The following is a 56,220-nucleotide window of genomic DNA, read 5'->3' on the forward strand; positions in this document are numbered from 1 at the left end:
TTGTAGGTACTTTGAACAATTCTTTTTATATGAGATTAGTGAAAAAGATTCAAATCATCATCATTATGTGCAAGGATAAAGCAGTAATGTTACAGAAATGGACGAAATACTTCTTCAAATTAGTTAATGAATATAGGCCCAGCAGAGTAAATCTAGAAGACATTATGTCCTCTTATTGCAATATGCAAACTAAGATTATGATAATTGATGAATGACAAATGAATGTGGTGGCACTCAGGAAAATAGTTTATAGAAGAAAAGTTTCAACTCTCATATCTTCAAATAAGAGGCCATATCTAATTTAAAAATTGCATAAGAAAGTTTAGAGCAAACCTTATTTTGGGTCTTGCATCTGTTGGACCCGATTCTCAAAATTTTCATTTCCTACCCAACACTACAAGTTTGATTCCAGTGAAGAAAACGTGTACCCCATTTAAGATAGAAAATTTTAAGTTTAAAAATAGTAAAGGCAAAAACAAAGTGAACATGGGATAAATGGAAGAGGAACATGCTATTATGTCTACACTATCATATAAACCACCAACCCAAGTTGAAGCTTAATCCTATTCATAGGGAAGATGATATAAAAACCACTACTTGCTGGGGCTAAAAATAACATAAATAAAACCCATTGCTTAAAGCTTTTTAAGTTCCAAAAGAGGTGTTTCCCCAATAGCCCAACACTATCATTACATGCCACAACCTGTTAATCATCTACTGTTTCAAGAGGAGAAACACCTCATATTCCGATCATTCAAATGGCTATCTGCGGATAGAACCTGAACCCAATCCAAGATCTTTATCCAACCAATATAAAATTTTATCCATAAAATTCAACTCAGACATTTCGTCAAGCATGTGGAGTTCACTTTAAAAGAACAGATAAATAATACCAAGAAAAGAAATGACCTCAGCTAATGGCACAACAATGAGGGAGATCATAGTATCATACTCATGAAAAACAAAAGAGAGGCACACCCCCAAGAATTGATATTTCCTTTTTTTAAGTTTTGAAAGAAAAAATAACATAGTAATCCACAGCTGCAAACCAAAACTATAGTTCATAGTATCACTAATCAAACATGCATGTTGGAGAAAACCCAATGTCAAAAACATTCTAAAACCCCAAAAGGCATATACCCTTTTTGTCGAATGTTGAATGCAGATTTTTCTAACCACCTAAATTTTCTCGGTTCCATTAATGCAAACATTCATTATCAGCAGCTATTTACAAAAAAAACACAGATTAAAAACGTACCAGGCTTTAGAGGCCAAGACTTGAGGCGGCAGAGACTATGAACAGAGAGAGAAAGAGAGAAGAGGTGAAAGGTTTGGCTGAGATGAGATAGTGGACAGCGTTTAAGCCATGAGCAAACGAAACAGAAAAGGGTGAGGTCTGAGGGGGCAGCGTGCGTGAGGAGAGAAGAGTAACTTTCACCTTCTATCCATGCAGTTTTTTAAACTCAACCTGAAAAAAAAAAAAAAAAAACCTTGTTCTCAAATCAAACATTCACTTAAATGAATCTGAAAAAAAATGGTCAAATGGTTAGCTTTGAAAATAAAATCTTACTACTGTGAACCTTTGTTGGGATGGTCATTCCATAAGTATAAAAGTGTAGGGATAAGAATCGAAATTTAAGTCTTTAAGAAGAAATTACACACGCATATTGGTGATGTGGAAATTTGCAAGGCTCCAAATGCTACGAAGAAATTAACAAATAGTCAAATTTCTTTGATTTTATAATATTTATAAATAAAATTTTACTAACCTTAAAAAGTTTTTTTTTTTTTTTTTAATTTTCTCATTAAACTAGAAATTTTACATTAAAAAAAAGTTATAAGAAAACTATTATAAATAAATCTCCTAAAAGATAAATGAGAAATGTGTAACACGAATGGGGGAAAGCTATGGTTAATAGGGAAGTTTGCAAATTTTAGTTTAGTTCTGTTTTGTTTTGTTTTGTTTTGTTTTTTTGTTTTTTTTGTTTTTTTTTTTAACGTTTTTTAAATTAAAATTAAATTAATAACTCAATATTTGGCACGTCAATATTTTTTTTAATAAGAATCATTTTTAAAAATGAAATTAATAACTCAAAATTTGGCACGTCAATATTTTTTTTAATAAGAATCATTTTTAAAAATGAAATTAATAACTCAATATTTGGCATGTTAATATGTTTTTGGCGAAAACACTATTTTGGTTCCTACATTTTGGGGTCACAGTTAATTTAGTCCCTACATTTTAGTACTAGTTAATTTGGTCTATGTTTTTTTTTCAATTTACAGTCAATTTAGTCCTTACCGTTAACTCATTGACGGAAAATTCCTACGTAACAAATGATTTGCACATTTGGCACAATTAAAGCTGATGTGACTTATAAAATAATAAAGAATTTTAATTGAATTTTTTTTAAAAAAATGCCCCTATAAAAAAATGCCATGCCAATGTCAGAATTTTAAAAAGGAAAAAAAAAATTCTTAAAGAAAAAAAAAAACTTAAATTTTATTTTATTTTCTTTTCTCTGTCGTTCTTGTAGTTTCTTGAAAAACAAACACATCAAAATTGATTTTTTTTTTCTTTTATTTCCCTCTCACCAAAATCACACCCCAAAAAATTCCATCAAACCTAACAATGTTCATTTCAACAAGTACAAGAGTTTCAGTGTAGTAAAACTCAGGCAGAACAAAAATAAGAACAAAAAACTATAATATAAAGCCAATAAGAAGTAGCAGATGAATTTTTGTTTTTCCCACTACATTTTCCTCTTCGTTTTTCTAGAGAACCAAACAGAAAACAAAAGGAAATATTGCAGATTGGAACTTTACTACCCACTTCAACAACCCACCCTTAGCAATGTTCTCTACCACACAATCGTAAGCAGGAATGCCAAACCAAATCAACCATTATCTCCCTCCTCCATCTGCCGATAAAACCATCAAGGGGTTATATTGGTTTGCCTAAACATGCTCACTGATTCAAGGGTTGAAGAAAGCCATTGCCATGTCGTTGCCATCCATCAGACATGGTTATGCCTCTTACGAACCATTGCCATGTTGTTGCCATCCATTGTGGACTCTCCCCTCTTCAAGTACAACCAAGATTTTGGTTTTGTGTTGTTGACATAATAGATTGATTAGGCATAGATCCACTCCAAGGACCCCAAAAGAAAATCCCAACCACCGATTGCATCCAATCTCCACCACACCTCTCTTATTCGATTTCTAGCCGGAGTTCAAGATGTACTTTATCTTCAATCTTCTGCATGATTTTTTTCCTATGTTTTTAGTTTTTACATGTTTGGTTGCTCAAAAGATTTTTGGATGTTTTAATTTTTTTGCTGATTTGGATTTTTTTAATAATTAAAATGTTGATTTGTCATTTTTTAATATTATTTTATAAGCCACGTCAGCTTTAATTGTGCCAACTGTGCATATCATTTGCCACGTAGGTATTTTTCTATCAGTAAGTTAACGGTAGAGACCAAATTGATTGTAAATTAAAAACAATAGAGACTAAATTGATTGCTACTAAAATGTAGAGACCAAGTTAACCGTAACCCCAAAATGTATGGACCAAAATAGTGTTTTCGCCTATTTTTTCTTAATTAGAATCATTTTTTACAATGAAATTAATAACTCAAATGGCATGTCAATATGTTTTTTTAATAAGAATTTTTTTTGTTTTTAGAAATTAGAGATTTTATTAGTGAATTGATGACATGTTATTATTTGGACCATTTATTATAAGATAAAAGTTAAGATTAAAAGAATTTGTGCTAGAGTTCCCTAAAAAACTAAAGCTTACATTTATTTTATAAAGTCAAATAAGCATGGAATATTAACATATCAATTTAAAATACTTTTGTGATTACTTGTTCCAATTTTCTTTTAGCAAACAAAGAAGCATGACTACAATGGAGTTCCCTAACTTGAAAAAGACTTGAAGCTTTGTTTCAGAAGCCAGTGACTAATGTAAAATATATAGGGCGAGCTCGTCGAGCAGGGTTAACCTATTAGAGTTCCAACAAGAATCATAGAGATGTCAAGATTCAAGAGAGAAGTATGTTAAGAGGTGTGCAAGATATTGAGGGAAATGAGAATGTCATATGTTTGAACCTCAACCTATAGACCTCTCAAGGTTTCTTCATGTAGCAAGTTCAACGCTACCTATGAAATTGATAACATACTTGAAGTTGATAATTATCATATTTATTTATGCAATGGTACATTTTGTTAGCTATATATGTTCAAGGCTCCTCTCAACCAAAAAAAAGAAAAAAAACTATACATGTTCAAGTTATTTGTACACTTGCGGAATACCTTTTTTTTTCTTGTCCAATTTAGTACAAGGTAAAATGGATAAATATATTTAGGGTAAAACTTAGATACAGTACCTTAGGTACCCCTTTTAAAATTCAACCACCTGTCTTATTAAAATAACTTAGCTAACGGTGTTAATACCCTCTCTTTCTCTAATTCTGTTAACTATATCCCTCCATCATCTCACTCTCATCTCAAACTTGAAGATCTCTCCACCACTGGATCTCCATGGCTACTGTCAAGGGCAGCCACAGCAGGCCACCGTTAGCCACTCTCATGGTCTCTTTTGGGTTTGCTCTTCTCTCTGAAGTCTAGCCTAGGCCCCTAAGGCTAAAAGCCTGAAACCCATGAGCTCTGCAACAATCGGAAGCACACTAGTGATGCGGTGGCCGCCGATCGTCCTCTTCCTCCTCTTCTCTTTCTTTGTTTGTTCTTTAGTTTTCCTTTAATTTATCTTTTCTCCTCTCCTCGTTTGATTTATGTGGGTTTGGGGGTTGGCCGATTGGGTTTGTTTTGGTTGCTAGGACATGATGGTTTTGGTTGGATTCCAAACATGGGTTTTTTGGGTATGGTCATTCTTAGCAAGGTTTTCAGAACCGGATCGGATTGGGAGGTCGGACCGTGAAAACCGGAAACCGGGATGAAAAACGGTTTTTTAAGCCTAAAGAATAGGATTTTTTGTTAATTCCGTGAACCCCTAAAACCAGGGTTGGACCGCATGAACTAGTGAGAACTGTGCGGTCCAACCCCTTAGCAATTTTCTTTTTAAAAAAAAAAAAAAAAACTTAACACAATTTTATTTTACTTAATTAAATTATCCATCTCTTATAAGGAATAAAAAAAATTATAATTAAAATCCTTCAAAGATATTCAACTTTACTTCAAAAATTAATCATAAATTTTAATGTTTTCATGGTTATTATTTTATTTTATTAACTTTCTTATTTAATTATTAAATATATACTTGAAAATCATTAAATTTCCCTCACATATATAGATATATTGTCAATTTTGCTAGTTTTATAAATTTAATATCTATATTTAGGCTTTAATTAATTATGACATCATCACGGTTCGACCTCGGTTTGACCTCAAAAACCTTGAACCTCTCTCTTTTACAGTTCAATGAACGGTTTGGATCTGAAAACCTTGATTCTTAGATTTGTGATTTTGGGTATGGTCATTCATTGTCCATTCAAGTTCTTTGCTTCTTTGACTATGTCCCTAGCCGCAGACAAGAAGCAACAAACCTTTAGTTGACAACGCAATGCACATAATTAAGTTAGCCTTTTTGTTCTTCTAAAATCTTGATTTCTTTTAAAATTTAGAAGTCTAAGAGATTGAAAAGCTAAAGATGTTGGGTTTTCTCATGGGTTCTCTAACATCTTGGGAAACTAAAAACAAAAGTGAAAAGAAAAAGACAGATAAACGGACTGTGTTAACATCGTTAATTGAGTTATTTAGTCAGATAGGTGGCTGAATTTTAAAAGGGGTATCTAAGGTACTGTATCTAAGTTATTGTATTTAAGTTTTACCCATATATTTATATATCTAATCATATTTTTATTTAATAAATCCAAGGAAAAATTTTGGTTGACTTTATGGAGAATTTTTTAAAGCAAGATATGTTGAAAAATTTTCTTTTACTTCTGAGATCAGTTAGTGTATTTCTTTTTGTTTCGTTACTCATTCCAATTACTGACAAAAAAAAGTGTGCAAAGTTCAACAAGTACATTATGCATACGACATGCAATCGATTGTTTTCTTCAACTTCACAGTCCAAAAGGGTTATGAGTTAGCTGGGATTGTCCTGTAACCCTCCCCTTTGATGATTACAAAATTAGTATGTAATCTGTGAGCAATTATTGTGATGCTATTGATGTTAAGCTTGGGTTATTAAACAACTTTCATGATATTTGTAAAACAAAGTTGATTCTAGGCACCTATTTTTTTTAAATTTCAACCCATATTTCACACTACCATTCATTAACTTTAGTACAATTTGCAGATCTTCGCTTTTTCTATTTCATGACACTACAAATTTTTTACTCTTTCTACCAATTAAAATTTTGTTCCACTTATATGAATTCTCAATTTCCCTTTTCAATTGGTTTCGCACTCAAAGAAACAAAAGGCTCTAGTTAAGTACTAACAGAATGTAACTTTTTTTTTCTTTTTCTTTTTTTTTTTTTTTTTTTTTTTTTTTTCATAAAAAGAGATAAAACTAAGGAAAAAAAAAAAAAAACTAAAGCACATAATACCTAAAATATCAACTATACCATCTGCAAATTCAAATACGTACAACACTACAAAATTCCACTTCAAATAACCATACACTTATGTTTAACCAGTTGAATAGCAAAATTACATTGAAAAAATCACTTGGCGTATGTAAAATGATTTAGGGTTTAATCAAAAGCAAACAATATCTACAAATCACAACTTTAGAAAAAAAAAATGCTCATAGTTTCAACCCACCATATGCAAACAAAATTACTAAAATTTCTGAACTTGTTTACACAAAAATTCTTAAGAAATAATTAAATCAAACTAAAATTGAATTGGTTTCAAATTTCACCCTACCATTTAGTTCGGATTGTCCGTGCACAATTCATAAGATGTCCTTTTCTTTAGCTTTAATCAGTATATTATTCCCTCCTACCATCTCTCAATTTTGCTATCTTTCCTTACGTTATTTGCCAATCCCATTGATCATGCGATTCAATTGATCATGTGTTAACTGTAATCCCTCAAAAAATTAATGCTATTCATGATTTTATTTATATCCTGTTTCATCAATCATGTTCTCTCTTTGTTCACAAATTAAATAACAAAAGTATCTAAATCTTATGTTCTCACTTTGTTCATTGAAGAACAAAAGTATTTAGCCCCTTTGTAAGCATATACTACAAATTAAGTGGTGTGCATGGGCAGCCTTGTATATCATCATTTTAAAACTAATAAACAAAGAAAATAGGAGAGATCGATTGGTTAAAGAACGTACCAGCTGTAACCCACCCACATCACGTTTGCCCCGGCCCATTGGGGAGAATACGTACTTAAGTTAGAAACACCCAATTTTCTCATTTAATTTCAAAGAACATAATGTGACTTTGGTGAGGGTTATGTACGTGGAGGATAATAATGATGTTTGGCTTTTTTTTATGGCTAATTTCTAGTAGACTCCTCGTTTTTTTTGCAAGTAATTAACTTATTTGGCATAATTGTTTTTTAAAAATTAAATAAGATGTACACGTGACGCAAAATTAAAATCCAATTGAGGATTCTAATTAGATTTTCTTTTAGTTTTAACTCTTAATATATAATAATATATAGATAGGATGTATTATCTATTTCTCTCAAAGTGTAAACATTATAATTAAGGCCCAAAAGTTTTAATCAACAACATTTTTTTTTTTTTTTATATACAAAATTATTCTCTTTTCGAATGCATTCTACTCTCTGTGTGGTAGTTTAAGAGAGTAAACAATTTAGCCTACCAAATACTTAAGAGGTAAACTAATCATTCCTTTATTTCTCTATCAAAATTAAAATTAAATAAATAGTGTTTTTGAAAAAATTATTAATTATTGAAATCCAATATTTATTATCAAAGTTAAATAAATATCATTTAATTAATATTTAAATATTTGGGAAAAAATCTAGCTCAAAATTCTTGCTTTACGATGTTTCTACTTCTACTTCTTTTTGTGCTTTACAATGTTTTTGCTAATGAAATAAAAAATAAAAATAAACAAAAGAAGAAATGCGTAAGAATGTTGGTTAATAATATGCATATTGAATACGGTTTCAACTTTCATGGCTGGCTGCAATATCTCCGCGGAGTTGAAGAAAGAAAGAGGAATGAAATGCATCAATTGTCTCATGGGCCAAGCTTACTTAGTGGAAAATGAAGATGCAGAACAGCAACGCTAAGTCGTCTTCCACATTAATATGAAGGCTGAAGTAAAGCTAAAAGTGTAACAAGTCACACTGATGAGCATTGAAGTAATATGCAGTCGCTTTGTAGATTAGCAGTTAGTTTCTTAATACATGTACAAAGTCATGAGCATTTAAAGGGAAGAGCTATTATTGAGAAATTATTATTATTACTATTTACGTTTCAAATCATTAAGAATGTAGTATAAACTGGAATGGGACTTACATACATACACAAAAGAATAATTAGACGCTTGAAGAGCTTTGAACACCTACCTAAAAAAAAAAAATTAAATAAATAAATAACTTTAAATTCCCTTAAGCTTGCCAATCCCCTACCTTTAATTTGAGTTTTTTGCTTTAACCTACGGAATGGAGGTGCTACCCTTAAGCATAGAGGAAGATGGACTTTTTTGCTTTGAACCTAGCGATGGAGGGACATAACCATTGAGCAGCAATCAGCGTGTTAAAGGATAGACATCAATATTGTGATCAGTGGCAAATAAGGCCTTTTGGCTGATCATTAAAGAAGAGATATCGCCGGTTGTCGCCGGATTGGGCACATTTAGAGAGGCTTCGCCTTGCTGTACTGCCCAAAACAACTTGTCCTCGTAATTTTTCATCACATTTTTGTTTTCTGCATAGAGAATTCTCCTATCTTCATGTGCTGGCATGCACATAAGAAAAAGCACCTGCACTACTATGACTATGAAAAGCATATTTAATTATAAGATCCATATTTTTCTTTGAGTAGAGACGAATATTCTGATGAGGAATTAATGCCTTGGGGCTTAAATAAGCAGACAGTCCGTGCTAGTGGGGTTGGAAATTGATTTGAAACAACGCCATAGGTGCCATGCAATATGAAATCAATTTCTAGGGGTGTATATGGAAGAAGTGGGAATGAACAAGAGCTGCGAACTGCAAAAACAGTCAAAATTTTTGCTGGAAAACCATATACCAACATAATGCCATGCAAGGTGCCATGGTGGTGGCAAAAAGGTCAAAGTGCAAAGCCAAGGTGCAGAAGTGCTGTACTCGGCAGCACTTTTAATTTGTCATTATTTGTGGCTAAAGTTACCAAAAATTTGGCTTCTTAACAAATTCTTCAATTTAATGGTTATAAATAAAGAAATTTTCTAGTCTCCTAAATTCAGATTATTATTCATTTAAGCATGTTCATTTATATTGAGCTCTGATAAAGGTGGCCATGCAGGTACGAGCGACTGTGCCATGCATGTATGATACATGGAGCTTAATCAAAGTCTGAAGTCATAGTCTACTCAAAAAAAAAAAAAAAATGTCTGAAGTCATAGTAAACATATAATATATTGCTCAAATTAAAGTTATCTCCACAAGTAATTGTTCTAACTTCTAACTTTTAACTTGATAAGGATTTGTTGATTATTACTTCAAGACATCAATCATGAAGCTCTTATTTGGCACAAAAATAAAATCAAAATATGACATATATTAAAAGAATGAAATAAAATATGTACTTAGGGCAAAAATAAACATGGTTTAGAATAATATTTAGTATAACTCTAAGCAATGCTATACCTAATGGCAAAGTCAAGATTTGAGTTTAGGGAGGGCAAAATTTATAAGCAATGCATAGCGGCACACATCCAAAAATAAGACTTGTGGGGCCCAATAATTTGTGGCCCTGACCCATTTTTACATTGAGACCCAAGGCCCGAACCGAGGAGGGATATAGCCGAGGACATATAATAAAAGTCCAAGTAATCTGGAGATATAGCCGAGGATGACTCTGTCCTCGGCATCCCCGAGACCCTCCTGAAAGAAAGGGCAAGAACAGTATGGGAACAATTTTGGGAAAAACCTAAAATATCTGTGTTGATAGAAAAAGGATCCTTGGACAGTATGGCGACAAAGGACAAAGAGAAAGCTGCCATTACTGTCATTGAATACTCTGCACTTGACAGGACCATGCTCTTCAACTTTTACAATCACCTCCAATCACTTTGGGTATGGGCTGATGGGACAAGTATCAGTCCTGGATAGCCGAACCTACACGTGGACGTTGGATGAAGGGTACAGGCTAATATAAAAGGAAAAGTAAGCAATCCAAAAAAGGGGGCTGGGAAAAAAGGCCAAGAATCAAAGCCTTCTAGACCGTCTCGAGGAGAAAGACTCTTCGAGCGAACATGATTTAATTCTGTATGAACATCACGACTAACCACCGTTTGGTGACCAAGTCCTAACCTTTCAAACCCACGTTCTACAAATTATATTGTTTGGGCCCTCAATGTGCGAACTCAATACTATTTTGGGGCCGTCACGAATTGAGTCCTTACAAGACTAATATGTTTGTTATATTATATTTTTCTACTAGGGTTTTATTTACACATAAATAATTTTTTTAATTAAAAATTCCATTTACAATTCTCATAAAAGATTTTAGTTGTTGGATACTCAAGTGCAAATCATGTGAATATGATATTTTAGTGAACAAATTGTAATATTTTAAAAACAAAATTGTGAACTTGTAAACACTTGAAAATTCAAAGTTTAACATGAAAACAATATTGAGCTCTAAAATTTATTATATAATTATTTTTACATTTTATTGTTGATGCAAATAAAAGAAGAATAAAGTATTACATTAGAAATTAATTTTTCTTTTTTCATTTTTATCACTTCAAAGGAAATAATAATATTCTTTTTCAATGTTTTCAATTAAAACTTGTGCTTCTTTACTTATTCAATTTCTTTATGTTTGCTTTTTCTTTTTATATATTTTAAACTTTATAACACATTATTTATAGATTATGAATGATTTTTTATTTTTCTTTTATATTTAATGAAGTTTTCATATAAAAATAATAGTCCAATGATAATTTTACAAATGAAAAAAAATACATAAAAGCAAATCCATGCAAACAAAATAAAAATAAATAAATGAAATACAATAATTAAGATGGAACCAGCAACATGAAGGGGAGGGAACAAGTCAATAAAAGGACAAAAAAAAAAACCTTGAAACCCACAAAACTCTTATTACTTTTAAGCTCTATTTTCTCATAAGCTTGTTATTTGGCGTAGGCATATGATTGGAGGTACCAAACTTACCAGGTAATATGACAAATAAGTAAACCTCTTAGTAAATTTTGGGCGGGCCAGGGGGAGCAATTCCCCCCCCACCCCCAGCTTTGCCCCTAGTTACACCACTCAATAACTTGTTATTGAATTCATATTTTGAAAATTAAATCGTTGAATTACATGTTCTATATGTTCTTAACATGCATGCCAATTTTCATACCAATAGGATGTAATTTACCATTCGTTCCATACACTCATCTTTTATACATTATTTTAAACTATAAAAACTTGAATTTAAACAATTGCTTGATGACATAATTATTGATCTTTGATCATATTTAAATTTTGTAAACATAGAGAATATACAGAAATGATGTAATCCAGCAGTGGATTTATCAAAATTCATTTCTAATTAAAAAATATTGGGTGGTATAATATTACTTAAAGTGTGTGTGTGGGGGGGGGGGTTTGGTTCAAGTTACACCTAGTGTAACTCTAATAACTTGTTATAGAATTCATATTTCGAAAATTTTACCGTTAAATTACATGTTCCATATGTTTTTAACAATCATGCTAATTTTCATGTCAGTTGGATGTTATTTGTTATTTGAAATCTATAAACTCATCTTTTATGTATTATTTTAAATTACAAAAAATTGAATTTAAAAAATTGATTAATGACATGGTTATTAATCTTTGATTACCTTGAAATTTTGCAAGTATGGAGAATATACGATCGAAGATAATGTAATCTAATGGTAGATTTATCAAAATTTGCATCCAATTAAAAAATATTGAGTGATATAACATTATTTAGAGTTACATCATGTATAACTTGAACCCAACTCATATATATATTTAAAAGGTATAATAGAACTTTTTCAATGACTATTTATAATAATGTATCAATCAAAATTTTTTTTTAATGAATAAAATGGATCATTATATCAACTATATATTACCATGAATTGTCTCTTAATAAAAAATCAATTAACATTTTCAAAAACAAAACCTACTATATGGTCTATTTTACGCTGGACTAGTCAACCCTTTTTTATAAGGTGGTGTGGCCAGATCAAAAACTAATATATTTCAACCAAATGATAGGACTAAGTTGTGAATTATTTAGTATTATGGTCACCACTCTTCATCCAGTTAATTCTTCATATTTGTTATCACCTTTTTTTTCCTTCTTAATACGGCCATTAGAACAGTTATCTCTTTTCTCAAAGTTGTTTCATTCTAACAAGTCCAGTTTTTTGTAACGAGAGATTGGATATTCACCTTGTTAAATATTAGCATTGATACACCATGTTGAATATACTAGTATGGATGCGGTAGCGAGTATAGAACACAGTAACACATGAGAGTTACGTGGTTCAGCCTAACAGCCTACATCCACGGAAAAAACCCTAAAGGGTTACATCAATAATATATTAGAGTGTAGTACAAATCCTGTGTTACAATGAATTATAACATGTGTATATATATTAGACTAAACCCTAGACTAATAGACTTCTAGTACAAATAGGGGACTTGGCTTGCACACAAAGTAGAATTAGGCTTGGGCCTATGCTAATGGGCTAATATATCTTTAACACTCCCTCTCAAACTCAAGATGGAAACTTGATGAAATCTTGAGATTTGATAAGGTTGAGAAGATCCCTTGAATGAAATTTGGCTCTGTGACGGTAGTTTGAGGAAGGCAATATTCTTGCAGTGTTGATACGACTTCTAACAGTGACTTGACTATACCGAAGAGTTTTGACAGTAGTAGTAGGAAGTCAAAGAAGATGAATGCAGTGAAAAAAAACACTGAGGAAGACAAAGATTGCTCTTAAATATACCGTAAGGACAGAAAATCATGACCACAAGAAGATGGCTCTGATACCATGTTAAATATTAGCATTGATACACCATGTTGAATATACTAGTATGGATGCGGCAGCGAGTATAGAACACAGTAACACATGAGAGTTACGTGGTTCAGCCTAACGGCCTACATCCACGGAGGAAACCCTAAAGGGCTACATCAATAATATATTAGAGTGTAGTACAAATCCTATGTTACAATGAATTATAACATGTGTATATATATTAGACTAAACCCTAAACTAATAGACTTCTAGTACAAGTAGGAGACTTGGCTTGCACACAAAGTAGAATTAGGCTTGGGCCTATGCTAATGGGCTAACATATCTTTAACACACCTAACATCATCTAAAATTGTGCATTATCCTTATTTGTTTTGAAGGAATAAACACTTTTGTGATACAAGGTAGAAATTCTACTTAAGTACTAAGTGTATATATGTGTGACGTTCCTTCCTGGAGACTTGAATTCCGACCCTTACCTCCCATACCTCACAAGCACTTATACTTGTGGAGTAACCATTACACCAAGAGTGTATGGTGATAAAAAACACTTATCTTTATACCTTCGTACTAAAAGGGAAAAACATAAAGGGAAAATTTTGTTACACACATACGTGCATTTATACACAGTCAAAATATATAGAACTGAAAACGTGATTTTAAATCACATTTTCAATTATTTTTGACCATGTATAAATGCACACAATATTTGCAACATACATTGCTTGGACTCCAATTAAGAGATTAATATATTATATTGGAAGTTAGGGGGGTAGTCTAATCTAAGTGTATATGTGTGTGAGGCTCCTTCCTGGAGACTTGACTTCCGATTCTTATCTCTCATACCTTACAAACACTTATACTTGTGGAGTAACCATCATACCAAGAGTGTGTGGTGGTAAAAAACACTTATCTTTATACCTTCGTACTAAAAGGGAAAAACATAAAGGGAAAATTTTGTTACACACATATGTGCATTTGTACACAGTCAAAATATATAGAACTGAAAACGTGATTTTAAATCACATTTTCAATTATATTTTTGACAGTGTATAAATGCACACAATATTTGCAACATACATTGCTTGGACTCCAATTAAGAGATTAATATATTATATTGGAAGTTAGGGGGGTAGTTCTATGGTACTCCCTCTAAAAAAAATTTAAGAGTTCTCTTAGTTTTTTATTATTTTTATTATTTTTTAAATTGGGGTGTTTTACTTTTATTTAGATGAAAAAAGAATAAAAAATGCTAAATTTTAGGGAATAAAATGATGAATGTGAAGGGGAAAAAAATCCTAAATTTTAGGAGTTCTTTTTTTGAATTCAAAATGAAATTTGTTATTTGACATTTATGACCCTATATCTAAGAGAAGTTACCCTTCATTAATGAGGGTATTTTTGAATCACATAAAAGTCCAATTCAAAGAAGAGAATTCTCTTATATATAGTATAAACTAGGTTCTTAGCACACGTGTTGCGCGTGCTTAGATGCTCTTTTATCTTTCAGGTAAAGACTAATAATTTGGATCTATTATAATTTGAAAATATATATATTTATTTTTCAAACAAATAAAAATGATAAATTTTAGAGATAAGTGGTAACTATAATTTTTGTAGTGATATAAAGAAAAGTTTAGGTAGAAAAAATAAGATGAACGTGAGGGGAAAGAAGGCTAAATTTCAGGAAGTTTCTTAATTTTTAATTTTTTAAATTTGGGGTGTTTTACTTTTATTCAGATGAAAAATGAATTAAAAATGCTAAATTTTGAGAATAAAAAGATGAACGTGAAGAAAAAAAATCTTAAATTTTAAGAGTTCTCTTTTTGAATTCAAAATGAAATTTGTTATTTGACATTTATGATTTTATTTCTAAAAGAAATTACCTTTCATTAATGAGGGTATTTTTGAACCATATAAAAGTTCAGTTTAAAAAGGGGAATTCACTTATAAATAGTATAAAATAGATAGATAGAATAGAAGCTAAATCTCTCTCTCTCTAACCGATTTAGTTAGTCCCTATTAACCATAACCCTTCAGTCTCTAGTTCCAGCCACTTCCAATTAAAATTAAAGTCATCCATTCCTTGTTGTTTGGCTTGTTGTTTGGCTTCCATCTTATCCAAGGTAAGCAATCCCCTTTTCTTACGTGATTCCTTAAGGGTAATTGTATAGCTTAGATCTGTTTTATATTTTATTTGACTTCGTTTAATATATTTTCATAGATGAATATAGAAACCATGATTTTATTGAATATAAAGAGGTTGAGAATAATGGATAAGATCTTATAAAGAGTAATATAAATGGAGCCACTCAATAGCTTTTATGTTATATATAAACGATATTAGAGAAGTAGAATTATTTGTGAAAATACATAGTCAAGTAGACTTAATTGTATGACAGTTGCTTTGTAATTTTAAGTTATGATTATCTCTTACCTTCCTTTATAAATACTTTTACATAACAATTGACGAATGGTTATATAATTTCACTGAACTTTGAAAAGAATAGTGGAATTAATATTAACAAGTTTTGATCATTGGTTTAAGTGTTACCAGCACCCAAGTCTAAGCTCCTACGACTTGAGGCTCTCGATTCCTTTGCTTTTAGATAAGGGATAAGTGATATGGGCAAGGCAATTGGTAAGTTGTGAGGTTATTTTATAATGTAGAGTAAATTGCAAGTTTGGTCCCTAACCTTTACATTGAATGTCAATTTGGTTCCTAACATTTTGAATATGTTAATTTAGTCCCTAATCTTTCAGTATTGTGTCAAAATAGTCTTGATAGATGAAAAGTATTAAAATGGCTAACGGCAAAAAAAAAAAAAAAAAAAAATTTATGCCACATTAGATGACATGTGTAATGCCACATAAAATAAAATTAAAAAAAATATATATTTAAAAAAAAGAGTTTATGATAAAATTGGATCTCAAAAGTCAAAATCTCAAACACCCTGAACAGCTTCGGTGAGTACCGGCCTCTTCATTCCTCGATGGACGCAAAGGTACAAGCCAATGAGCCAGAGTGGGATATTGCTACTTCGAATAATTTCTTGTTGCAAAAGTACACTTCAGAGATTAATTGGGCATCCATTTATCTAAAATTTCCAATTTGTTAATGATGTAGGTATTGGTTTCTTTAGGTGGCTACGCAGTGGAATTTTTGGAAATTGCAAGACTATGCTGTAGGATTTGGTTAGATAATTTGGGGTCTAAATTAATATGTTTATATGATGAAATTCCTTGGCATTGTTAGCTGGCTTTTTTCTTTGCTAGACTACAGGAGAGTGGCTTTCTGTTGGGAGTTGCACAGCACTTTGAAGTCTAGCCCGTATAGGACTTGTATTTGAGCATTGAAGGAATCCTATTTCATATAGGAATAGGTGTACCAATTGCATAAGAAGTCAAAACACTTTTATTCCTAATTGAATTAGGAGTGTCAGGCGGCAAAGCTTTTATATAAAGCTTGTGTGTGTGGTTTTCATGAGAGCGAGAGAGACCAAAGATTGAAACACATATTTGGAGCCGATTGAAGGAAAAAGAATAGTGCATTGTGCGGCATTGAGGGAAAAAAGAAAATGTGATTTTTCTTTTGCTCAAGACACACAAGGAAGATAAATTGGAGTTTTCTTTAGGACAATTATTTGAGTGCTATAACCACAGAGAGTTGAAGCATTCAGAGTGAAAGATCTTGCTACTGAGTTTTGTGGTGAGGTTGTATTTGTTCCTAGAGATATTATTGTATTTTACCAATTTATTGTGAACTTAGACTTTGAGTATAACTTGAGTGTTGTAATCTTTATTTTATTATAGTGGATTGATCGGATTTTCCCTGTGGTTTTTCTCTCTATACTGGAGGGTTTTCCACGTAATTTCCCAGTGTTCTTGTTGGTTGAATTATTATTATTATTATTATTATTATTATTTTTTTATTTTTTATTTTTATTATTTTTTTTTTTTACTTCTGTAGATTTCTATTTTTCTCTGTTGCTTGGGTTGTATATAATTTAATTCACACATAGACGGGGATTTATCCCAACAAGGTATCAGAGCTTAGGTTGTTGGACATGATTGTCTTGTGTTGAATTAAATGGAAAATATGAATATGAATATGAGCACAATGATTAAACTCTCTGCAGCAAATTGTTCGATCTGGAAGCTGATGATGGAGGATGTCCTTTACTGTAAGGATTTGCATGACCCTATTGAGGTTGATAGTGCTAAGCCAAGCAAGATGTTTGATAAAGACTAGGAGAAGTTAAATAGAAAGACCATTGGATGTATTAGACAATGCATCGATGTGAATGTGTTTCATCATGTATCTCAAGAGACTAATGCAGAAGCTCTTTGGGAGAAATTGAAGGGTCTTTGTGAAAGAAAGACAGCTCAAAATAAAGCTTTTGTGGCTAGAAAGCTTGTGAATTTGAAGCTTAAGGAAGGTAGATACATTTCTGAGCATTTGAGTGAGTTCCAAGACTTGGTGAATTAGATGGTTACAATGAAGTTGATAATTGATGATGGGCTTCAAGCTTTATTACTTCTAAGTTCCTTACTTGACAGTTGGGAGACTTTGGTGGTGTCACTTAGTAACTTTGCTCCAAATGGTGTGCTAAAACTTGCAATAGTCAAGGATAGCTTGTTCAATGAAGAAACAAGAAGAATAGACATAGGCAAGGATAATGCACAAGCTCTTGTCACAGAGAACATGGGGAGGAGTGAGACTAGAAATTCTAAGGGGCATGGTAAATCCAGAAGTCAATCAGAATCGAAAGGAAAATTCAAGTGTTTCTATTGTGACAAAGAAGGTCACATAAGAAGAAACAGCAAGGCTTGGAAGAATAAATAGAAAGATGAGAAAAATTAGAATAAAGCAGAAGAACTGAATACCACTACTGTCTCGACAATTGAAGAGGTGGTGCTCTCTGTAGGAGAAGATGAATGTTGCAATGTTTCACATCCTTATGTTGAGTGGGTGATTGACTCAGCATCTTCCTGCATGTCACTCCAAGAAAGGAACTCTTTACTTTATACAAAGCAGGAGACTCTGGGAGAGTGAAGATGGGCAATAACAGTTATGCTGACATTGTGGGAATTGGAGATATTTGCGTTAAGACTAACACTAGATACACCTTGGCATTGAAGAATGTGCAACATGTGCCTGATATACGCTTGAATCTGATTTCTACTCACATTTTGGATAAAGAAGGCTATGTCAACTATTTTGGAGATGGTAAATGGAGACTTTCCAAAGGATCATTGGTGCTTGCTGGAGGGAAGATTTGTTGTACACTTTACAAAACACAAAGTAAAGGTGTGCAAAGATGTTGTCAGTGCAACTCAAGAAGATTCTACACCTAACTTGTGGCATAGGCGGCTGGCTCACATGAGTGAAAAGGGGTTGTAGATTTTGGCAAAGAAGTCTCTCATTCCTTTTGCCAAAGGTATGTCACTTAAACCTTATGATTATTGTTTATTTGGAAAACAACATAGAGTGTCTTTTCCCATTCCCTCTACTAGAAAGCCCAATGTGTTAGATCTCGTTTATTCTAATGTATGTGGTCCCATTGATGTGGAGTCCTTAGGTGGTAATAAGTATTTTGTTACTTTTATTGATGATGCTTCACAAAAGGTGAGGGTGTATTTTTTGAAAACTAAAGACCAGGTATTTGAGCACTTCAAGAAATTCCATGCTATGACAGAAAGAGAGAAAGGGAAGCCTTTGAAGTTTCTCCGCACTGACAACGGAGGTGAATATACATCTAATGAGTTCAAGAGTTACTGCTCCAAGAAAGGTATTAGACATGAGAAGACAATTCCTAGTATCCCACAGCAAAATGCTGTGGCAGAGAGGATGAACCACACTATTGTTGAGAAGGTCAGATGTATGTTGAGAATGGCTAATCTGTCTAATTCATTCTGGTATGAAGCTGTTCAAACTGCGTGCTACCTAATTAATCGATCTCCATTAGTTCCATTGGAGTTTGATATTCCAAAAAGAGTTTGGACTAGGAAAGATATTTCTTACTCTCACTTGAAGGTATTTGGGTGCAAGGCATTTGCACATGTGCCTAAGGAACAAAGATTGAAGCTTGATAGCAAAGTCACTCCTAGTATATTTGTTGGATATGGAGATGCAGAATTTGGCTACAAGTTATGGGATCTTGAGAAAAAAGAAGATGATCAGAAGTCAAGACGTGGTTTTTCATGAGAATGAAAATTTGGTAGACCTTGAGAAAACTGAAAAGACAAAGGATGCTATTATAGGTGTTCCCGACCTTACATCTACCTCTTCTTCCTCCAATCATGCCATAAATAGGAAAGAGGTGCAAGATGAGAATCTTGGTGATGAACCAATAGCAGTTGATGGTAATGAGCCAGTAGGAGTTGAAAGGGGAGATCGTAGGGAGGTGCACGGACCTTGAAGTCTAGCCCATATAGGACTTGTATTTTAGCATTGAAGGAATTCTATTTCATATAGGAATAGGTGTACCAATTGCACAAGAAGTCAAACACTTTTATTCCTGATTGAATTAGGAGTGTCAGGCGGCAAAACTTTTATATAAAGCTTGTGCATGAGGTTTTCATGAGAGCGAGAGAGACTGAAGATTGAAACACATATTTGGAGTCGATTGAAGGAAAAAGAATAGTGCTTTGTGCGGCACTGAGGGAAAAAAGAAAAGATGATTTTCTTTTGCTCAAGACACATTAGGAAGATAAATTGGAGTTTTCTCTAGGACAACTATTTGGGTGCTACAACCACAGAGAGTTGAAGTATTCAGAGTGGAAGATCTTGCTACAGGGTTTTGTGGTGAGGTTGTATTTGTTCCCAGAGATATTATTATATTTTACTAATTTTTTGTGAACTCAGGTTTTGGGTATAACTTGAGTGTTGTAATCTCTATTTTATTATAGTGGATTGATCGGATTTGGCCCGTGGTTTTTTCCTCTACACTGGAGGGTTTTCCATGTAATTTCTTGGTGTTCTTGTTGGTTGATTTTTTTTCACTTCTATAAATTTCTATTTTTCTTTGTTGCTTGGGTTGTATTTAATTTAATTCACACATAGATGAGGATTTATCCCAACACTATCATCATGTGTCGATTGTTGGTGTCAGTAAAAAATTATTTTGCTGTAAATATCGCTTTAATTTGATTGTAATTATCTTGGTTGGATAATTTGTGGGTTCTTATTTGATTTTGCAAAAATATCGAATTTGGAAATGGGAATCCTTGGTGGCGGCAATATGAAGCTATTGTGGATGTTTGGCATTTTGAGACCCAATTTTATTCTAAATTGGCTTTTTTCTTTTTAATTATTGTTTATTCCATGTGGGTTATATGATGTGGCATGAAATAATTTTTTATTTTAATTGTTAACTACATCAATATTTTCTATCCATCACTAATGATAGGGACTATTTTGATACAATACAAAAAGGTTAGGGACTAAATTGATATATTTGAAACGTTAATGACCAAATTGACATTTAGTATAAAGGTTAAGGACCAAACTTGTAATTTACCTTAAAATGTATTATGCATTAAAAGGTTTTTGGTTAGAGATATGGCATATAATTATGTTTCAGACAAATATATGTTCGTGAACTTTCGAAACCTCATGCATATGATTTAAGGGGGGAAATGGGCATTTGCCCCTAATTTACAAACTATGCAGCAATTTGTCCCTCTTTTCAAACTATCTAGCAATGTGTCCATTTTTTGAAAAGCGAGTTCTCCTTATAACTCGATTTTGTGATTTTTAAGTTATGGCTTAATTTTGCCACACTGGACCAAGTAGATGTGGCTTTTTTGGTTTTAAAAAATTCAATTCGACACCCTCAAAAAAAAAAAAAAAAAAATCAGCTGGAATTTGATTTTCTTAAAATCAAGTTACATAGAAATTTTTTTTAGTAGAACTTGATATTAGCATAACTGAGTTCTTTGAAATTTTGAAAAAGAAAAATTCAATGTGTAACTTGATATTTGATATTAGATATACCAAGTTCCACTAAATTTTTTTTGTTGTGGATGTAACTCGATATTTATGGTGTCAAGTTATGTTGCAATTTTTTTAAAAGTGAACTTGATTTTAAGAAAATTGAGTTATACTGAAACTATACCCAAACCAGATAGTTTAGAATTAGTGTTTCTCTATCCCTTCAATTTAGTGTTTGTCAAAGATCCTCAATTGTACAACCCTAGATTTAGTGTTCACTCTATTGTGATCATCTCTCTATCATCACATGTACAAAACCCATATCATTATTTGATGCACATAAAAAAATTTCTGAAGTAGATGACAAATAGTTTTAGAAATTGCAAAGGTCTATCTGATAAAATGTTTTTTCATATTAGGAAAGTGTTTTAATCCAAGAAAGACACTTACTTTGTTTGAGGAGATTGGTTCTGGTGCATTGAACTTTGATGAATACTGGAACGGAAAGCTTTTTAGGGGTTGGTCAGCCTTTCTTGATTCCTTCAACTTGAGTTTGAAGTTGTGTTTGGAGCTCTCAACATCGATGATCTTTTTATGTTTTGAATTCATTATTTTGCTTTTCTCTGCAACTGCTGAAGTTCTCTTAAAATGCAACAGCAGTTTATAATGCTGCATGAGTTATCTGCTTCTTTCCTATTTCATGCTTTTCTAGTGAAGTTCAATCTATTGTCTACAACTATCACATGCTGTTGGGTTCATCTTGGAACTGTTTGACCTCCATGAACTCAAGTATAATATTGGTAGCATGTGGATGATGAATCTGTTGTGTGTGTGCGTGTATTTCAACAGTGCATGTGTTTTTTTTAATTCATTTCATGATAGATGAATACAGCTTCAGTGCAAACTGAATTTCATCAAAAATTGTCATAATAAATAAAATACCTTAACAAAGAAGCCAATGACCTATAGCTCAATTAGCATTTCCTTCTCCCATAATAAGCGGATGGAAGGTGAGGTCATGGGTTCAAGTCCTATTAAGTACATGTGTAACTTATCAATTGAAAAAATCATAAAGAAGTCTATTAATTTCCATTCTGAAGTTTCATCAGTGATGTTGGATATATATATATATATATATATATATATATATATAAAGCATTTCTTTCTTGTGTTAATTTGATTACATCCAAAGTAGTGCCTTTTCTTCTTCTTCTTCTTCTTTGGGTTTTTTGTGGTGGGGTGGGGTGAGGGTTGGGTAAAGCTGCTCCACAACAAGTTTGGGACTGATGTCAATAACTAATTTCTAAGGACTTGTTTTCCATTGGTCATCATAAAAAGATATCTGGAATTGCAATGGTTTCATAATCAAAAGATTACATTCAATTAGTTATATCTGAATATTTTCATTTTCAAGTTGATAGCCATACAATTTTTCTTTCAGACTAGTGTTTCCTGTGAGCAATATTCTATGCTTCTCTGGTGGGTTTTTTTATAGGGTTGACCTTTGCCATCAGGCAAATGATGAGGATGATGAAGATGAGGACAGCAGTTCTCAGGAAGCTTTATTGGATAAGACCTCAAATAAGTCAAGTTCATCTAAAACAGATACTCATAGAAAGTGTTTTCCCCTCCGCTTTCACCATATTGGAAGCCGCCAAAAGATTGTAATGTTGGTATGGCTACAATGAAAAGCTTCTTGTTGAGTATCTACCCTTGCTTCTTAAGATTGGTTATTTCTGTATTATTCTTCATTTTATTGTCACGTACTCATTGGAAAATTTAAGCTATCCAAATCTATTGTTAACACAGTGCTTATTTACCAGGTTACTGTGCTAGTTTTTGTTATAATGTTGGCATGTGCTGTAATAATCTGGATTGGGATGGGAAACAATTCTGTTGATTCTGCACTCGTGACTCGGGTATGAACACAGTAATTTTAGTTCTACTTTTCCCTGTTGATATTGTCATATAATACTTGTTAATGTTCTTCAACAGAGTACTTGTTTGTTGTTGAACTGTATGTAATCATCATTACTGCAACATGAATTGAAGCATCTCAATGTTTGTGTATTTTAATCCATCGTGCTGCACAGATGTAACTATTGTGTTCTAGACCTCTGGAAAGATATATAATCAGCTATTGATGGAACATCTGTTATAAATGAGATCTCTAGTAACCTATTTGGGGCAAATAGCAGCTGTAAATTTATACAGTAAATTAGTCAGGATTCCACTTGCAGTTTGTGAAAGTAGAGATATAGAAGTTGGGCTGGTAGAAGGAAAAACTCTTATTTTATTAGCAGTGAAGGAGATTTTTGAAGATCTAGTGGTTAGAATATTGGCTTTAGAGAGAGGTTATGCCAGTACTTATAAATTATCTTTTGACTTGAAATGGGTAACTTGTATTAATTATTTGTTCTCATCTTTTGCTCAACACAATTTTTTTTGGTTAATTTTGGATAGTAGACCAACACTATTTTAGTGATAGAACAATCGATTGCCCTATTACTAGATTTGGGTGCTAGTAAGAAATGGTTCTGCTGCCTGTTACATCTCATGCTTGTATAAAAACTAACCATAGTGGCTTGACTTTTAATGTAATTATAGAATATTATTCTAGTAATTTGCTTTAAAATTTCAATGAAAGTCTTTTCTCATGGTAAAGTAGGTTTAGTGTTTTAAATGATATAGAAGATTTCTGGTTTTTGTTTATAACTAACATGTAGTGAAGCCATGTGGCAATGATTTTACTCATCATGCAGGTGTATGTATACTTTTTTTCCATAGCAATACTTTTATTAGGAGGAGCTTTAGCATGTTATGGTGAGCAACAACATTTTAATAGTCATTTTCTTTTTTCAATTTCTGTATCTGCATGTTACCTATTTCTTTCTTTGGTATAATGACTCAGTGCTCCTAGCCTTTTGTGTATTATGGTATCAGAATTGAAGATTTCTCTCAGTGCTACCGAGTTATTTCAATTTCAAAATTAGATTATTTGGATGATTATGTTTGAAGCTGAAAAATGTTAAATTGATCACTAGTGGCATACTATTTAAAGCCTTGTAAATGTGAGGAGAATGGTAGAGAGAGTGGATTTGAATAATTTTTTGGTGCAAGCCTTATGAGCTTCTCTTGAAAGAATGGTTCTCTAGTTGGTGAGTTAGTCCCTAAGTAGACCATTAGAAGGGTTGATTGAGTCTCTCTCCTCAAGTAAGTGATGTCTTCAGTCTTTCCCATCTTCTTACTTTTGTATTTCTATCTTGATTTCCCTTAAGAAATTTTATATATTCTTTGCCACTCATTTCTTCCTGCATCATATTATTGTCTATGAGGATGTCTCCTAATATATTCATGTTACTATGGCAAATTTCAGGTTCAACTATGTAATTCCCTATCATTAATGTGTTGTTATTAGTCACCAAATAAAACAAATATCAAACATAATTGGAATGATGTGTGGTATGGGGACACACCATCATCAAAGAACTACTCCCTAACTTATTTGTGATTTTTGTGGATAAAGTTGCCTCTGTACGTTCTTGTTTAAAGTTCAATGAGAGGGATCCATTCTACGAATCTTAGATTTAGTTGTGCCTTTCAGGATTGGGAACTTGAGTTGGTGGGTTATCTTTTGGGAAAAATGCAAAAGCCTTAAAACTTAAAAGTCAAAATCAAACTAGCCCAAGATCTTTTAATAGTTAAAATCAAACTAGCCCAAGATCTTCTAATTTGAAATTATAACCCTTGTGGATGGAAAAGGCTATCACTTGTGGTGCATTTGATTATTTCAATTAAAAAAATTATTTATTTAAAAATATATTTGATTAAGTAGGACTAAAACAGAGTACATAGAATGTAATTTTAGTAAAAGTAGAGACAAAGATGAAAAGGTGGTAAGACTTTATGGTTAAGAGATACTAAAGAGTAAGAACTTTCGATATTTTGGATCAACAAGTCATGAAGATGGAGAGATCAAAGAGGATGTGAATCATAAGATAAGAGCTTAAACTATTAGGAACTGGTAAATTTATCCGCATACTTCTAGCATCTCTATGATTCTTTTTTTTTTTTTTTTTTTGAAACCGCATCTCTATGCTACTAAATACTGAGTTATTAAGAAACAAAATATTCATAAAATTAGTATAGCTAAGGATGTTAAGATGGATTAATGGAAATTGTAAGTACTCCAAAAGATAGAATTTGAATGCGGAAATTTGCTTAAAGATAGGGAGCCACCTTTGATGAAACGAAGAGGGAGGGTCGTTTTTGATGGTTTAGTTATATTCAGAAAAGAGCGATAATGAACGGGTGAAAAAGAGAGTTGATTCAAATCATTGGAACGAAAAAACGTAGAGGAAGAGAAATAATATTAGTAAAAATAGTAGAAAATGACATGTCAATTAAAGAAATAACAGAGAGTATGACTTCGGATAGAATAGTGGTAGAGAATGTATGTGGTCAATCTTGATTAATATTTTGAGGAACCATAACCAACCCCCAAAAGTTTGGAACTAAGGCTTGGTTGTTGTTGTTGCTTTTCACTCTAATCTTCTACCTTCCACTTTACTGCCGCCATCTACAATCTGTACATTGTGCAATACCACTGCCATATGCAAATCTGCTTTACTAATAAGACTGCCAAACATTCAAAAATCTGAACTTGTGCAGCACAATAAATTTGGGGTATGATTTGTTTTGTTTTGGGTAACATGGTTTGAGGTGTTACTTTGCTAAACGGACAGAATTTTCCTTGAACCTGGTTTGGAGAAAAGTTCCTCCAACCCACTTTGCGCCAAGTCAAATAAGCATCCACATGTACTTTTAGTCACATGACCTACTTAATAGTCAAACAACTTGTTTAAATAACATGAATTGGGATGAGATAGATTCGAGGTTTTTACTTCTTATTCCATTTTGTTTGGTTATTGGGAGAATGAGGTTGCTGGTTTGGTGGAATGGCTGGATTTGGTGGTGGTTCTTGATTACCAGGGTTGTTGGTGGTTGTTGAGGAGGGGGGGGTGGGGGAGGGTGGTTGTTGTGTGGTAGTAGAGGGGAGAGGAAGAAGAAAAAAGGGGAAAAAAATCAAATTAATTTTAAAATGATATTAGAATTAAATTTTGCTTTAAAATAATTTTTTATTAACATAAACACATGTTGGTTCAGCTTACGAAAGTGAGACTGAATGATCAATTTGAATATTTCCCAAACTTCAGGGATTTATAATTTTGAATTAAAAGACCACGGGTTCAGTTTGAGTTTGATCCTAAGTTCAGGGGTGCTTTTGCATTTTCCCTTCTTTTTCAATCTACTATATTCTAATATGCCAAAAACTGAAGTGGCTGATAGGTTACATTGAAGGATAAGGCTTGGTGGTCTATTCAGTGTACTTCGTATTATGAGGCATTAAGAGGATCTATTGGCATGAAATTACTGTGGAGTATTCGGGGGTTTTAGAGTTTCTAGAAAGGATACCCTTTTCTTTTGGACATCAGCCTTGGGAAAAATTTTCTAATTGGAGGGTGGGGTTATGTATTAAACAAAATATCATTCTATCGGATCACTTTTGTATGTGCATAAGGAGCTGGGGGAGGCTACTGATCGCTTGCTACTTCATTGTGCAGTTGCCAATGACTTGATCTCTTCTTCTTTTTTTGGAGATATTTTCAGTTAAATGTGTGATAGTGCTTGTGTTTTTTTGTTGGCAAGGAATGTTTGGAAAACATAGAATCAGTGCAAATTTGGAGTGGTGCCCTGCTTTGCCTTATTCAGATAGAGAAAACCTTACATTCAACAGCATTGAGTTACCTACTCTCAAGAAAAAATGTGTAGTTCTGCATAATCTGTTGTGATTGATCTAATGTGACCGGCAACATCTCTTCTCTTTCTTTTGTGGATTTCCTTGACGATATTTGTTTGTAATTCTTTAGGAGACTCTTTATAAAACTTGTCTACCAAGGTTTCTCCTCTTTCTAATAAAAATTTCAAATTACTTTTAAAAGAATCACATAATATGAAATAAAAAAACCATATTTTGCCAATTCAATGTACATGAGAGAACCAGTTTGTGGGATGGAGAATTTTAGCATTCTAAGTTTTCAATTACTTATTTTAACTGACTTGTCTACATGTCTTTGGAGTAGTAAGGTACCTTGGTTATTGACTACCTGTTTAGTCAAAACGAAAATGCAATTATTGTTCTCTCTCTCTCTCCCTCTCTCTCCTTTTATTCTTTTCTTTTCCTCCATTGTTTTGATTTTCTTGAGATATAATTTTTTTTTATCTTTGTTGCTATGAGTTCCATTCAGGACTTCTATTATGCTTGAAAATGAGCAAAGTTAGATCTGAGCGAGCTTCATCTGAAATGTGGAAGGTATTAAATCTTTTATTGTCTTGTTTTTCTCTTTGATTTCTGGGTGTCACAGCCAGCGTTAATATAATGCGTTTGGTGGCTCCATTATAAATTTATAATATTACTGAAATCCTTTTATTTTCCCTGTGTGTATGTAGTTGTAGAATTTATCTTGCTTATTTATGTCCATCAGTGGTTTTGCAGTTCCATGTATAATGTTGGCAAGTATTCTGTTCTGTGCAGGTTTCAGGTTTAGCTGTTGTTTCTGTGATCTGTTTCACTTCAAGTTCTTTTGTTGCTCTTTTAACTGATATTCCGGTAGACACTTCTCTGTTGGTCATCAAATTTATATTGTACAAAAGAAATTGAATTCATCTTTATAGCTTTCTCTAACTTCATCATGTCATGATGGTTACAGATGCTATATCACCGGCCTCAACATCCCATGAGAGTTGTTTATACGTCTCTCTTGCTCATTTTGTATTATTTTATAGGTATGTGGTTCTAATTTCTGTGTCAGGGTCTCAGGTTGGTGAAAATGACAAGGGTACATTTTTTATGTTTGCTTCATTCACATCCATTTTTTCTTCTTTTCACATGTTAGTCCTCCCATCTCTTAACATCTTATCTTGGTTCTTCCTTTATTACTTTTCTTAGCAAGGTTTCCTTCTTGTTTTCTTTCTGCAACTATCCTGAATGATTTTGCACCATCCTTTTGTGTGAAATTCTGCCCTTTGTCCATTTTTAACTTTTTGATTCTTCATATGGCCATGGAATGGGTTTTGAGACTTATCCTATTGGCTGATGAAACTAATTGCATAGGTGTTCATATATCTGCTGATGGATGATATATGTGTATAAGGTGACATCAGTCTCTAGACTCTGGAGAATCAAGAATTGACCCCATTATCATATCTGGTTGTACTTATATTATTAATGGAAGATCAAAGCAATAAGTAGCTAAGAAAAAAAATATAGTTGTCCTAGGTTCTCAATTTCAACCATTGACCACTCAGAAATTTTTTTGACTTAATAACCATGCCTTGTACCTGCATAAAGAATATTGTTCTTTACCAATGATGTTTTATAGAATCAAGATAACATCCTGAATCTGCCTATGCCCATCTTATACATAAATGGAATTTGACCACTGGATTTACACTTAGTTTTGGTAGCTGGCATCTGATATCCATTTGGATAATGTTACATTCTGAGACCAATATCAATCCATTGTCTGATTATTCTGAATTTTAAAACAAGAGTCCATAGGAGGCTAGCATTTCTGAAGAGGTGAAGGTGTTCTTGGTTTGTTTTTCTGTTTTGAGATTTAAGAAAGGGCAACTATAATCTATCAAGTGAAAATTTTAAATTTTGAAAAGAGTAGTTTGTAGGCATGAATGAGTGAAAGCTATCCTGGAGAGAGTAAGTTCTTGATTTGGAGAAGAGATTAGTTTTTGTTTCATTTTAAGTCAGTAAAGTTTAAATTTGGCTGGAGATACAGTTCATGAGGCACCAAACTGTAGGAGATGGATCAGGGTTTATAAATTGGAGCCACTTGTAGAAAGAATGCGAAATTTTGCAGGCATCTTTGGGAATGGTTCATTTTTCTGTTTCAAAAAACTTGCTTTTAGAGATGAAAACCAAAAAAATCTTCTGTTGAGTTGAAATGTAAAATTCCTTTGGAATGTGGAAAACAAAAGGCAATATTTTTGAACAAATAAAAAAATTTGTTTGGATGCTCATGGCATCCCCCCAAAAAATATTTGGGCAACTTAATGACAATCCCACTATCACATATCTCTTCAACAGCCTGTTTAGCCTCACGTCCAAAATCCTACTGACTCCAGCTGTCCAGCAACAGCCTCCCCATCAAGCAGTATTGTCCCCAACAATCTGAAAGACTGAAGCCACCATCAACAACCAATTTAAACCTCATCAAACCAACACATCACCTTTTCATAAAGCACGAAAACCCCATCAAAGGCCCCAAACTCACACCAACAACAAAAGCAAAGCCACATTCAGCAGCTCAACCAAACACCCAAAAAAAATTCATTCATCAATTGGTGCACCTGCACCAAAACTCTCCCTTTGCTTGTGTATCTTAAGCTTGCTGGCATTTTCAAGTTGGAGGAATAGAAGGTGTTGCAGTTGATGATGCGCTTGAAGTGATGCAATTGAGCCAATAAACCTCAAGAGAGAGGGAATACATTTTTGGATGGAGGGAGCTCTGTTGCTGGCCTTGAGTATGGGTGGTCCTCTAGGTCGGTGATCCAAACCTACGCCGTCGAAGATATCAACTGGGCCTCATATGATCTGATGATTCTTCATCCAAACTGTCATGAGAAAAAATTTGTTTTCAAAAACCAGGAAACCGAAAGCAACAAAAAGATTTCTCTCAATTTTCTCTATTTTTTGATAGGTAATAAAAGTTTTATTGAACAAAAGTACATCATGTTCATGATGGTGAACAAATTATACTTGAAACAATTACAAACAAATCAAAGAGAAGAATTAACAGAATGAAGGAAATCAAAAATGGAAATACACTGCATAAAACCCCAGTTTTCTCTTGATTTGGAGATGAATTCCAATATCTTTATCTATCTTAGAAAACAGAAAACTGATTTTAAAACCAGAAGAGATGCCCTACTTGGTTGCCTAAAAGGTTAATTTTAAGATTGAGAATGATTACTTCGCAAGATTTGCAGTGAATATGGATTCACTCAAAGATTAAAGGAGCATCAATGATGCTTTTGTAAACTTGTACTAGAGTTGTATGAAATATTGAGAACTTCAGCTCATTTGTAGATGATTACAGTTTCATTCGTTGCTTAGTAAATAGGATGACTCTCGGCAACCTTTGGAAGAGTAAACTGTTTAGATGCTGGAAATATGCATCAGAATGAACTTCCGCATACACACATCATATGCAGAAGCTAAAAAAGAATGGAAATCAAATATCAAATATTTGGCCACAGGTGCAATGTGCAAATATAGGGAAACCTGAGCACCAGCCACAGTGTGTGACTGACGATTTTAGAAAAGATTTGGCTTAATTACATATCCTAACTCCACTCCTCTCACCTTTTTTGATAACATGAATTGTTGGCATGATTTGTGCACCTTAAAAATAAATCTAAAAATTTAGATGTATCAAAAGTGCACTCTTTGTTTTTTAATTTTTTAAGGATAAAGAGGGAAAATTACATTTTCAACCGTATAGTTTGGGGATAGTTTTAAATTGAAACCTGATGTTTAGGGGAGTTTTTTAATGGTTGATGAAGTTTGAGCAAGTCAATAAGAGATAGCAAGTCAGTTTGTGAGTCAAAGCCCATCACAACCCCTTCAAAATGCAACTTTTGAAACATGAGGGTTTCCACCCCTACAATATAAGGTGAAATATAATTTTGTTTAAAAAATAAGGATCCTCTATTATTCTGGTTAGGAAGCTTGAATTGTGTGTTAAAAAGTCATAGCTAGTGCTCAAGTCTCCTGCTTCTGTGGGTTATGGGAGAGGTGGTTGGTAGACAGCTGTATCCAATTTTGGAGAGAATGATTCCCGGGGTTTGAGTATTTTTTACTGTAATTGTTTACCATGTTAGTTATTGCTTTCACACCACTTACCTTAAAATAAGTAGAAAGCATGTTGCTTTACATATTGATTGATAACATATGTGACTACAGTGGGAAGCAACATAGGCTTATGATGGGTGAAAAACATTGCATGCACTCATTCTTCTATATTAAGTATCGAATCAATACTGTCTTTGTTCAGAAGTAGTGAGCAGCTAACTTACAATATGATGTGTTGTTGCCAGGTTCATCAACACCCTCAGCTTTTATATTATGGATCATGAGAGAATTACCACCATTAAAAGCAGAAAACATACAAGAAGCAAGTACAATAACTTTCATCACTGATAGTTCAGCAGTAATACAACAACCTCAGCGCTGGACAACTTCAACGAGCTTGCAGAATCAGGTTTGCACTTCCTTTTTAATGGTCCATTCATGAATGCAGATGCAGGTTGCCTTTTTTTAAATGAGTAATAAATAACTTCTGGGTTGAAGGAAAAACTGAAGTAAACAATATCTATACCAAAATTGAACATTAATAGTTGTGTTGACAGTGTAGCCAATTCATTGTTGTATCCTTTATCATGATTTGGGGGAGAATTTAAGTTAAAAGAAGAAGGGATAAAGCAAGCTTTACAATAAAGTGGGTGCATAAGAATGTAAGGTATATAATGTGGAAAAAAGAAAAGGAACCAGAAACATGTGATTGGCTTTCAATAATGAATGTGAGGAATATATATATATATATATATATATATATATATTGGAGGAAACTGTTGTATGTTTCTTACTTAAATAATTCTAACAAAAAGGCAGGTACAAGAATTAAGTGATAAGAATATCTTGGATCTAGTGTTTCTCTGATGTTTATTGATGGGAGAATTTAGTATGACCTGGTAGATTAAGTTGCTAAAAGGAGATTTTAAAACCAATAAAAATACTAGGAGTGCTGTAAACTTTAGTTAAAATTATTGTGGAAAGAAACAAAAATTATATTCAATTTGTTTGAATTGATTCCAAGGTTTTCTGGTGAAGCTGTATTTGTACTAAAGCAATGAACTTGTTTAGTTAGAAGAGAAATTGAGACTTGATTTTTGATGACATAAGTTCATGATGGAAAAAACATAAACTCATGATACTAATTATCCTGCTGATTCAGTTCTTATGCTTGTTGAATTTTGTTTTTAACAACCTTGGTTCAACCCCTAATAGTTTTTATTGATAAACCAGTAATAATTAGGGATTTGTTGGTTAATATCATTGTGCCAAAATTTTCTGATAGTATATTTATATTTCTTCAGTATCTTTATGCTATCATTATCAGTCTAGTTCTTCATCTCTCCCGTGATTTGAAGCCTATCTGGGATCTTCCTCCCATAAGATGACTTACTGTTATGCTGAAATTGTCTTTATTGTTTTAGGGTGGTCATTTAGATGCATTGCATACCAAACAAACAAGATTTGTTTTGTTTTTTCTTTCCTATGAGGTGAGATGGACATGATACCATTAGTGGCTTATGCTTTGTCTCTGCAGATATCAAGAGTGAGTCCAATATAATTGCGCAAATGGGTGCTCTCTTTCTGCCAAATTAGAGAAGAAGGCTTGGAATTTATATTTGATTGAGAATGGCTTGGTTGTTACCTTGAGAGGTATCAACACAAGCGGCTGAGTTACATCCTTGACTGGCAGTCAGACAGCCGTAAGGTTGCTGTTGCCCATGGTTTTGACATTCTTGGCGTGTATATATTGAAAGTATGCTAAGTGAGGGATTTTTTTGTGTATGCACTAGTTCCAAAAATTTTGAGGTGCAAATTTTTTCCACTGGTGAATTCAAAATGCCTTGCATTTTATTCCACGGCTCTTGTTGTTTAAGCTAATTTATGTGCATGCTCTTTGCAAAGTTCAATTTGTTTACATTATGGTTATCCAATAATGTTGTCAAGTTGAATTCAGAATCTTCAAATTCAGTGTTGATAGAACTGTCTGAGATTCTTATTCAAGATTAGCTTTGTAAAGCCCATTTTCCATGCAACTTTCAAATCTTTACTTTGCTATGGCTTTGCAATTGGAAGTTGAAACATAAGAAAAATTGAAGTTATCATTAATGTCCTTAATTTTTTTCTCTTCAAACTGAACATATTTTGCTCACTCAAATGACTAATATATATATATATATATATATATATGGTTTTTCTAACATATACCTTTAAGGCATATATTAATAAATCATTTTAGGGAATTTTTTATAGGAAAATAAAAAGGTGATTTAACTTTTTTGACAGTTTTTTCAATTTTACACCATTTTTTAAAATGAATAATTAATGTGTGTCCTAAGGGCGTACATTAATCGGATCCATATATATATTAGAACTTAGCTAGAATCTGTTTGTCTAAATTTTATGTAGACAAACAAAACTAAACCCCAAACACAATTTATTAGTAAATTTTACTGCTTAAAATTAGATTTAACAAAGAAGATTGTAAATCCGGTTGAATTGAACGCATGCAAGTTAATCATTCTCCCAATCATAAGGCATATAAATATTAAGCACTTCATTCCATTCCAAAAGCATAAATCTAATCATGAATGAGAGAATATGGATAAGAAGACTAACCTTAGTGCAGCTCAAAGAAATCACCAACAAAGATATTAGGAATTGAGAGAATCAAAGAAGAAAAGTAAGGAGATTATTGTTGAACTTAGGTGACAAACTAGGTCAAACTTAGCTGACAAACTAGGTCTAATAATAGAGCAATGTGTGTGTGTGTTTGTGAGGATAACACTTGTAACTCGTCTGTGAGTGAGAGTGGCGGAAGAGTTCACAATTCACACAAAATAAAAATATCTGGATTTGAGAGAAAGTAACGAAAGAGAGAATATCATATTTTTTTACCTACAAATAATAATTTGTCATGTTTATAGCCTTTCTTTTCTCCCTTTAAAAGCATTCACATCGGTGGAGTTAAAACCTCAAGAAGTTATTTTATCTATTTTAACATAATTTCATAACAAATCTTGCATTAATGGTTTTCTTTTTACTATCAGCCAAACACTATTCATTTTTTTTTTATTAATTTCTTTCTTACTTTCTCTCTCTTCCTATTTGCCACGAAACCCAACTAAGTGATAAAATAATATATTTTTTTTATGCCTTTTTGCTACAATAAACTACTACTAGTCTTGGCAATTCACTGTAGTAAGAAGGCAAAATTTGCCTTTGGCACCATCAATGTTGGACTTAAATTGGAGTTTGAGGTGGTAAAATAGCTAAGCGATGTTCTTAGTATTTGGTTTTTCGAATAAAACAGAACATATGATGTCATTAACTCTCTGTTTTTTTCTTTTTCTTTTTTTGCAATTATAATTTGTATTCTTCCCTGTAGGAATAGAATTGCCGTTGCAGAGTTTAACTCTCTACACATTTATTCACTATTCTCTAAGTTGATTACAATTTGAAATTCTTCACCATGTATACTGTTTTTTTTTTTTAATTAACAATTTTTTAAATATGATTTATATCTCAGATTCGTATTGAAAGAGAACATGAACCGTATGTGTCTATGTGAGCATCATTATGAAGTCATTGCAAAATGAAGGGCACAACTACACAACAAAGCAATAGAAATATCAAACCTCATGGTGAACTTTTAGTCATACTTGTCGTCAATCTAGTCTGACAATTTTTTATTTATTTATTTTTTATTATTATCATCAATCCTAGTTTGACACTCACCAATAGATCTGGAACATTTAGAAAGATTAGCAGTTCTATAAAAGTATGTCATTAGCATCTGCCGATGTACATCAATTTTTGTTATGACATTCTCGCAATCAGATTATTAATATTTATTAAAATGTTAATTAACTTTTCCTTCTTGTAACAGAATTTTATCTTCGACATTACTGTATGGGGCATAGTACTAAACCCAGATCAATTGACCCACGTACGTTAATGATTTTACTAACTTTCAGGATCAAGATCCTTTATGAGGATATGTTAAAATTTCATTAACTTTTCCTTCTTGTAACTCAGGTTCATCAAACATGATTTCTTCTACATTACTGGATGGGGCACTAGTACTAGTACTAGTACTAAAAGTAAAAGCCCACCCAGATCAACTGACCCACGTTAATCAAATCATGTTAAACCATGAAATTGGTTTAATTAAATTAAAAGAGATAGCATGAAAAAGCAAGGCGGTGAAAATTAAGTCTGAATTAGATGGCATGAAAAAACAAAACTTCAAATACGAATCTTATTTATTTATTTTATTATTATTATTATTATCATCATCTAATTTTCGATCACACTTTGTGCAAAACTAACCATGCTCTATGCAATGGAAAAAAATAGTAGTGATTTATCGTAAGTTTGACACTGCTTACAACTATTTAAGTCAAATAGATTTGTGGGGATCAAAAACAATCAATAATTAATTTATAAAAAGGAAAAAGGTAAGCAATTCCACAATGGGGGACCTAAACAACAAATTGTAAGAAAATAAGCAAAAAAAGGCTTTTATTGATATAAGAACAACTTTATTGAGGTTACAAAGGATGGGATTGAAAGCTAAAAACTCTTAGTCCTATTCTGCTAGTACAACTCTTTCTTTTATTCTTCTCAAAATCTTTTCTCTCAAATTTTGCTGAATCCCCTTTCTTGTTGCACCTCCCCCTCTTTTTATAGACCATTTTCCCCTCTCTCTCCCTAACTGTCTTGTTCCTAGTTGGATTTGGAAGATACTTGTCCCATCACCCCTCGGTTTTACCATTCTTTCATCATGAAATAAGACTTGGAGGGGGGAGGGGGGGGGGGGGGGGTTTCCTTGCGTACCTGATATGGGAAAGGTTTTGCTTATTACCTTGGCAATGGACTTTGGTAATGGTGGTTAGTCCAAACTTCCACAAGATCCGTCTTGGAGAGTTATCTTTCATTCCATAGACTTCTTTACTCATATCCACACCCTTGGACCAGACCTATCTTTTAAGAAATGATTTGTTGGACTCTTGGCTCTCAGCCCGAACTCATGTTCATCCCCTCGCTTATTACCTCGATAGTGGACTTTGGTAATAGTGGTTAGTCCAAACCTCTACGAGATCTGCCTCGGGGAGTTATCTTACATTCCACAAACCTTTTTACTCATATCCACACTCTTAGACTGGGCCCATCTTTTAAGAAATGATATGCTGAGCTTAGCTCTCAGTCCGAGGTCATGTTCATCCCTCCACAAGATCCAAATAGTAATATGGTTTTTGCCAACTAATTTATGATCAATATAGGAAAATCTATGTTTTAACCAATCAAGTAAAACCAGTACCTAATCTCTTTTTTAACGAATTAGGTTTTGGACTGGCCCATTTTCTATGGGTCAGAAACACTCAATCCTTTTATCAAAATTTTTTCTTTGAATTCATACGGATTGACAGGTTTAAACAATTAAAGTTCAATTTTGATGGGACCAATCAACTATTCTTTCATTTGTTTTGAGCGTACTTTCTTTCTTTCTTTTTATTTTTATTTTATTTTTATAAGAGTGTACTTTCTATTCGTCGTTCATATAGGGAGGTGATAATAAAAAAAAATTTCGTTGCTGAAAGGGAAGTGATAAATTGATTAAGATGTCCTTTTTTTAAAATAATTGACAAGACAAGCAGCTACGGAGATAAGAAAAAGGAAAAACATATACAGTGAGCATGTTTTGATTTTTTCTTTTTTCTTTCAAGAATACCACCGCATTTCTTAGGCAACAATGCTAGAATCACAATAAAATACATAATTCTTGCCATAACTTACTACTTAAAAATTATGAGTGATGAATGTGTACATTTATATAGATTCATTATTCACAATTCGCCACATGACATGTTGTTGTAAAATTTGTGTAATTTATTGTGATCTTAGAAATTTTCTTTCTTAAGTAAATTGGTACATTCTCTAGCACAAAATACTTATGGCCTTTAAGTCTTGAGAGGCTAGGAATTAAGCTGTGGGCAAAGTAACTAGTAATAATATTTCAAATCGTTATAAAAAATTTATAAAAAAAAATTCAAGAATTGGTGTATGATGGCTCGTACTTCTATTAATTGAATTTTTATTTTTTAAAATAATATGGGGGTTTGATTTTTTTTTTCTTACTGCTAGAGCAAAATTAGTGATAATATTTTTTTAAAAAAAATAAATAGTCTTTGGGGAAAAAAAAAAGAATGTATGATTTTCCAATCATAAAAGAAAGATGATGGGCAAAGATAGTAATAGCAGACATCAGGTGCTGGTTGTACAGACCTCTCACTTGTTGGTGGGGATGTTCAAGAAGGAAAATTGTTAGGTAATTCCGTAGTATATTGAAATAATGCTCTTTCCTCTCACATTCATGGTGGACCTCACCATGAATTTAATAAACGGACTCCACCATAAATGTGAGAAGATGAAGCACTCTCTGTGCTCTGAAAGTTACTAAGAATTACTCATGTGCATGTGACGCACCACTGGCACTGAGTTGTCTTCTCTCTTTTTTTTTTTTTTTTATTGGTTGCTCTTCTTGTTACTTGTTATTACCTGTTCATACTTTGTTTGGCTTGGTGGCGCCTCTTTGCAGAGCATCACTACTGCCCTTCTTTTTCTGTTTCTTGACATTTCCCAATCAACAAGTTTCCGGAGTTAAGGAAGCTACCCCCACAAAAAAGTTAAAAGGATTTTTAAAAGAAAATCTTATCCCTTCACACGTATTTGTTTTTACTTTTTTTAGATTTTTGGATATAGTATAAAAACTCAACAACATTAGGGTTTATTTTTGAGAATTAAATAAACTTGGTATCTTGGAAATGTGCCCATCATATTCACCGCATGGTTTTTGATGGTTAATTGGCTTAAATGCCTTCAACTTCACTCTCCAATGGCATTCAAGACTACTATTTTTGATCAATGTGGTGTTAGTTTTGCCGCTATAATGAATTCCCATTTTCGAAAAATGTATAAGCATTTTTTTTTTTTTTTTTTTTTGGTAATAAAAAATGTATAAGCTTTTAGTGGATAGAAACCTTCTCTCTCTCTAAACATATAAGCTTTATTCTTGTAAATCTTATAATTTAACTAGTTGGTACATTATGATAGAAATATAAATTCAAATCCCTATCATCCCCAACTATTTATGTATAAAAAAAATAGAGGGTTAAAATTGTCTTTACTTGCGAAAGTTGAAGTTATTAAGTTATTTTGCTATTAAGTGAAGTTGCAAACTTTCAATAGTGTGTTTGATAAATCAAGTTCTATTTTTTTTTTTTTTACATTAAATTTTATTTTATCCTAGTCATATTTAATTTTTATACTGTAGATATTGTTTCTTTTATTCATAAGTATTTCTAATTATAAATGTTTAATAAAAATATATGAATTTAAATATAAAAACTTTGAAAAAGAAAAAAATAGCTAAATCTCAAGAAGAATTTCTTGATAAATTTGATACTAGTAACAAAATATATATATATGAATGCAGATGACTGACATCCATCTGTACGTCTCTCCTATGAAATTGGTAACATACTTGAAGTTACTTTATCCATCTGTCGTCTCTCCTAATTCTCATCTGCATTCCATGCAAATTGAATGAGACCATTATATTTGTTTTTTGTGAGGTGATGAAGCAAGATATGTTGAAAACTTTTCTTTTACTTCTGAGATCAGTTGGTGTATTTCTTTTGTTTCGTTACTCATTCCAGTTAGTGACAAGAAAAGAGTGTGTAAAGTTCAACAAGTAAATTATGCATACGACATGCAATCGATTGTTCTCTTCAACAATGCTTCACGAGTCAAAAAGGGTTGTGAGTTACCTGGGATAGTTCTGTATCTCTCACCTTTGATGATTACAAAATTGAAAAAATAAGGCACTGGATGTTGGTTGACGATGTGATTCAAATTAAAGCATCACATCTCATCAGAAAAACATAAAAAATAAAAAATAATTAAAGCATCACATATAAGACCTCCAAAGGTCAACTTATTTAATTTCATATATTCCTTGGTTTACATAATATAAAATAAAGGAGGAGCAGAGCGGAGATGTTGAGGGTGAGGGAGCATCCCACTTACAAAAAGAAGGGCGGTGGGCAAAGTTATGAGCAAGAGAGTTTACTTTACATTCCTAATCCTAAGGGAACTTAACAACCTCCACCACCACCTCCTCCAGCGCCACAGCCACCACCACCACCACCACCACCTCCGCCAGCGCCAGAGCCACCATCACCACCACCAGCAACAAAAAAGCCTCCCCCTGAAACCGTTGTGCCACCTACATTTTCACCACCCCGAATCTTGCCAACAGGAACACAACAAAATACAAGAAGAGTACCGAACACTAGTACACCCAAGAAGCAAACACTCAAAACAACAAGTGTAAGGATCGCGTTCATTTTGTTGGAAAAATAAGAAGTTAATGTTTTCTATTCACTTGAATGTGTTATTTATAAGCGGTGAAAATAGTCTCACGTTGGAAGGAGAAAACGTTCTGTCCGGATTACGCCACCAATCAGGAGCTGCCACGTCAGCTATTCAACGAGACCCCAGTACACTCTGTCACACGGGATTGTTGCTCAAACAAAACCAAAATCACCAAACACGTTCTGTTCTGTTCAGAAGAAGCCCTTACCTGGAGAAAACAGAGTCCGGTTGCCTCCTCTCCTCTGACCAACGGAGCTCGTCCCCGCCTCCATCGGACTCTGTGCTGGAACCTGGAAAATGCGCCGGAGCCGCCGTGATCGTGGTGTCGCAACCTCAAGGTTTGTTTTTTCGTGATTTGTTCTTTTACTCAATCTGGATTTCGAAATATTGATGGTTTTGTGTTAGGTTTTTTGGATGTTTTTTGGTACCTTGGTGCGTTTTGATTGGATTCCAAAATGGTTAAGTTCAACCCTAAACAAATCTAATTTGTCTATTATGTGAATCTTGTTAGTATTTCAAGTTCTTACATGAATAAATTATATATTATGAATAAACAAATTGATGAATTTCTGAATCTGGAGATGTATTCCTGTTCTTTAGTTCACTACTTGAAATCAGTCGAATTCATATAATATGATTTTTTGATAAATTATTATTTATCATTTTATAAAGTCTGTCATACACCATTTAGCGAGTGTAGTTTCCAAACTATCACTTTTGAATGCAGAGTTAGAGGGACTCCTGTCAAGGTGTTGTTTGAGTTGTGTCAAAAGCAAGGGAAGCAAGTTGACATTAAGTATTGGAAGAGTGGGGAAAAGAATGTTGCAACTGTATAGGTTGATGGTAAGTTTATCGCCTCAGGTTCTTCTGAGAAGAAGGAAACTGCAAAGCTAAATGCAGCGAAGCAAGCTTTGCTCAAGTTATCGGAATCTATGCCCACTAATGTTGGGAGGTTAGATTTTTCTTTTGGACTCAATAAGTCATTTGAGATTGACGGAGCAAAGCAGAAGTTACATGAGCCTTGTGGCAAGAAAAAATGGCCTAAGCCTATTTACAGGTATGAGCTTCTTTATTATGAGCAGTGAAGCAATAGAGAGAGTGTGTGTGTGTGTTCTGAATTATTTGATGATGAGCCTGTTAGTTTTGTGAGTTGAACCATGATCAAGCCTTCTGTATTCTCTCCCCCCTCCCTCCTCTCTCTCCCATAGGCCATAGTTTATGATTTAGAATTTCATAAGGATGGCATGGAATGTTTTGAAGAGCTTGATTACTGGGTTCACAATGACTGGAACCAAGAATACTGATCTCTATGGCATGTCAAATGAACATAAACTAGTAGGCTTTGTAGTTTGTTCTATTGGCTTGTGGGCACTCACACGTTCATTGCAGTTTTTAATCTTGCAATGAAATGCTTTTTTTAATCTCCTCCATGTGTGCACCATTAAACCACCACCTATGTTGGATATAAAATTTTCATGCTTTTCTTCTTCTCAAGTATTCACTGTTTTTCTCAAATTCACACTTTCATATCTATATTGTAAGATATTGAATCTGAATGTACTTTTGCTATAACTTGCAGCCTTGAGAAGGATGAGGGTCCACCACACGACATGAAATATGTTTCATCAGTTCAAATACCAACAGTAGATGGTATTTTATATAAAGAGGGAGATGAAAAGTCAAGAGGAAAGGAAGCACAAAATTCTGCAGCTTCCTGGATTATTCGGGCCTTACAAGAATTTAATTATCTATGATGCTGCTCCTTTTTTAGAAGAATATCAGTGAATAACAGTTAGAATGGTTAGGTTTAGTTTAGAAGAATATCAGTGAAGAACAGTAAGAATGACTTGGTTAATGGCCACAACTAAAATACATGGAATACTTTATGGAATTGCAAGTAGACCCATGTGATATAGGGGTTAAATGAATTATGTTCACTTGATTGTTTGGGCATGATTAGTTTATGCCACTAGATTTAACAATTAACATTAACACTTACAGTATAAAGTGAAAGTTCCATATGTATCAACCACTCTCATTGTTGTATGCAACCTAATTGATTGCTTGCTCTGTCTTTTATTGCTAAAGCTGCTTATATTCTTTATGTATCACCCACTCTCATTGTTCCCTATACTGATTAACAAAGGTACTTTATATGCATCATATGAGCTTTGTATGCTTAAAACACAGTTATATTGAAAAGGTTAATCATTCTTTTGCACAGCTGCACACAGTTTTGCATCTTTAGCTAGAGCTAAGAGGTAAATTTGTTGATATTACCGTGATTCCATAATATCTGTGTCTGATCAGATCAGTACTTAAATGGTTTAAATGTATGACATTGTTCAATCAATGAAATAAATGCATTACGTTTTATTTTGTAAGTTTTAAAGCATTAAAAATAATCTTTCATGGATACCCTTGTTTCTCAAACAATATGTAAAAAACATGATTGAATGAATCTATACAAGACCAAAAAAAAAAAAAAAAAATCTATATGCATATTTTTACTCTTTACTCCACAGGATAATGACATATACCCCCATTTTTTTTTTTTTTTTTTTTTGAAAGCAGAGTTTCTAATTGACAATAAAACCTGTCACAATTTGCAATAAAAGTTTCTAATTGATAATACATTCACTTGAAATAAAACCTGTCATGAATCATAATACAAAAAGAGAATCATAAGATTACAAATACATCTGAAATAAAACATGTCACAATTTTTTTTTAAGTTTTTAATTGACAATACATTCACCTAAAATAAAACATGTCCTGATTCAAAATACAAAAAGAGAATCATATGACTAAAGATAGATCTTAAAATAAAACTTGTCTCAATTCAAACTACAAGAAAATGGTTCTATCCAGCACAATTAAAATATTATATAGCAAAAAATATTTGCTTCCCAATGCATTCTCTTGGTCGCAAAACTTGTTTGAACATCAGCTTTCTTGGAATTGTTGTAATAGATCCTACATAAAAATAAATAAATAAATAAATAATGAGCACAGTTTAAAAAAAAAAAATTCAATATATTCTAATTAAACAGTAAGTGGTCATACCATAAATGATGACTAGTTAGGATGTATATGCATAGTAGATGATGATGATGATGTAGAAGGATACGTCGCAATTCGCAAAGAATCTTAAAGATGATTGACAAATACAAATTAGAATAAATAACAAAATCATCTATTACAGAACAATTTATACTAAGTAAAAAAAAAAATCAAATACATCATATAGCTATAAAAAACTTGTGGAGTGCAATGTATTTGCTATGACTAATGGGTTCAACCTTGCTATCGAAGATTCCTAATTCAAAAAATTAAAAGTTCATTTTGGAAAATATCATTAAAGATATGTATTATTGTGAAATTGAATATATTATAATTAAATAATCTCAGTTTGACTTTGTTGATGCTCACTTCAGACCCAAAGGCGGGTGTTCCTTGCCTTAAAGCTCAAAAGGCATCAGAGTACGTAGTAAGTTTATGCCAAAAGGGGCTAGTGATTTGATTTCATACACATTTTGCTGGCTTTCTTAAATCCAATAATTAGGGGAATAATTATTTGATTATTGTATGCAAAGTTGCATATCATTGATTAACTTTTTCCAATGAAAGTGTATCTTGATTCAATTGTCGCCATATTCTTGCTACATAAGTATTTGGTGTACACAAGTTGAAACAGTCCATAGATATAACGAGAGTACTCTCATTGTAGCCTTTTAATGACAATATGTGAATAACTAGAAAATTTATCCCAAGTCTTAAATTAACAAATGCATGTCATTTTCATAAAGACAAATGCAAATATTTTACCTTTTTTACATTCCCACATTCCCATATCCCTTCCGTTTGACAACATGGTGGCAACAAAAAGGGGATCAAAGCTGTGAATTAGTTCAATTCATAGGAAGCAATAATCTTTCAATTGAGTTCAATAATAACAAATCTAATTTACTTCATAGGCTTTAGCACTAGCATTCCAGCAAACAGAGACAATGTAAACAATGTTTTTTGTTTTTTATAATTAAATTGTTAACAAGTGAGGTAGAGGGATTCAGCCCTTGATTCTCCTCGTAAAGGAGACAAGGTAATGTCACTCACTAAGTTACAAGGCTCTTAGCTAGACTCAGTAAACAATGTAGAAAATCCAAACCCACAGCTGATAATGCTCCTGTCTGAAATTGTAAGCAATTATGAACTTTAGAGATATGACACCTGCAAATGAAAAGGTTCTGAAAGGATATAGTCAGTGTATTAAATTTTAATCAATTATGACCACAATCAATTAAACCTTATTCCAAACAATTAAAAATATTGTTAGGAAAACTAACTTCGAAAACCTCCTGGACTTCAAGGAGATCACAATGTTTATATAATGGTTAATTGTACATATCTCTCTCTCTCTGTATAGATTTCCTTGACATGAAATTTTGACACAAACTAAGCCATAATGAAACTACTTCTCACCATTTCTAGATAGACCTCCACAAAACCTTTTTTTTTTTTCCAATCACTTTTCGGTTTCCATCCACACATCTTAGCCACCAAAAGAGCCCCACCCCGAAAAAATAAAAAATACACAAGGTTGCAATTCATAGGATTAATTGGAAGAAAAGAAAAGAAAAGAAAAGAAAAAAGAGCAAATGAATCATTAGGTAATGTACACAAAATATTGCAAAATTGAGAGTTGAATCAAATATTTAAGCCTGAAAGATACTGAATATCATAGGAGGAAAAAAAGCTCTATAACACAGAGAGACAGTTGATTGAACTGTAGAAGTTCTTACTTGTTAGTGTTAGCAAATTAGGACATATGTCCAGGAAAAGACATCAAAGGTAACTTGTTATTAGTATTGGAAAGCTAAATAGCATCCACCACAAAGCTTGAACAAGATATGAGCAATGAAAGAGCAACAAATAAGAGTGAGAAACCACATAAGCTCTTCTTTGAATTTACAAAGCAGGGGTTTTTGACCAAAAGCCCAGAGCCAACTAACAATTTCATTTCCATTTTCACTTTTTTATATTTCCTAATTACATGAGCAATAAAAAGTTTAAACGGGGCAAGGCTTTTCAGCATGACCACTGGGAAGATGATGCGGCCATTATCTTTAGACATTGTGATGAGAATCATTGTCCTCGAAAGTCAGAATGTCAGAGTCTATTTCCAGTCCTCAGTAAGTTATAAATATGTGTGTTTGTTTTTTATCAGAAGTTTATATATCTAATAATTCCAGACATCCAACTTTATGTAGATATGCTTCACATAATTCATATAATTAATAAGGTAACATAATTAAGATATCCTAATCTCTTTTCTTTCTCTCACACACTTCACTCTACTCTAACCATGAATATATTAAAACCCAAACCGGCACAATGTGCTATTCACAAAATGAAAATTTGGCCACTTTGTGAAACAAGGAGTTAATGATTATATGGCAGAGGCAAATTCAGTACCATTTGAATTAGGATATATAGCAATTAAGTGCTTTTCTTTTTATAAGTAATAATATTCCATTATATTAGCAGACAAACATCATGCATGAGTGTGTACACAAAGTTCCCCTAGAGAATTACACGAACCTTACAAATGAAGAGAGAGAAAATCAATAAATCTAAAATAGAATTTATATTACTTGTGCCAAGGGCACAAGACCACTCAAACACTTATAAAAAGAGAGAATAAGTGTACTACGATAAAGCATATAAAATGGGTGTGCCTTTTTTCTTTACAAAAAGGTCTCATAAATTAGCACATGAGCAATGACAAGTCAAGGTTAGGGAAATATACACCCAAATGGAACATTAAGAGTATAAATTCTCAAGAAAAGTACCTTATAAATCTGGATCCTTCATTCCGCTCTTCATCAGTGATCCAAACTCTTTAGGAGGCCATATCTACATACAAATGCGCACATATCTATAACTTAGCAATGATAAAAATTAACAGATGACAGTGATATTTTCAGTATGATAATTATGTAGGGTCAAATATCAAACAACAAACAGTGACATTAAAGTCCTAGAGGTCATGACATGAACCCGATCTTGATACATCTTCATAATAGTTTCTATCAACCACTCAAATGTTGGTGATAATAAGAATAATAATAACAAATGTTTTATTAGCTGTCCAGACTTTCAGGACTTCAATTAAAGGTTATAACCAATGGCTTTTGCAACTGGTTGTCAACTTTATGCAATCATCCTCCTAGGCTTAGGACTTTAGAAACCAAGACTTTGACAATTTCACTGATTTTCTTTAAGGTGAACCAGCCAATTAGAACATTAGCATTATAATTGTTAAACCATGAGCATAAAAAGCGCTATAAGATCTTATTGGTGTTATTCACACATAGATCATATCAAATTCTCTTGTACCGAATGCAATGATTTACCATGCACTTCATATGGATACTGTGTAGAGTGTGGACAAGTGCATTTTATGTGGAATCTCAACTATGTTCAATTGACTACATAAATCTTTCTTTCAGTTTATGCTTCCTCATCCTAGAAGCCTTTCCTCCATCTTGTCTTGAGTTGGTGAACTTCTAAAGCTACATGGAATTCATGACAAGACTGCATGTATGTTTTTCCTACATATGTTTTGCATTGCCTCTCATCCATCTTTAGTCTTTATCTAGCTACTCTGAACTTTTCTTGATAGCTTAGCAATCCATATATAACAATTGAAAATTGAAATTGTACAAGGATTGCTATCGATTGAAAATGATAAAATGAAAATCAAGAACAAAGAATCATACAAAAATATTTTTACAAATTTTACCCATTCAGAACAAGGGATAAACATAGATAAGATGGTTGGGTTGGTCATGCTTGAAGGCAATCTGGACTAGGCACGCTCAAAAGAAAATCCCACGTTCAGTGAATCTATCAAATTATGCCTATTTTGCTTGGATTTAAACCCAGAATTTGTCACTCACAAACCCCATGTTTATCCCTCCACCCCCCCGGGCATTAATTTGCACCTCATTCATTTATCAAGCGAAACAAACGAATTATAAAATTCCATTACCCAATTTCCGGCTCTCCCTCAAATTCCCTTTCCAAATCCTCTAACCAAACACACAATACAAGTATTAATTGGTTACTAATTTTTAGAAATTCTTCACTTCTACTTTGACTTCTATTTTCTGTCTTTAAGCCCACCTATCCATGCTAAGTTATATCTTCATAGTTTCCATTTAATTAACGTATATGCTAGTTCTATCAACTAGAATTTCAGAATGAAATATATTCTTAGGTCTCTCATATGATTTAAGCCTAGTAAATTCATCAAAAACCAATGCAAAAAAATATACATCCAATCTCATTATCTTTGACAACAAAACCAAATGCACTCATAGGAACTTAATTGAGCATCAATTTCAATATGCCCCAAAATTTAAATTGAAAGAAAAATAAAGGTGGTTACCATACATTCCATTGCCAAAAGAACAGAATTTATTAACATAAAAATAACTTAAATTATACCCTCCTTTTGTTTTTTGACTGGGACAAGGACAGTACAATTAAAAGCATCAAAATTCAACATTAAATGGGCTAAAGAAAGAAATGTAGTCACCTTACAGAATACTTTGCCTTCAATGAGACTATAAGGAACAGGACCAAATTGTCTTGAATCTCTGGAATTATAGATGTTGTCTCCCTCTACCCAAACATGTCCCTTTGGAACCTATGACAGCACTAATTATAGCTATTACAAAGCACAATCTATAACTCTAAGCCTTAGCAACAAAAAGCCAATTCCAAAAAAAAAAAGGGTTAAATTGATGAATGATAATAGATACCACAATAGTGTCACATCTATCACTGTTCATGGGGTCAACAACATAGGTGACAGAATGAGACTCCAATCCCAACAAGCGCTTCACCATGACTTTTCGAGGAGATTCAGGAGAGCGTAAGAGGACAATATCCCCAGGGCTCACTTTGCCAAATTTGATGGAGAGCCGCTCCGCTAGGAACATATCGCCGGTTAGATTGAAGGTCGGGATCATGCTGGGACCATAGGCCTGCAACCACTCAATTATTATCATTTCTTTCTAACAAATGTTGTTTTGTAAAGTTTATGGGAAAATGTTTTACGAGGGCAAAGGTGCAGAGGTAAGTGTTGGTGACGTGAAGGACGCAGAAGAACTTTGTCACTGCAAGGGTTTTTCCTGATGCTTCTTTCACTATACTCTTATATTGTAAATTCCAAAGTCTCCCAATAAGCCCCACCATGTCTGAGATCTCTATGTCTCAAGCTAAGCTATTCTCTACTTCAAAATCCTGAGTTCCAATTTCAAAATGTGAATATGCCAACAGCTATGGATGAGTCTAATCACTCCGGTCTCCGGCTACCAACACGACCTCTCAGCCTCAGCTCCTAGTAGCCTCTCTCTCTCTCTTCAGAATACCTGTAGTATGGACAGAAGAACTTCATGTTCACATACCCAAGTCTAACTCAAGTTTGATATGAAAATCAAACCCACTTGCTTATTATGGTCCATTACATTGTACGAGCCCAAAAACCAAAAAAACAATATCACAGATAGGAATAAACTGGTGATGAATCTCAGGTCTATATATATACACTAGTCGCTAACTCATGCGATGCATAGGACAGTTAAATAAATATTAAAACTATTTAGTTTACTTGAAGGTACCATGAACTTGAAAATGATAACAAAAAAATTGGGCTACATGAATGGAATTCATATATAGTTAAACCTATTACTCTAAAAGTGCTCTTACACTTGCTTTGATAACTTCTAACAATTTTAGAAGACAAAAGATTTACTACATAGTATAAACATATAAATACATAACTACTCTTAATATAGTGACTTCTTAAAATTAAGCCCACGACATCTACCTAACCAATTGTGACTCCATAAGTTCTTACATTTTTTTTTGATAAGTGACTCCAAAGGTTCTTACTTGTAGGTACTTTGAACAATTCTTTTTATATGAGATTAGTGAAAAAGATTCAAATCATCATCATTATGTGCAAGGATAAAGCAGTAATGTTACAGAAATGGACGAAATACTTCTTCAAATTAGTTAATGAATATAGGCCCAGCAGAGTAAATCTAGAAGACATTATGTCCTCTTATTGCAATATGCAAACTAAGATTATGATAATTGATGAATGACAAATGAATGTGGTGGCACTCAGGAAAATAGTTTATAGAAGAAAAGTTTCAACTCTCATATCTTCAAATAAGAGGCCATATCTAATTTAAAAATTGCATAAGAAAGTTTAGAGCAAACCTTATTTTGGGTCTTGCATCTGTTGGACCCGATTCTCAAAATTTTCATTTCCTACCCAACACTACAAGTTTGATTCCAGTGAAGAAAACGTGTACCCCATTTAAGATAGAAAATTTTAAGTTTAAAAATAGTAAAGGCAAAAACAAAGTGAACATGGGATAAATGGAAGAGGAACATGCTATTATGTCTACACTATCATATAAACCACCAACCCAAGTTGAAGCTTAATCCTATTCATAGGGAAGATGATATAAAAACCACTACTTGCTGGGGCTAAAAATAACATAAATAAAACCCATTGCTTAAAGCTTTTTAAGTTCCAAAAGAGGTGTTTCCCCAATAGCCCAACACTATCATTACATGCCACAACCTGTTAATCATCTACTGTTTCAAGAGGAGAAACACCTCATATTCCGATCATTCAAATGGCTATCTGCGGATAGAACCTGAACCCAATCCAAGATCTTTATCCAACCAATATAAAATTTTATCCATAAAATTCAACTCAGACATTTCGTCAAGCATGTGGAGTTCACTTTAAAAGAACAGATAAATAATACCAAGAAAAGAAATGACCTCAGCTAATGGCACAACAATGAGGGAGATCATAGTATCATACTCATGAAAAACAAAAGAGAGGCACACCCCCAAGAATTGATATTTCCTTTTTTTAAGTTTTGAAAGAAAAAATAACATAGTAATCCACAGCTGCAAACCAAAACTATAGTTCATAGTATCACTAATCAAACATGCATGTTGGAGAAAACCCAATGTCAAAAACATTCTAAAACCCCAAAAGGCATATACCCTTTTTGTCGAATGTTGAATGCAGATTTTTCTAACCACCTAAATTTTCTCGGTTCCATTAATGCAAACATTCATTATCAGCAGCTATTTACAAAAAAAACACAGATTAAAAACGTACCAGGCTTTAGAGGCCAAGACTTGAGGCGGCAGAGACTATGAACAGAGAGAGAAAGAGAGAAGAGGTGAAAGGTTTGGCTGAGATGAGATAGTGGACAGCGTTTAAGCCATGAGCAAACGAAACAGAAAAGGGTGAGGTCTGAGGGGGCAGCGTGCGTGAGGAGAGAAGAGTAACTTTCACCTTCTATCCATGCAGTTTTTTAAACTCAACCTGAAAAAAAAAAAAAAAAAACCTTGTTCTCAAATCAAACATTCACTTAAATGAATCTGAAAAAAAATGGTCAAATGGTTAGCTTTGAAAATAAAATCTTACTACTGTGAACCTTTGTTGGGATGGTCATTCCATAAGTATAAAAGTGTAGGGATAAGAATCGAAATTTAAGTCTTTAAGAAGAAATTACACACGCATATTGGTGATGTGGAAATTTGCAAGGCTCCAAATGCTACGAAGAAATTAACAAATAGTCAAATTTCTTTGATTTTATAATATTTATAAATAAAATTTTACTAACCTTAAAAAGTTTTTTTTTTTTTTTTTAATTTTCTCATTAAACTAGAAATTTTACATTAAAAAAAAGTTATAAGAAAACTATTATAAATAAATCTCCTAAAAGATAAATGAGAAATGTGTAACACGAATGGGGGAAAGCTATGGTTAATAGGGAAGTTTGCAAATTTTAGTTTAGTTCTGTTTTGTTTTGTTTTGTTTTGTTTTTTTGTTTTTTTTGTTTTTTTTTTTAACGTTTTTTAAATTAAAATTAAATTAATAACTCAATATTTGGCACGTCAATATTTTTTTTAATAAGAATCATTTTTAAAAATGAAATTAATAACTCAAAATTTGGCACGTCAATATTTTTTTTAATAAGAATCATTTTTAAAAATGAAATTAATAACTCAATATTTGGCATGTTAATATGTTTTTGGCGAAAACACTATTTTGGTTCCTACATTTTGGGGTCACAGTTAATTTAGTCCCTACATTTTAGTACTAGTTAATTTGGTCTATGTTTTTTTTTCAATTTACAGTCAATTTAGTCCTTACCGTTAACTCATTGACGGAAAATTCCTACGTAACAAATGATTTGCACATTTGGCACAATTAAAGCTGATGTGACTTATAAAATAATAAAGAATTTTAATTGAATTTTTTTTAAAAAAATGCCCCTATAAAAAAATGCCATGCCAATGTCAGAATTTTAAAAAGGAAAAAAAAAATTCTTAAAGAAAAAAAAAAACTTAAATTTTATTTTATTTTCTTTTCTCTGTCGTTCTTGTAGTTTCTTGAAAAACAAACACATCAAAATTGATTTTTTTTTTCTTTTATTTCCCTCTCACCAAAATCACACCCCAAAAAATTCCATCAAACCTAACAATGTTCATTTCAACAAGTACAAGAGTTTCAGTGTAGTAAAACTCAGGCAGAACAAAAATAAGAACAAAAAACTATAATATAAAGCCAATAAGAAGTAGCAGATGAATTTTTGTTTTTCCCACTACATTTTCCTCTTCGTTTTTCTAGAGAACCAAACAGAAAACAAAAGGAAATATTGCAGATTGGAACTTTACTACCCACTTCAACAACCCACCCTTAGCAATGTTCTCCACCACACAATCGTAAGCAGGAATGCCAAACCAAATCAACCATTATCTCCCTCCTCCATCTGCCGATAAAACCATCAAGGGGTTATATTGGTTTGCCTAAACATGCTCACTGATTCAAGGGTTGAAGAAAGCCATTGCCATGTCGTTGCCATCCATCAGACATGGTTATGCCTCTTACGAACCATTGCCATGTTGTTGCCATCCATTGTGGACTCTCCCCTCTTCAAGTACAACCAAGATTTTGGTTTTGTGTTGTTGACATAATAGATTGATTAGGCATAGATCCACTCCAAGGACCCCAAAAGAAAATCCCAACCACCGATTGCATCCAATCTCCACCACACCTCTCTTATTCGATTTCTAGCCGGAGTTCAAGATGTACTTTATCTTCAATCTTCCGCATGATTTTTTTCCTATGTTTTTAGTTTTTACATGTTTGGTTGCTCAAAAGATTTTTGGATGTTTTAATTTTTTTGCTGATTTGGATTTTTTTAATAATTAAAATGTTGATTTGTCATTTTTTAATATTATTTTATAAGCCACGTCAGCTTTAATTGTGCCAACTGTGCATATCATTTGCCACGTAGGTATTTTTCTATCAGTAAGTTAACGGTAGAGACCAAATTGATTGTAAATTAAAAACAATAGAGACCAAATTGATTGCTACTAAAATGTAGAGACCAAGTTAACCGTAACCCCAAAATGTATGGACCAAAATAGTGTTTTCGCCTATTTTTTCTTAATTAGAATCATTTTTTACAATGAAATTAATAACTCAAATGGCATGTCAATATGTTTTTTTAATAAGAATTTTTTTTGTTTTTAGAAATTAGAGATTTTATTAGTGAATTGATGACATGTTATTATTTGGACCATTTATTATAAGATAAAAGTTAAGATTAAAAGAATTTGTGCTAGAGTTCCCTAAAAAACTAAAGCTTACATTTATTTTATAAAGTCAAATAAGCATGGAATATTAACATATCAATTTAAAATACTTTTGTGATTACTTGTTCCAATTTTCTTTTAGCAAACAAAGAAGCATGACTACAATGGAGTTCCCTAACTTGAAAAAGACTTGAAGCTTTGTTTCAGAAGCCAGTGACTAATGTAAAATATATAGGGCGAGCTCGTCGAGCAGGGTTAACCTATTAGAGTTCCAACAAGAATCATAGAGATGTCAAGATTCAAGAGAGAAGTATGTTAAGAGGTGTGCAAGATATTGAGGGAAATGAGAATGTCATATGTTTGAACCTCAACCTATAGACCTCTCAAGGTTTCTTCATGTAGCAAGTTCAACGCTACCTATGAAATTGATAACATACTTGAAGTTGATAATTATCATATTTATTTATGCAATGGTACATTTTGTTAGCTATATATGTTCAAGGCTCCTCTCAACCAAAAAAAAGAAAAAAAACTATACATGTTCAAGTTATTTGTACACTTGCGGAATACCTTTTTTTTTCTTGTCCAATTTAGTACAAGGTAAAATGGATAAATATATTTAGGGTAAAACTTAGATACAGTACCTTAGGTACCCCTTTTAAAATTCAACCACCTGTCTTATTAAAATAACTTAGCTAACGGTGTTAATACCCTCTCTTTCTCTAATTCTGTTAACTATATCCCTCCATCATCTCACTCTCATCTCAAACTTGAAGATCTCTCCACCACTGGATCTCCATGGCTACTGTCAAGGGCAGCCACAGCAGGCCACCGTTAGCCACTCTCATGGTCTCTTTTGGGTTTGCTCTTCTCTCTGAAGTCTAGCCTAGGCCCCTAAGGCTAAAAGCCTGAAACCCATGAGCTCTGCAACAATCGGAAGCACACTAGTGATGCGGTGGCCGCCGATCGTCCTCTTCCTCCTCTTCTCTTTCTTTGTTTGTTCTTTAGTTTTCCTTTAATTTATCTTTTCTCCTCTCCTCGTTTGATTTATGTGGGTTTGGGGGTTGGCCGATTGGGTTTGTTTTGGTTGCTAGGACATGATGGTTTTGGTTGGATTCCAAACATGGGTTTTTTGGGTATGGTCATTCTTAGCAAGGTTTTCAGAACCGGATCGGATTGGGAGGTCGGACCGTGAAAACCGGAAACCGGGATGAAAAACGGTTTTTTAAGCCTAAAGAATAGGATTTTTTGTTAATTCCGTGAACCCCTAAAACCAGGGTTGGACCGCATGAACTAGTGAGAACTGTGCGGTCCAACCCCTTAGCAATTTTCTTTTTAAAAAAAAAAAAAAAAACTTAACACAATTTTATTTTACTTAATTAAATTATCCATCTCTTATAAGGAATAAAAAAAATTATAATTAAAATCCTTCAAAGATATTCAACTTTACTTCAAAAATTAATCATAAATTTTAATGTTTTCATGGTTATTATTTTATTTTATTAACTTTCTTATTTAATTATTAAATATATACTTGAAAATCATTAAATTTCCCTCACATATATAGATATATTGTCAATTTTGCTAGTTTTATAAATTTAATATCTATATTTAGGCTTTAATTAATTATGACATCATCACGGTTCGACCTCGGTTTGACCTCAAAAACCTTGAACCTCTCTCTTTTACAGTTCAATGAACGGTTTGGATCTGAAAACCTTGATTCTTAGATTTGTGATTTTGGGTATGGTCATTCATTGTCCATTCAAGTTCTTTGCTTCTTTGACTATGTCCCTAGCCGCAGACAAGAAGCAACAAACCTTTAGTTGACAACGCAATGCACATAATTAAGTTAGCCTTTTTGTTCTTCTAAAATCTTGATTTCTTTTAAAATTTAGAAGTCTAAGAGATTGAAAAGCTAAAGATGTTGGGTTTTCTCATGGGTTCTCTAACATCTTGGGAAACTAAAAACAAAAGTGAAAAGAAAAAGACAGATAAACGGACTGTGTTAACATCGTTAATTGAGTTATTTAGTCAGATAGGTGGCTGAATTTTAAAAGGGGTATCTAAGGTACTGTATCTAAGTTATTGTATTTAAGTTTTACCCATATATTTATATATCTAATCATATTTTTATTTAATAAATCCAAGGAAAAATTTTGGTTGACTTTATGGAGAATTTTTTAAAGCAAGATATGTTGAAAAATTTTCTTTTACTTCTGAGATCAGTTAGTGTATTTCTTTTTGTTTCGTTACTCATTCCAATTACTGACAAAAAAAAGTGTGCAAAGTTCAACAAGTACATTATGCATACGACATGCAATCGATTGTTTTCTTCAACTTCACAGTCCAAAAGGGTTATGAGTTAGCTGGGATTGTCCTGTAACCCTCCCCTTTGATGATTACAAAATTAGTATGTAATCTGTGAGCAATTATTGTGATGCTATTGATGTTAAGCTTGGGTTATTAAACAACTTTCATGATATTTGTAAAACAAAGTTGATTCTAGGCACCTATTTTTTTTAAATTTCAACCCATATTTCACACTACCATTCATTAACTTTAGTACAATTTGCAGATCTTCGCTTTTTCTATTTCATGACACTACAAATTTTTTACTCTTTCTACCAATTAAAATTTTGTTCCACTTATATGAATTCTCAATTTCCCTTTTCAATTGGTTTCGCACTCAAAGAAACAAAAGGCTCTAGTTAAGTACTAACAGAATGTAACTTTTTTTTTCTTTTTCTTTTTTTTTTTTTTTTTTTTTTTTTTCATAAAAAGAGATAAAACTAAGGAAAAAAAAAAAAAAACTAAAGCACATAATACCTAAAATATCAACTATACCATCTGCAAATTCAAATACGTACAACACTACAAAATTCCACTTCAAATAACCATACACTTATGTTTAACCAGTTGAATAGCAAAATTACATTGAAAAAATCACTTGGCGTATGTAAAATGATTTAGGGTTTAATCAAAAGCAAACAATATCTACAAATCACAACTTTAGAAAAAAAAAATGCTCATAGTTTCAACCCACCATATGCAAACAAAATTACTAAAATTTCTGAACTTGTTTACACAAAAATTCTTAAGAAATAATTAAATCAAACTAAAATTGAATTGGTTTCAAATTTCACCCTACCATTTAGTTCGGATTGTCCGTGCACAATTCATAAGATGTCCTTTTCTTTAGCTTTAATCAGTATATTATTCCCTCCTACCATCTCTCAATTTTGCTATCTTTCCTTACGTTATTTGCCAATCCCATTGATCATGCGATTCAATTGATCATGTGTTAACTGTAATCCCTCAAAAAATTAATGCTATTCATGATTTTATTTATATCCTGTTTCATCAATCATGTTCTCTCTTTGTTCACAAATTAAATAACAAAAGTATCTAAATCTTATGTTCTCACTTTGTTCATTGAAGAACAAAAGTATTTAGCCCCTTTGTAAGCATATACTACAAATTAAGTGGTGTGCATGGGCAGCCTTGTATATCATCATTTTAAAACTAATAAACAAAGAAAATAGGAGAGATCGATTGGTTAAAGAACGTACCAGCTGTAACCCACCCACATCACGTTTGCCCCGGCCCATTGGGGAGAATACGTACTTAAGTTAGAAACACCCAATTTTCTCATTTAATTTCAAAGAACATAATGTGACTTTGGTGAGGGTTATGTACGTGGAGGATAATAATGATGTTTGGCTTTTTTTTATGGCTAATTTCTAGTAGACTCCTCGTTTTTTTTGCAAGTAATTAACTTATTTGGCATAATTGTTTTTTAAAAATTAAATAAGATGTACACGTGACGCAAAATTAAAATCCAATTGAGGATTCTAATTAGATTTTCTTTTAGTTTTAACTCTTAATATATAATAATATATAGATAGGATGTATTATCTATTTCTCTCAAAGTGTAAACATTATAATTAAGGCCCAAAAGTTTTAATCAACAACATTTTTTTTTTTTTTTATATACAAAATTATTC

At 32.7% G+C, this 56,220-nt stretch overlaps 2 protein-coding genes and 1 long non-coding RNA gene across 14 annotated transcripts; 2 read left to right on the forward strand and 1 right to left on the reverse strand.

Annotated features, from left to right (window-relative positions):
- Nucleotides 1-22,301: 22,301 nt before the first annotated feature.
- LOC115989720 (tobamovirus multiplication protein 1-like) lies at nt 22,302-32,989 on the forward strand. 3 transcript variants are annotated; one of them, XM_031113547.1, is made up of 7 exons: nt 22,302-22,830; nt 22,956-23,051; nt 27,441-27,505; nt 27,728-27,802; nt 27,903-27,978; nt 31,306-31,469; nt 32,598-32,989. In XM_031113547.1, exons 3-7 carry the CDS (start codon nt 27,461-27,463, stop codon nt 32,619-32,621), a joined length of 384 nt encoding a protein of 127 aa, XP_030969407.1. In that variant the 5' UTR covers nt 22,302-22,830; nt 22,956-23,051; nt 27,441-27,460; the 3' UTR covers nt 32,622-32,989. The 3 variants fall into 3 exon arrangements, with proteins under 3 accessions (XP_030969407.1, XP_030969406.1, XP_030969405.1); XM_031113546.1 differs by having other exon boundaries at nt 22,302-22,805; XM_031113545.1 differs by lacking the exons at nt 22,302-22,830; nt 22,956-23,051 and adding an exon at nt 23,108-23,955.
- Nucleotides 32,990-39,586: 6,597 nt separating this feature from the next.
- Nucleotides 39,587-41,569, forward strand: LOC115992263. The gene is made up of 3 exons (XR_004092459.1): nt 39,587-39,837; nt 40,227-40,556; nt 41,079-41,569. It is a non-coding gene; the product is annotated as an uncharacterized LOC115992263 (long non-coding RNA).
- A 734-nt stretch (nt 41,570-42,303) lies between these two features.
- On the reverse strand, nt 42,304-49,899 carry LOC115990063 (mitochondrial inner membrane protease subunit 1-like). 10 transcript variants are annotated; one of them, XR_004092142.1, is made up of 9 exons: nt 49,722-49,899; nt 47,627-47,940; nt 47,329-47,553; nt 47,103-47,213; nt 45,352-45,415; nt 43,616-43,746; nt 43,328-43,356; nt 42,566-42,648; nt 42,304-42,475 (listed from the first exon to the last, which is right to left on the reverse strand). XR_004092142.1 is itself a non-coding variant. In XM_031113924.1 (6 exons), the coding sequence occupies exons 2-5, from the start codon at nt 47,762-47,764 to the stop codon at nt 45,353-45,355; spliced, it is 537 nt and encodes a 178-aa protein (XP_030969784.1). In that variant the 5' UTR covers nt 47,765-47,940; nt 49,722-49,899; the 3' UTR covers nt 42,667-43,746; nt 45,352. The 10 variants fall into 10 exon arrangements, 2 of the variants coding, with proteins under 2 accessions (XP_030969784.1, XP_030969785.1); XR_004092141.1 differs by lacking the exon at nt 43,328-43,356; XR_004092143.1 differs by lacking the exon at nt 42,566-42,648.
- Nucleotides 49,900-56,220: the final 6,321 nt, after the last annotated feature.

This window comes from Quercus lobata, chromosome 5, assembly GCF_001633185.2.
Source record: "Quercus lobata isolate SW786 chromosome 5, ValleyOak3.0 Primary Assembly, whole genome shotgun sequence".
In the NCBI taxonomy this organism is placed as follows: domain Eukaryota; kingdom Viridiplantae; phylum Streptophyta; class Magnoliopsida; order Fagales; family Fagaceae; genus Quercus; species Quercus lobata.

What these genes read in the sequence shown, in the direction of transcription:
- LOC115989720 (XM_031113545.1), top strand. Translation starts at nt 23,874, where the DNA reads ATGATTTTACTCATCATGCAGGTGTATGTATACTTTTTTTCCATAGCA. An exon ending in CTTCATCTGAAATGTGGAAG is followed by an intron (nt 27,506 to 27,727) that starts GTATTAAATCTT and finishes TGTTCTGTGCAG; the next exon opens with GTTTCAGGTTTAGCTGTTGT. An exon ending in CATTTTGTATTATTTTATAG is followed by an intron (nt 27,979 to 31,305) that starts GTATGTGGTTCT and finishes TGTTGTTGCCAG; the next exon opens with GTTCATCAACACCCTCAGCT.
- LOC115990063 (XM_031113924.1), bottom strand. Translation starts at nt 47,764, where the DNA reads ATGGTGGGGCTTATTGGGAGACTTTGGAATTTACAATATAAGAGTATA. An exon ending in ACCTCTGCACCTTTGCCCTC is followed by an intron (nt 47,554 to 47,626) that starts GTAAAACATTTT and finishes GAGTGGTTGCAG; the next exon opens with GCCTATGGTCCCAGCATGAT. An exon ending in AAGGCAAAGTATTCTGTAAG is followed by an intron (nt 45,416 to 47,102) that starts GTGACTACATTT and finishes ATTTGTATGTAG; the next exon opens with ATATGGCCTCCTAAAGAGTT.